General features: G+C 31.2%; 2 protein-coding genes, 3 long non-coding RNA genes and 2 pseudogenes across 6 annotated transcripts; 2 read left to right on the forward strand and 5 right to left on the reverse strand.

Annotated features, from left to right (window-relative positions):
- Positions 1–27,652: 27,652 nt before the first annotated feature.
- Positions 27,653–30,133, reverse strand: LOC112762486 (glutathione transferase GST 23-like). 2 transcript variants are annotated; one of them, XM_072223625.1, is made up of 4 exons: positions 29,912–30,133; positions 29,709–29,795; positions 29,449–29,616; positions 27,653–28,234 (listed from the first exon to the last, which is right to left on the reverse strand). In XM_072223625.1, exons 1-4 carry the CDS (start codon positions 29,979–29,981, stop codon positions 28,143–28,145), a joined length of 417 nt encoding a protein of 138 aa, XP_072079726.1. In that variant the 5' UTR covers positions 29,982–30,133; the 3' UTR covers positions 27,653–28,142. The 2 variants fall into 2 exon arrangements, with proteins under 2 accessions (XP_072079726.1, XP_072079725.1); XM_072223624.1 differs by having other exon boundaries at positions 28,445–29,616.
- An 8,804-nt stretch (positions 30,134–38,937) lies between these two features.
- Positions 38,938–42,059, reverse strand: LOC112762483 (uncharacterized). The gene is made up of 4 exons (XM_025808332.3): positions 41,630–42,059; positions 39,945–40,475; positions 39,479–39,540; positions 38,938–39,350 (listed from the first exon to the last, which is right to left on the reverse strand). The coding sequence occupies exons 1-4, from the start codon at positions 41,762–41,764 to the stop codon at positions 39,326–39,328; spliced, it is 753 nt and encodes a 250-aa protein (XP_025664117.1). The 5' UTR covers positions 41,765–42,059; the 3' UTR covers positions 38,938–39,325.
- A 179-nt stretch (positions 42,060–42,238) lies between these two features.
- On the forward strand, positions 42,239–44,723 carry LOC112762482 (uncharacterized). The gene is made up of 2 exons (XR_011875687.1): positions 42,239–42,403; positions 43,715–44,723. It is a non-coding gene; the product is annotated as an uncharacterized lncRNA (long non-coding RNA).
- A 711-nt stretch (positions 44,724–45,434) lies between these two features.
- On the reverse strand, positions 45,435–48,151 carry LOC112763963 (profilin-1-like; annotated as a pseudogene).
- A 1-nt stretch (position 48,152) lies between these two features.
- On the reverse strand, positions 48,153–48,727 carry LOC112763964 (WRKY transcription factor 6-like; annotated as a pseudogene).
- Positions 48,728–49,248: 521 nt separating this feature from the next.
- LOC112762485 (uncharacterized) lies at positions 49,249–50,898 on the forward strand. The gene is made up of 3 exons (XR_011874969.1): positions 49,249–49,733; positions 50,205–50,319; positions 50,632–50,898. It is a non-coding gene; the product is annotated as an uncharacterized lncRNA (long non-coding RNA).
- A 717-nt stretch (positions 50,899–51,615) lies between these two features.
- Positions 51,616–53,874, reverse strand: LOC140180879 (uncharacterized). Its single transcript, XR_011874970.1, has 2 exons — positions 53,408–53,874; positions 51,616–52,014 (listed from the first exon to the last, which is right to left on the reverse strand). It is a non-coding gene; the product is annotated as an uncharacterized lncRNA (long non-coding RNA).
- Positions 53,875–60,948: the final 7,074 nt, after the last annotated feature.

The raw sequence follows: 60,948 nt of genomic DNA on the forward strand, positions 1-60,948 counted from the left end.
TAAATTTTATATAATTTAAAAAAAATTATTTAATTTTAATTATTTAAATAATTAATTAGTATAAACGATTTATGACACATCAATAGATTATAATTTATAAAATTTATTTAGATTAATTACTTAAATAGTTAAAAATTAATTAAATTAATTATTTAAATAGTTGAAAAATAGTTAAAAATTAAGAAATTGTAAGTTTATCCTTCAAAAAGAAATGATCTGAAAACAAAAAGTGTATTTAGTATTTACTCTTCAATCAAACAAAGTGATTAGTAGGTGACGCAAAGCATCTCATAGGCAAAGCCGCATGCACCTTCAATTTCCAAATCCTATAAGACAATTCTACCGGTCAATTATTCAAGACCAAGCATATAGCATATAATTCACTTTATTGTTGTATTGGAATAAATAAATTAAAGATGAGCCACAAGTAGTTGTAGTATATATCTTGTTGTGATGAAGGCATCTTTTATAGATTATTCCGCTTACCATTTGCATATGTACACGTAAATAGCATAGCACTCTTCTTGTAATCTTGCAGCATAAAGTACTGCATTATTGGGCTGGCTTACAATTCAGAACCGCATTTTTCCTTTTTCACAAGTTCTTGCACGGGACTGAGTGCCATCATTGACTTCCTTGATCCATGCATGTTTAAATATAGGACCGAAATATTGTAAAGTAACTAATAAATAAGGAAGAGATAATAAATATAAAATATAGAAATATAATTAGATAACACTCGTATTAATTTTTATTAGAATTATTATATCAATATAATAGATATAATTGTGTATTGAATAATATTAAAATAAAGTATATAAGAAAGAGAATAGTAAAAAAAGAGAGAAAGAGAAGAATGTTATATTCTTATTGTTGTTGTAATTCTTCTGAGGCTTTAGCCTCCTATTTATAGATACAAAAGATCAAACATTCAAACTTTATTTAATATCATTTTGGCTTGGGAGTTTCATTTCTCATAGGAAAAATGGGCATCCACGTTCTTTTGAACTTATCACAACACTCCCCCTTGAATGACCATTTAGGATTATGCCTCATTAAAACCTTACTAAAGAAAAACTCAGTGGAAAAAAACATTAGTGAAGGAAAAAGAGTATAATATCCTTTGTGATGGGAACTGCATCATTAAAAACCTTGTCAAGAAAAACCCAATGAAAAAAAATATGACCAAGGAAAAAAGAGTACAGTCTCCCCCTTTTGTCAACATCATTTAATGTCTCGAAATCTGTGCATCCCAATCTTATGTACCAATCTTTTAAAGGAGGATTTGGGAGTGACTTTGTGAATAAATCTACCAGATTGTCACTTGAGCGGATCTGTTGGACATCAATTGTCCCTTGATTTTGAAGATCATGAGTAAAGAAGAATTTGGGAGAAATATGCTTTGCTCTATCACCTTTGATGTATTCGCCTTTAAGTTGAGCAATGCATGCTGTATTATCTTCAAACAGAACAGTTGGGGCTATCTTATGATCAATCAGTCTACATGATGACAGAATATATTGGATCAGACTTCTGAGCCAAAAACACTCGCAACTAGCTTCATGAATTGCTAGTATTTCGGCATGATTAGAAGATGTTGCAGCAATTGTCTGTTTCATGGACCTCCATGATATAGCTGTACCTCCATATGTGAACAGATATCCTGTTTGAGATCTCCCTTTATGTGGATCAGACAAGTATCCAGCATCTGCATAGCCAACTAATTGTGACTTGGATCCATATGGATAAAACAATCCCATATCAACCGTCCCATGAAGATATCGAAAGATTTGCTTGATTCTACTCCAATGTCTTCTGGTTGGAGAGGAACTATACCTTGCTAGTAAATTCACAGCAAATGATATATCGGGTCGTGTATTATTAGCAAGATACATTAGCGCTCCAATGGCACTAAGATATGGTACCTCTGGACCAAAGATATCTTCATTTTCTTCTTTAGGACGGAATTGATCCTTTTTCACATCCAAAGATCTTACGATCATTGGGGTACTCAAGGGATGTGACTTATCCATATAAAATCTTTTTAAGATCTTCTCTGTGTATGTTGTTTGATGGATAAAGATCCCATTTTTTATATGCTCGATCTGCAGGTCGAGAAAAAATTTAGTCTTTCCAATATCTTTCATCTCAAATTCTTCTTTTAGAGTTTTCATAATTGTTGGAATATCTTCAGGAGTCCCAATGATATTTAAATCATCAACGTACACAGCAATTATAATGAACCCAGATGCAAATTTCTTTATGAAAACACATAGGCAGATATCATCATTCTTGAATCCGTTTTTGGCCAGATACTCAGTAAGACGATTATACCACATTCATCCAGATTGCTTTAGACCATATAAAGATCTTTGCAATTTGACTGAGTATAACCCTTGCGAATATTCATTGGATGGTTTAGATATCTTTAGTCCTTCAGGGACTTTCATATAGATATCCCGATCTAATGAGCCATATAAATAGGCTGTTACCACATCCATTAAATGCATATGCAGTTTATGATATGCAGATAAACTGACCAAATAACGCAATGTTATCGCATCTACTACAGGGGAATACGTTTCTTCATAATCTATACCGAGTCTTTGTGAGAAACCTTGTGCCACAAGTCGGGCTTTATAGCGCACAACTTCATTTTTCTCATTTCGTTTTCTCACAAATACCCATCGGTATCCAACAGGTTTTACATCTTCTGGTGTACGGACTACATGTCCAAAAACTTCACATTTTGCAAGTGAGTCTAATTCAGCCTTCATGGCTTCTTTCCATTTTGGCCAATCATTTCTTTGTTGACATTCTTCGACTGATCTTGGCTCAAGATCCTTACTTTCATGCATGATATTTAATGCCACATTATATGCAAATATTTCATTGACAATTGTCTTATTTCGGTCCCATTTCTCTCTTGTAAAGACATAATTTATCGAGATCTCGTCATTTTCACAATTTTCAGGTACATGAACGTCTTCTGGCGTTAAAACTATATCAGAATTTTGGACAACTGCAGGTGTCTCTACTATGTCTTTTTCAACAGGAATATTATTTATCTCTTTTCGCTTTCGAGGATTTTTATCTTTGAAACCGACAGGCCTGCCACGCTTCTGGCGTGAATTTGCTTCAGTGGCTACTTGTCCTACTGGGACATCAATTCGAATTGGGGCATTTTCCGCTAGTATATGATATTTGGTTATCCTCTTTGTATCGAAAAATGTATCAGGCAATTCATTTGCTATTCTTTGCAAATGTATAATCTTTTGAACTTCTAGTTCACATTGCCCTGATCGAGGATTTAAATGCATCAAGAATGATGCATTCCAATTAAGTTCCTTTTCAGGAAACTTATTCTCTCCCCCCTAATGTTGGAAATTTTGATTCATCAAAATGACAATCCGCAAACCGAGCTTTAAATACATCTCCAGTTTGTTTCTCAAGATACCTCACTATATAGGGAGAATCATATCCAACATATATCCCCAATTTTCTTTGGGGTCCCATTTTAGTACGATTAGGTGGTGCAATGGGAACATATATCGCACACCCAATTCTTAAATGGGAGATATTTCGTTGCTGGCCAAAAGCTAATTGCATAGGAGAGAACTGATGGTAACTCATTGGCCTCAATCGGATAAGTGTTGCGGCATGTAAAATAGCATGCCTCCAAACCGAGGTTGGGAGATTTGTTCTCATAAGTAAGGGTCTAACAATTAACTGGAGGCGTTTAATAAGTGATTCTGCTAACCCATTTTGTGTGTGAACATAAGCTACTGGATGTTCAACACTTATTCCATTAGCCATACAATAAGTATCAAAAGCTTGGGAAGTAAATTCACCAGAATTATCAAGACGAATTACTTTGATTGGATTTTCTGGAAATTGTGCTTTTAATCGAATAATTTGAGCCAGTAATCTCGCAAACGCCAGGTTGCGAGAAGATAATAAGCACACATGTGACCATCTCGAAGATGCGTCTATTAGGACCATAAAATATCTAAAAGATCCACATGGTGGATGAATAGGTCCACATATATCACCTTGAATCCTTTCTAGGAATTTAGGGGACTCAAATTCAATCTTTACCGGTGATGGCCTTAAAATTAACTTCCCTTGAGAACATGCAGCACAACAAAATTCACTAGTTTTAAGAATCTTCTGGTTCTTTAGTGAATGTCCATGAGAGTTTTCAATAATTCTCCTCATCATGGTTATTCCCGGATGACCCAATCTATCATGCCAAGTTATGAATTCATTTGGGCTGGTAAACTTCTGGTTTACAATGGCGTGTGATTCAATTGCACTAATCTTGGTGTAATATAACCCAGATGAAAGTGAGGGTAATTTTTCTAATATAACTTTCTTATTTGAATCATGAGTTGTGATACATAAATACTCATGATTTCTCTCATTCATTGTCTCAACATGATATCCATTTCTGCGAATATCTTGAAACTCAACAAGTTCCTCAGGGACTTGGTAGATAATAGTGCATTATTTATTATAAATTTTGTTCCTGCAGGAAACAAAATTTTAGCTCTTCCGAAGCCTTCTATCACATTGCCTGAGCCAATAATAGTATTAACATATTCCTCTTTTGGCACAAGATGGGTAAAATATATATCACTTTTGATAATGGTGTGCGAACTTGCACTATCCGCAAGGCATACATCTTCATTATATATCCTTGCCATTTTCTTCAAAGACAAATAATAAAAATGAGTAGTAGTATGCACAGTTAAATTGAATACTTGATCGGAATTATTTTTCTAAGAAACACTGTTCAAAATAATGTCATATACTAAAATTTTATTTTAAAATATGACACATTTAATGATTTCAAAATTTATAAACATTAATATTTCATTATTTATATACATTTGAAACTTAAATACATGAAAAATAAAGCTTAACAATAAGTTCTTTACACTATTTATTTACATAGATACTTCACAATCCCACATATTAAACTATTTCATCATTGATCAAATGACCAATATTTCCCTCAAGGTCCTCAAAGAAATCAGATACATCATAATGAGTGTGGAATTTTCAGTATCATTTGAAACAAAATTTGTTTCCTTTCCTTTGTCATCCTTTTTCAAAGATGCCTGGTAAAGATCGACTAGGTGCCTTGGAGTACGACAGGTACGTGACCAATGGCCCTTTTCCACCACAACGGAAACACTTATCCTCTATTGATTTATTCTGCCCGATATTTCTTTCTTTATCCTACTTTTGGTGAGATCCTCTCTTTTAAACATAATTCCTTTTCCTTTCATAATTTTTCTTATTATTAAAACCTTACCATTTATCTCTTCTAGGGTAATGATTTGCCGCATTTACTTCAGGAAATGGGGCGGCGCCAGCTGGACACGCTTCATGATTTTTCAATAGCAACAAGAAGGCAAGAAATTAGCTCGAAATATTTTTTAAACCCTTTTTCTCGATACTGCTGCTGCAGGAGCACATTCGAGGCATGGAAGGTTAAGAAAGTTTTCTCCAACATATCATGGTCAGTTATCTTTTCCCCACATAATTTCATTCGTGAGGTGATTCGAAACATTGCAGAATTATATTCATTTATAGATTTAAAATCTTGTAAACGCAAGTGCGTCCATTCATATCGAGCTTGAGGAAGTATCACTGTTTTCTGATGATTATACCTTTCTTCAAGGTCTTTCCAAAGATCTGCATGATCTTTTAATGTGAGATATTCATTTTTCAATCCTTCATCAAGATGGCGACGAAGAAAAATCATGGCTTTGGCTTTATCCTTATGGGATGCATTATTTTCAGCCTTAATAGTATCTCCAAGATCCATTGAATCAAGATGAATTTCAGCATCTAGTATCCATGATAAATAATTGTTTCCAGATATATCAAGAGCATTGAATTCAAGATGAGAGAGTTTCGACATAATAAAAATTTGTTACATGAGTCTTCCTAAAAATTTGATCAGAGTCTCGTGCTGATAACGTGTTGTAAAGTAACTAATAAATAAGGAAGAGATAACAAATATAAAATATAGAAATATAATTAGATAACACTCGTAGTAATTTTTACTAGAATTACTATATCAATATAATAGATATAATTATGTATTGAATAATATTAAAATAAAGTATATAAGAAAGAGAATAGTAAAAAAGAGAGAGAGAGAGAAAAGAATGTTATATTCTTATTGTTGTTGTAATTCTCCTGAGGCTTTAACCACCTATTTATAGATACAAAAGATCAAACATTCAAACTTTATTTAATATTATTTTAGCTTGAGAGCTTCATTTCTCATAGGAAAAATGGACATCCACGTCCTTTTGAACTTATCACAACACAAAATATATTAATACTAATAAAGCTTGAATCTAGTATAATCTCATAGAATTAGAATATCAATAATCCTACGTAGATAAAAATTACAAATAATAAATAAAAATATATACTTAAAAATATTTTTATTTAATTTATAAGAAAATATGAATAATTTTTTTTAATTATTTGATACAATTAATTTTTTATTAATATTTTTTATTTAATTATACCAAAAACTAATTAAAATTTTTGTAAGAATCAAATCTAAAAAAATTTATTAGTTTATTCCATCCATAATTATACGATTCTTATTTCAAATAAAAGTCTTAAATTCTTATATTATTAATCCTATATAATTTTATCGTATATAAATTTATAATTTTGACAATAATATCTCATAGTATGAATCACATTCACTATAATACCAAAATTTAAATTAATCCTATTAATTATGTAAATTTTGGTAATAAAATTTTAAACATAAAAGGACCATGACTATGATACCACTGAACGATTACAAGTGTTCATAACACGCAGCAGAAATAATAAAATAATTTTATTGATCTATTTTGTACTTAAAATTTTATTGAAATAAGATGGATTAGATGCCAATACCTGAGTACCCTAGTGAATAAGAAACTTTCTCCTTCGATAGTATGATGGTACTATGTGTATCCATACCGAAATTGATCATTGTTGTCAACTCCTTAATCAATGGATATACCATTTATATATATAATTTAATAAATGAGATCTATTAATCTTCATATAATAAAGACTACTATATATATATTAATCTACCCGAATCACTAATGTCCCCATTTTAATGATTCTATGATTAAAAACAATTTAAATTAAAAGTACTGAAAAAACGTATATCTCATTATTATGATCTCTATCGTAATTATTTGTTTCTAATTTTAATTAAGGACACTATCATAAATTATAAAATTTAATTCTTAATAAAACGAATAATAATTTATGATAGTATTTTGTTGGACATACACACTTATCTCCAATAGGCACAAAATTAACCGTGGATGTATCATTATATTTATTTATTATTTTTTTTACAACTTAAATTAAATATTTTCTATAGAACTAAGAAGAATGATAAATAAATGTATTAATGTGTCCACGGTTGATTTTGTGCTTTGGAGCTTGTATTTGTTCTCCAAATCATCGATCTTGTTCTTGTACTGCTGTCATGTAGGACATTTCGTTAATTATTTAACTTTGACCCCACGGTGGGACTAAATTGAAGCTAAATAAAATTTTTTTAGATTCAAATAGAACACTTTAAGCCTTAAAGACCAAGACAAGATTATGCCCAAATGTAAGGAACTAATTTAGTACTTTACCCAAAAAATATTTTGGCTGATTTTAGTTTCCTAAACTTTGGTTTCAAACTTTTCCTTTATTATATTCCTAGCAATGACTTACTGAAATAAATAAATATTAACTATCGGGTCTTTGTCTATTTTTATGAAGGACAAGACTCTCTTTATCCAAAAAAAAAGAGATACTTTGGTCCTCAACCTTTTTCATTTTAGGATAATACGACTTCTCTCTTAAAAAATTTGTTAAATATTAACGAAAATTAATTTGTAGAAGTTTTATTTGTAATTTGTAGGAGTTTTAAACTCTCACAAAATTCTTTTCAACAATATAACCAAATATGACTACTACTACCACCACCTTTTTTATTCTCATCATTATTACTTTTATCTCTACTATTTTTATTGCGTAACTATATTTTATCACCATTGTTATCTTTTTTACTGTCATCATCACCAATATAAATATTATCAACATTAATGTTATCTTATTTCATTTCTTGTTCGATGCTATTTTATTTCTTTAAAAGTTTTTGTATTGCAATTATTTTTTTGCTGTAACATCATTTATAACAATGGTCTTTTTTCACTTAACTACTACTAATGAAGGAATTTTACAAAAATAAACTTATTAATAGTTTGTGGGAGTTTAAAATCTCCATAAATTACAAATAAAACTTTCACAAAATTAATTTTTGTTATTATTTAATAGATTTTTTAACAAAAAGATTGTATTGTCCTAAAATAAAAAGATTAAGGACTTGTATGGATGAGCTTCTAAGAAAAGATTTTTTTTCGAGTTATCTTTTTTTAAAAGATCTTATGGAAAAGTAAAAGTAATTTTATGTTTGGATATCTCATGTAAAATGATCTTTTTATTTATTAATTATGTTTGGGTATAACAATATAAAAGTACTTTTTTGTTTATTTATTATACGAAAACATCTTTTTTTTTTTAAGAAAAAAGATCTTTTAAAAAAAGATGTAAATTACATATTCTCAAAAAAGATGTTTTTTTATTTTTCTAGTGCTTTTACTTTTACTACTAGAAATTTGTCAAGCACGCTAAAAAATAAAAAAAAATATTTTTTATTAAATTTTTTTTATCAAAATAATGACATCCAAACAAACACTAAAAGTTTAAGTGTCCTTTTTTTGGACAAAATATCTCTTATCTTAGTGAAAATAAACAAGCGTTGAGTTGGATATTTATTCACTAAACTTACAACTAGATTTGCTCCTTAAAAATAATATATAGAGAGTTTATTTATTTATATTAAAAGAAGAAAACATTAAATTTAATTTTAAGGGTATCTCTAAAGACATATCCTTAAAATTAATTAATTGTTGCAACAATTAATAAATATTAAATAAAGTAAGTTATGACTGATTTTGGCTGATTTTCTTTGGTTACCAAACATTTTCGATGTCTAAAACGAGCACAATAATTATGTGCTTATTGGATGCGCCACATTTATATAGACCATTAGATTTGATTAGATGAAAATCAAATGCTAATATGAAAGAAGAGCATTGATGGACTCTAATAAATATAGAATATCCTAGTACATAAATAAATATTTTAAATGACAATACTTTAAAGGGTAACAGAATCTTTTATTCTTAAATAATTAAATATAAAACATATAAATACAAAAATATGAGTATTCTTTATTCAATAAAATTAATTATTATGCAAAAAATTTTTATGATATTAAAAAATTTTATTAAAATAAAATTTTAAATTGTAACATAAAAATATAAAATAATTAATATTTTATTTTATATTACTTGACAAATAATTAGATTATTATATTCAAAATTTATTAACTAACTAATTTTATTAAAGATATTATTATATAATATAATTTTTCATCAAAATATTTTAAAAATATAATTTATTTAAAATATTATATATAATACATGAAAATATTAACCTTTTTATTTTTTTCAATTTTTTTTAAAAATAGAATAAATAATATAATTCTAAAAACATACCTATCATATTACATATTTACTTATATTAGTAAGACCTAAACTAATCAAGCTTACGTAATTAAAAATAGGGATAAGTATTGTTTTGGTCCCTCACATTGAGGGTCAGAATCGAACCCGTCCCCGATCTAATTTTCGATTTAGAATCGTCCTTAACGTTTTTTTTCGTATTAAAATCGTCATTTTTAATAAAATTTTTAATTTTATTCCTAAACTACCCTTACTTTAATAAAATTTAAAAAATAAAAAAAATAAAACACGGTTGGAGTGGGGGGAGGGGAGGGGGAGGCGGGAAGGGGAGACAGGGAGGGGGAGACCGGAGGTGGGGGTGGGGTGGGGTGGGAAGGGGAGACCGGGGGTGGGGGTGGGGGTGGATGGTGGTGGGAAGGGGAGACCGGAGGGTGGGGGAGACCGAAAGGGGAGACCAGAGGTGAGGTGGGGGTGGGGTGGGGGTGGATGGTGGTGGGAAGGGGAGACCGGAGGGTGGGGGAGACCGGGAGGGGGAGACCGGGGGTGAGGTGGGGGTGGATGGTGATGGGAAGGGGAGACCGGAGGAGTGGGGGAGGGGGGAAGGGGGAAGGGGAGACCGGGGGTGGGGGTGGCGGGAAGGGGAGACGGGGAGGGGGAGAGGGGAAGGGGAGGAGGAGGGCGAGGGGAGACCGGGGGTGGGGGAGGGGAGGGGGAGGCGGGAAGGGGAGACCGGGTGTGGGGTATTTTTGTCCAAAAAAAATAAAAAGAACGATTTTAATACGAAAAAAAACGTTAAGGACGATTCTAAATCGAAAATTAGATCGGGGACGGGTTCGATTCCGACCCTCAACGTGAGGGACCAAAACAATACTTATCCCTTAAAAATATAAAACATATAAATATAAAAAAAATTTCAAAATATTATGACATTTACACTAATTTTTCATATATATATATATATATATATATATATATATATATATATATATATATATATATATATAAATTTGGTCGAATTAAAAAATAAAAAATTTAACTAAAACAATAAAAAAATATTTGAAAATAATAAAAATAAAAAATAATCTTGTTATAAATATATAATTTTAAATATTATATATATGAAACTTTAAATGGTAATTTTAATAAATAAAAAATATATTTTTTTTTGTATTTATATGTTTTATATTTTTAATTACGTAAGTTTGATTAGTTTAGGTCTTATTAATATAAATAAATATATAATGTGATAGGCATGTATTTAGAATTATATTATTTTTATTCCTTTTTTCTAAAAAAATTGAAAAAAAATTGAAAAAGGTTAATATTTTCATGTATTATATATAATATTTTAAATAAATTATATTTTTAAAATATTTTGATGAAAAGTTATTTTATATAATAATATCTTTAACAAAATTAGTTAATTAATATATTTTTGAATATAATAATCTAATTATTTGTCAAGTAATATAAAATAAAATTTTAATTATTTTATATTTTTATATTACAGTTTAAAATTTTATTTTAATATAATTTTTTAATATTATCAAAATTTATTGTATAATAATTAATCTTATTGAATAAAAAATATTCATATTTTTGTATTTATATGTTTTATATTTAATTATTTAAAAATAAAAGATTCTGTTGTCATTTAAAGTATTACATATTAAAGTATTGTCATTTAAAATATTTATTTATGTACTAGGATATTCTGTATTTATTAGAATCCATTAATGCTCTTCTTTCATATTAGCCTTTGATTTTCATCTAATTAAATCTAATGGTCTATATAAATGTGGCGTATCCAATAAGCACATAATTATTGTGTTCATCTTAGACATACCCCAATTTTAATATATAAATAGAAAACAAATGCACTAGAAAGGATTATCAATGATTTTATGGCTTCGCTCCTTAATCAATAAGAATTAATGTCTACACATTTTTAAAATTATTATATATAACACAAGCATAAATCAATTCAAAATAAGTTTAAAACAAGAATTATTCTCCACGTATAAGCATTTTTTTCATACAAATCTTTACAAGTCATTTATATTTACGTGCTTCATATCGTTATTGTACGTTCTTCTTTGTTATCGTCGTCATCAACACCACCTCTTCCTTCTCCTCTTTCTCCTTTTTTTTATTGGAATTTTTTCTCCTCATTTATTTTTCTTTTTCTCTTCCATCATCAGTTATCTCGTTGTTGAAGATACTGAATAATTCAGGTTTAGATTGTTAATTGAACCAGAACGAAATTGAATATTATTTTGAATCCAATCAAATGGCTGAGGTGTGGTTCAATTCAGAAGAAAAAAAATGTAGCATTAAAGGAAATATTTTTCTGTATTTGCAGCAAATTTGGGTGTATTTTTATTCTGATAAGTTCTGCATATTTTAAAACTCGTCTTCTTCTTCCTTCTCATCTTCTGTTACTTTTTTTTTATTCATTTTTTTTATTTTACATTCTCAAGTTTCTTCTTATTTTACTCTCTTAATAAGAATAAAAACAAAAATCAAACAAAGAAGAAGAAAAAATATATAATGCTGCAAAATTACTTGGAAGATGATGAACTTACATTCATTTAACTAAAAGAAAGAAAGAAATAAGGAAAAAAAGAAGAAGAAAAAAATGCAGCATTAGAGAAAATATTTTTCTATATTTACAGCAAATTTGGGTGTAACACGAAGATATTTGAATGTAACACGAAAATATTTGGGTGTATTTTTATTCTGATAAGTTCTACATAATTCAAAACGCTTCTTCTTCTTTTGCTTTCTGTTTTACCTTCTCAAGTTTCTTCTTGTTTTACTCTCTTAACAAGAATAAAAATAAAAAAATCAAATACAAAAGAAGAAGAAACACATAATGCTGCAAAATTACTTGGAAGATGATGAACTTACATTCATTTTACTAAAAGAAAGAAAGAAATAAGAAAAAAATACAGCATTAGAGGAAACATTTTTCTGTATTTGCAGCAAATTTGGGTGTAACACGAAGATATTTGGGTATATTTTTATTCTGATAAATTCTGCATAATTCAAAACTCTATTCCTCTTCCTCCTTCTCGTCTTCTACTGCTTCTTCTTCTTCTTCATCTTCTTATTTCATATTCTCATAATTCTTCTTGGGAGGAAAAAATCAAACAAAAAAAATATAATATTGCAAAATCATTAGAAAGAGAAGGAGGAAAAAAATGCAGCAATAATAACAGTAGTAAAAAAGGGACGATGAAGATGAAACACGTGAAGAAAAATGAGGAGAAACACAAAGAAGAATGAGAAGAAGAATGAAGAGGAAGAGGAGGAAAGCGAAGTGCGCTATGGAAACCATTGAGTAGCGCTTGTTGACACGTTCGTATGGGTGAGCGACTTTTTTGTTGAATTTAGCCTAACTTGTATGACTTGTAAACCAAAATGACTTGTATGTGTAGCACTTCTCTAAAAACAAATTATTAGTCTACTCAAAAGAACGAATCCCAAACAATGAAATGATAATTCATACATTTTATTACTTTTTTGTTGGTTGCATTTTATATCATCTTTTAGAATAAATTAGTTTGATAAGTCATCAATTCTATTAGCATATGAATCATTTTTTGTAAATTTAAAAATTTTCATGATGATTCGCTGAACTATACATATGATAATAGGGGTGGTGACTGAGCCTAAATCCGTCAGACCGACTTGCGTAATCTGTCAAAAAAGGTAGGTCGGGCTGAAAAATTGGGACCGCCAAAGAGCAAATGCCCGCCTAACCCGCACCGCTTAAACCGCAGGCTTTGACGGAGCGGGGCAGGCTTCCCTGCCGGGCTTAGTATTTTTTGGTAAGGGGATATTTTTGCAATTTTTTTGTCAAAATCTAACTTTTTCCAACCCAACTTACAAGAGTATGAAGATGAAAATTGAGTGTTTTGGATTATGTTTATATTGCTTTGGAAACAATATTTATAATTATATTTTGGATTATGTTTATTTTTACTTTGGAGACAATATTTCTAATTATGTTTTGGATGAAAACTTGGTTTATAATTTTATTTATTAGATATTTATAATTACAAAGACTTTAATCTTTGTGAAAATAAAAAATATAATTTTTTTTATATCTTTAGAAATTATAAATTTATTAATATGGTTGTGAAATTATATATATTATTTAGTAGTTAAAAGTAAAAAAAAAAAAAAAAAAGAGTTTTGACGGTCTTAGCCCTTCAGCCCACAGTTAGGTGGGGAAGGGTGGAATTCTAGGACCGCCTCACTAAGTGGGGCGAGCTTCGGGTAGGGGCAGACTTCAGGCAGGAGCGGGGCGGGCGGGGCGGGCTTCCCCGCTTGCCACCCCTATATGATAGTGTAGAAGTATATATACATATATTGTACAAACTTATTCAAATGACAAACAATAATATACAATTTATCTCACCACTACTCGATTAAATATTACCTATGCTACTCAACCATTAAGTCAATTTATGACTTTACCAACTCAAAACTATTACAATGTTGTCCTTTGTATTTTTCGATACTTAAAAGGAAATTTAGAAAAGGTCTTTTATTTCCAAGAAATTCTACAATTCAGCTGAAAGGATTTAGTAATTCTGATTGGGTTGTGTTGAGTCTACAACGGAATTTTGACTTCTAATAGATACAAAGCAATATGAAAGTGAACACTACTCACAATAATGTACTCACTATATATTTTATAAAGAGAAAAAGTAATATGAAAGATTTCTTCTAACTAACTCTATAAGATGATGTGAATAAGGATATTGTTATTGTTATTAACTTCAATTACAATTCTAGAGACGTATATATAGTATCTCTATGCTATAACTTCAACTAATAAGAATAAAATTCTCCGACAAAAACTCCTTACTAAACATTTTTGAGTTCTCTCCTATTAAAACTCATTTATTTTACTTCTTAAAATTACTCTTATTCTTCCTTTATTCTCACAATTCTCCACCTCGGTCACAATTTGAAATCTACTCAAATTTTGGACGATCAAAGTATGATATTCGTATCCCGATGCCTAACATGGAACAACATTGAGCAATTCCAAACAGTATTGGAACTTGCTTCCTGACACTACTTTAGTCAGCATGTCTGCAGAATTTTCATCTGTGTGTACTTTTACAAGAGAAATGTTGCCTTTCTCTATAACATCACGCACGAAGTGATATCTTACATCAATATGCTTGGTACGAGCACGATGAACCTGATTTTTAGCCAAATGAATTGTACTTTCACTATCACAACTCAGATTCACGCAATCTTGCTGAAACCCCAAATCATCTAGAAGACCCCTTAGCCACAATGCTTCTTTCATCCCTTCTGCTACTGCTATGTACTCAACCTCTGTAGTAGATAGTGATACTGTAGCTTGTAACATCGATCGCCAACTAACTGGATCACCTTGTATTTTATATACATAACCGGCCATAGAACGTCTTCTGTCTAGATCACCAGTATAATCAAAATCAACAAAGTCGTTGATTTGACATGATTTTCCACTAAAGCATAAACCTATGTCAATGGTACCCTTCAAGTAATTTAATATCCACTTGACTACTTCCCAGTGTGCCTTACCCGGATTTGCCATGAACCTGCTAAAAATATTGACTGCCTGTGAAATATCTGGGTGTGTACACACCATAGCATACATTAGGCTACCGACTGCACTAGCATAAGGTACATTTTCCATGTAAGCCTTATGTTCTGCTATTGTGGGAGATTGTTTACTAGAGAGCTTGAAATGTGGAGCCAACGGTGTTACAACTGGCTTAGCATTTTTCATTTCGAACCTTTCAATAACGCGCTCAATGTACCCTCTTTGGCTCAAGAACAATTTTCAGCTTGATCTCTCTCTTTTAATTTCTATGCCTAATATTTTTCGTGCAACACCCAAATCTTTTGTTTCAAATTCTTTACCAAGTTGAACTTTTAACCTATCTATCTCCACCTTGCTCTTAGAAGCAATAAGCATGTCATCCACATACAATAAAAGATAGATATAATCACTTCTAGAAAGCTTATGAATGTATACACAACAATCATAATTACTTCTGGAAAAACCTTATTTTAACATAAAAGAGTCAAATCGCTTATACCACTGTCGAGGAGATTGTTTCATTCCATATAGCGATTTTCTTAAGCGACATACCTGATTTTCTTTACCCTCAACCTTGAAACCCTCAAGTTGATACATGTAAATTTCTTCCTCTAAGTCACCATGCAAGAAAGCTATCTTTACATCTAGCTATTCAAACTCAAGATCACCCTGAGCAACAAGACTCAAAAGTACCCTTATGGAAGTGTACTTCACCACATGAAAAATATCTCGTTGTAATCAACACCTTCTTTTTGTGCAAATCCCTTTGCTACTAACCTAGCTTTGAATCTTGTACCATCTGACATAGTAGGATCTTTTTTTTATACACCCATTTACAACCAATCGCATTCTTTCCCACGAGAAACGGGACCACCTCCCATGTCTTGTTCTTATGGAGAGATTGCATCTCTTCTTTCATGGCGACCAACCAACTTTCTGTATCTTTGTCTTTGATAGCAAGTTTGAAGGTGACCGGCTCATCATCCTCCACCGAGAGTGCATAATCTACCAAGTTTACCTGCCTATAATGTCTGAGACTTGTCTGACCCAAACTTCTGAACGAATTTATAATTCCTCTTTAGCCTAGTGGATGCCAAAGAATCCTGGTGCTACTGTTATAATGCATGTGCATTTTCTCGCTGGATCTCCTCATGATCAAGTTCATCCTTTGCATCATCTCGAGTAGCATTAGGATGCTCCACCTGAATATTATTAGAATCTATTTGTTGGTATTTAGACTCTATCTCCACCACTTGAGTATCTGAAATTTTTCCAACATCACCATCATCTGGCATCGTATCTTTAGAAAAAGCTATCATAGATCGTTTATCAAAGGTAACATCCCTGCTAATTACAAATTTAGAATCATTTACGCTCCAAAGATGATACCTGATGACAAGTCATCATATGCTAGCTTTGCAAGTATTTTTTACTTGTTTCATTAGTTTTTATGCACTTTCTTGCATTGTAAGTTAGTAATTTGGAGTGGAATTGCATGGTTTCTTTGAATCAATCAACCACCCTTTAATTGGCACAAAATCATGAGGTTTAAGCTTGAATTAATTGATTTTTAAATGAATTTTAAACCTTGTGAATTTGGTGATACTTTGATTGGTTGTTTTGATTTCTTGTAAGTGAAAAAAATGAGAAAAGCGTAGCCTAAGGAGCGTGATCTAAGGAAATAAAGAAAGCTTGCTCAAGGGAAGAAAAGCGTGGCTCAAAACAAGGAGCAAGAGCACAAAGCTCTTGCCAGGAGCTTAGAGCTCTTGTGGAGAGCTTTACTTCAACAAATCAAAGGCCAAGCTCTTACCAAGAGCCTAGAGCTCTTGCCAAGAGCTTAACCAAGCGCACAAGGAAGGAGGAAGCAAGGCAAATCCAAGACAAAGCTCTTGCCAAGAGCTTTCTCTAAGAGCTTTTTCGGGCTTCTTCAAGGAAAAATCAAGAGAAAAAGAGCTCAACAATGCACTCACCAAGGTTTGAACCCAAGACCAAGGGGGAAGGGGGTAGTGCTACCTCACAAGGAAAACAAGCCAAAATTGGCTTGTTTTCACTCCATGGGGTTCGAACCAAGTCCCTCAAGGAAGCAAGACTTTGGGCGCTACTCTTGTGCCATGAAAAATGGGCAGCTCTTGCACTACCCAAGGATCGAACCGGGCACCTCAAGGAAGGGAGACACTAGGCGCTACTTGGTTGCAAAGGAAAATGGCCAGCAAGTGCTTCACCCAAGGCTTGAACCAGGGACCTCAAGGACAAGAAAAGCTCTTGCCAAGAGCTCAAAGCTCTTGCAAAGAGCTTTATTCTCGTCACAAGGAGGGAACGTGCGCACACTTTGGCAAGGAAGGGAACCAAAGCTCTTGACCAAAGCTCTTGCCAAGAGCCGAGCTTTCCCCTGGGAGGTGCACCATGGGCCAAAAATTCATGAAAAATCTAAATTAATTCATTTCTTCACCAAATTTTAGAGCCCACCTAAATTCTTAAATCCAAATTAGGAAGTGTATAAATAGGTGTTAGTTTGATTTAGAAAAGACCTTTTTCTTCGGGGGATAATTTTCAATTGTAATTTGGAGAGTTTTTACTTTGACTTTGGATCTCTGAGTTCTATCTTGGGGAATTGGGAAGGAGAATTGATCTCTCTTCTTCCTTGTTCTTGCTTCTACATTTTTTTACTCTTTGTTTTGGATCTTGGGTGGAGAATTGAAGAAATTCTGTTTCAATCTCTCCTTGGGATCCCTCTCTGTTTATTTGTCTGCATAATTCAAGAAATTGTGCTTTTGGATTTGAATTCTCTTTACTGCTTTCTTCTCTACTTCTCCTGCAATTTACTTTTCTACTTCTCATTGCAATTGTTCTTGGTTGGATCAAGGAAGAATTGAGATCTAGACTTGTTCTCTAGTCTCTTCTAACCCTGAGATCTTTGACTTCTCTTGAACCATTGCAATTGAGCCACATTTTGCTTTCTATTTGGATTTTCAAGCAATTGTTCTCTTCTGTTTAGATCTGTTGCAATTTTATTTCATATCCCATTTATTTGTTTAATGTCATTTTGATTTATCTTGTTTAATTTCTACAATCCCAACTCCCAAATCCTTTTATAATTCAAGCAATTTACATTTCTTGCACTTTAAGCTTCAGTCATTTACATTTCTTGCAATCTAAGTTTCTGCAGTTTATATTACTTGCACTTTAAGATTCAACTTCTTTACTTCCTTTGCTCTTTAATTTACTACAATTCTTCCCTCTCCCTTTACAATTCATGCAATTTAGCTTCTGTCAGTTACAATCCACTCAAATCAACTCTTGTTTGCTTGACTAAATCAACCACTAAACTAAAGTTGCTCAATCCTTCAATCCCTGTGGGATCGACCTCAGTCACGTGAGTTATTATTACTTGATGCGACCCGATACACTTGCCGGTGAGTTTTGTGTTGGATTGTTTTCCACACATCAATACCCTTGAACCCCTCTTGGATACCCTCAAAAAGGTTGCCTTTTTAGCTCTATCATTAAGCTTATTATCTTTGACATGATAATAGGTTGTGCATTCAAAAACTCTGAGTTTCTCATAATTTGCATGTTTTCCTGACCATACCTTATAAAGTGTGTTTCCATCTAGAGAAGAATGTGGGGATTGGTTCACTATGTAGTAAAATGTAGCAACCGACTCTGCCCACCACTCTCTGCCTAACCCAAAATTAGAGCGCATACATCGTGTCTTCTCAAGTAGCGTACGATTCAGTCGTTCAGTGACTCCATTCTGTTGTGGTGTTTCTCTAACTGTCTAGTGTCTCACAATGCCTTCTCGATCACAAAACTCCTTGAAAGCCCCATCCGTGTACTCTGTGCCATTATCTGATCGTAGAGTTTTCAGCTTCCTACCTGTTCGATTTTCAACCATTGCTCTCCATCACTTAAAAGTGTCGAATACCTCATTCTTATGCTTGAGGAAGTAAACCCAAACATATCTGAAATAATTATCAACAAAAGTAACAAAATACCTGGAACCACCATTGGAAGTAACTTTAGACGAGCTCCAAACATCAGTATGCACGTAGTCTAACAACCCTCTGCTTTTGTGCTTGCTTGTAGAAAACTTCATCCTGTGTGCCTTTCCATACACGCAATGCTCAAAAAATTCTATTTTTGGTTTCTTCATATTCTTCAGCAAACCTTGTCCACAAAGCAATGATAGACCTTTCTCTGACATATGTCCAAGCCGCATGTGCCATATTCTTATGCAATTTGTTTGATCTCTACTTCCACCAATTCCAACTGCTAACTCACATGTGACTGTTGTCCTCAAAAGAGAATAAAGATTACCGTGACGAACTCCCTTCATCACTACCAAAGAACCATGAACAACTTTTAGTACCTCATCTTTCGCAACTATTTTGCAACCATTTTTCTCCAACAAACCTATGGAGATAAGATTTTTCCGCAAGTTTGGAATATGTCTCACATCCTTTAAGGTTCTTACTATTTCATCATGCATCTTGATTCTTATAGTACCCAACTCCACAATGTTACAAGCATGATCATTGCCCATTAAAACTGTGCCACTATTTATGCTTTGATAGGTAGTAAACCACTTCCTATTTGGGCACATATGGTAAGATGCTCATGAATCAAGAATTCACTTATCGAAGATTTCATAAGATTGTTCTGTCACAGAGTAACAATCCTCCTCATCATTTGAGATGTAGCTTGCTTCTTGCTTTTCTTTTGGGTTGTCATTGTTTTGTTTCTTGAAAGTTATCTTTTTATTTGGACAATTTACTTTGAAATGTCCAGACTCCACACATTTAAAGCATGTTCTCTTTGCATAAGGTCTAGATTTTGGCCTAGACTTTCCACGCTTATTACCTTTTCCTCTTTCATTAGTCTTTCCTCTAGCCGCGAACAATCCTTGTACTTGATCATTATACTCTCTTCCATTTAGAGATGACATTACACTTGTAGCAATCTTACGTAGATCATCCGCTAAAAGTGATTCTCTCGTCTCATCCATGGTCAGAGTGTCACCCACCAGCATCAATGTCTACACCAGATTTTCATAGAATTTCGGTAATGAAAGTAACAATATGAGTGCCTGATCCGCATCATCAACATTCACATCTATATCTTTTAAGTTTGATATAATCCTATCAAACTTATTGATATATTCTCGGATTGAGGTACCTTCTTCCATCTTACATGTATACAATTTGAATTTTAAGTAGATCCTGTTAGTTAAAGTCTTCATCATGAAATTATTCTCTAACTTTGCCCAAACGCCTGTTGCAGTTGCTTCTTCATTTACCAAAAAAGCAACATCCCTCTCAAGGCATAAGATTATTGCAGTCCGTGCCTCAAGATCGAATTCTTCCCAATCCTCATCTTTCATTTCCTCTAGCTTTTTCTCTTTTCCTGCCAATGCCTTGTGATTTTTGTGATATAAGCAGATTTTTCATCTGCATCCTCTAATAAAAAAAAATTATTTTTCTCATTAAACTTCTCGATTTCATATTTTCCTACTTTGACATTACCATTAGTAGAAGCCATTATATTCAAAATTGAATTTTACCACGCAAATAATGAATAATATAACGTTGGCTCTTGATACCAATTGTTGAGTCTACAGCGAAATTTTGTCTTCTAATAGATACATAGTAATATGAAAGTGAACACTACTCACAATAATGCACTCGCTATATATTTTGTAAAGAGGAAAAATAATATGAAAGATTTCTTCTAACTAACTCTATAAGATGATGTGAATAAGGATATTGTTATTGTTATTAACTTCAATTACAATTCTGGATACGTATATATAGTATCTCTATACTATATCTTCAACGAATAAGAATAAAATTCTTCGACAAAAACTCCTTACAAAACATTTTTGAGTTCTCTCCTATTGAAATTCATTTATTTTACTTCCTAAAATTACTCTTATCCTTCCTTTATTCTCACAGGTTGGATGTCCGAATAGTCGTCGTTCTCTCACTGACTATTTTTTATAGGAGACTCTTTGGTTAGTTGAAAAAACAAAAAGTAAACTACTGTAACTTGTTCATTTACCGAGGCTGAATATCGCGCTTTAGCAAGTACCACTTGTAAACTTTAATGGATCCTTAACTTGTTGGGCACTCTTCACATCACTTGTGACCGACCACCTGCTCTTTATTATGACAGTCAAAGCGCTCTTCACATCACGGACAACCCGATTTTTCATGAGCACACTAAATATTTGGAGGTTGATTGTCATGTTGTGCACCAAAAAATACAAACCAATGTCATAAAATTATTTCCTATCACTTCTTCTAGACAATTAGCCGATATTTTGACTAAACCACTATCTCCACACACATTTCATCTCAATTTATCCAAGTTAGAGATTTTAGATATCTTCCATCCTCTAACTTCCGAGAATATATCAGAATCTAAAATAAATTAATTTGATGAGTCATTAATTCTATTAGTATATAGATCATTTTTTGTAAATTTAAAAGATTTCATGATAATTCACTGAATTGTCTATATAGTGCGCGCGCACAGACACAGAGACATATATATATATATATATATATATATATATATATATATATATATATATATATACAATCAATTTTACTTCAGCTTCTTCTTCCCTATTTCTATTCTTCATCCTTTGTTTCATTAAACATGGAAAACCAAGAAAATCCACACAAAATATACATGTTGTAACCCTTTGAACTTTCTCGTCTCCTCTTAATTAACTATCGCCACAACAACTAATAAGATAATATTATTATATAACCTCGCACTTCATGAATATGTGCTTAACTATGTGCGCCAAAAAAAATTTTAATTATTTTATTTATCTTTTATAATTTCATTAAAGTAATAATTAAATTTATATATTTAATTAAATCTTTACATTATTCTTAATTTTATAATTAAATTATTATTAATATAAAAAGTATTAAAATTAATAAAATATTTTTTTATAAACTAAAAATATTTACAATTAAAAACTTAATTAAAATTTTTACCACATATTTTTTAAAAAGATTATTCGTTAATTTTAACATTTTTATTATAAAAATGATCTAATTACAAAATTAAAAATAATATATAAATTCAATTAAAAAATTATAATGATCTAATTATAATTTAATAAAATTTTAAAAACTAACATAATAATTAATGGACAACAATACAGAATATACCGTAATATAGTTAGTAACATTATTTATATTATTTATCTTTTAGCATAATTCATTATTGACATACAAATTACAAAGAGAAATTGCATGTGAAATTTCTTATGGCTGCTACTATAATTAACAGTACACAGCACTGATCATCAAATCAAAGCATCAATTGAGGGGCACCAAAAACAAAGCACCAGTTGAGGTATATGGTCCACTAAGATCTAATAATCTACAGTAGCAAAATGATGCTTCGATGAATAACTTGAAGAAATTAAATCCGGTATCTAATTAGTTATTAATTAGTGAAACACACACTAGGATTTTGGATCGCGAATAATTGATTAATTTGCTGAAGTTCCAAGTATTAACATATTTCAAATTTGTGCTTTAGGCCATAACTGAAGAAGAGTCTTATTGCATTGGATTTTAGAATACTATATTTCTAAGGCACTTAGCTTCTCTTACTTTAATAGTTACTATTTATTCTTATCCGTAACACTAACATAATCACAACACTCTGACCTCTCTACATTAACAGGGACGGATCCACTCTCTTAGTTGTGGCCGTGTGGGGGACAATTGCCCCCATTCAACTTTAGATATAAATCTAATATTTTGAGATTAAAACAATTGAACATACTAAAATAAAAAACAAATAATAATAGGATAAAATATACTTTTTTAACTACATAGGTTTTCCTCACTGCTGGTTGCTATGAGTGCACGATAACGATGATGCAGTTGTGTCTTTGGAGAAATTTTTTTCCTCTTTTTTCCTTTTTATAAATTGCGTGTAAGTGGCAAATGGGTCTAAATTTGTCGGGCAGGCTCGCATAACTCATAAAAAAGACGGATCAGTTTAAAAAATTATGACCGCTAAATAACAAAAATCCGCCTAACTCGCATCGCTTAAACTGCGGGTTTTTGTGGGGTGGGACGGGCTTTCCCGCCGGGCTTAGTATTTTTTTAGCAAAGGATTTTTTTTTATAATTTTTTTGCCAAAACTCAGCTTCCCCCAACCCAACTTACAAGAGAATGAAGATGAAAATAGAGTGTTTTGGATTATGTTTATTTTATTTTAGAGACAATATTTTATAATTATGTTTTGGATTATGTTTATTTTGTTTTGGGAATAATATTTATAATTATGTTTTGGATGAAAATTTGGTTTATAATTATGTTTATTAGATATTTATAATTACAAAGACTTTAATGTTTATGATTATAAAAATTATAATTTGTTTATACTTTTAAAAATTATAATAGGTAAAAGTAAAAAACAGAAGAAATTTTTTTATACCTTTATATATATATATTATTTAATAGTTAAAAGTAAAAAATAAAAGGATATTTGGCGGGCTTAGTCTGTCGGCCCGTCAGCCCGCCATTAAGCAGGGCAGGATGAAATTATGGAACCGCTTCACTAGGCGGGGTGAGGCGGGGCGGACCAACCCGCTAAAAAATGGATTTCTGGAGGGGCGGGACGGATTTCCCTACTTACCACTCCTAAGAAAATACATAGAATAGAGTAATTTTAGAATAATATTACACATCTAAATTTTTTTATTAACTAAATTTAATTAAATTAATTAATATAATAAAAATTAATTATAATTAATATTATTCTAAGTCTTATTATTTAATTTGATTGAATTTAATTTATAAAAAAATTTAAAGATGTAACATTATTCTTGATTTTATTGGCCCTCTACTTAGGTTTTTCACGGTTTTTGTACAAGTCCTCCAAGGCCCACATGATAACATTCATTTTTTGGTGTTGAGTTTCCCTTCTTGCCCACATGGTTACAAATTTACAATTCAGAAGTTACCGCAACACCATCTTCTTCTGCATTTAATTACATGTTTTGAATCACAATACTCTTTGCCACGTGTCATAACTCTACTTGCAGGTCAAACTCTTAGCCACTGCTTTTCAAGCCACCAGACTTGTATGAATACCTCAAAATTAGCATGTAAAATGATTTTGAACCGTTAAGCCATTATTCAGAATAATAATAAGTTAAAAAAGTTAATTTTAATTTTAAAATTTTAATTTTAAATTAATTAAGTTTGTTTATGTTTAGTAGACTTAAGATATAATCTATTATTTATATTGTTTACAATTTCTATTATCTATTTAGCGAAATTGTTTTGTATATAATTTTTTTTGTATTTTTTTTATTTCTTGTCATCTATCCATCATATATTTAATCTATTTTTTTTATTTGATATGTTCTACTGATATTTTTTACACATATCTAAATTTTTTGAATTAATATTTTATTATTTTTAATAATAAGTTTTACTCCAACTTTTTTTTTTATATTTTAGTTATTTATTTGATTTTATATGTATGTGTGTTTGAACATTCGTTCATATGAGGTTAAGAAAGCTTACCACCTTATCTGCTCTTGGTCACAAAACCACGCTCAGTCCAGCAATTAAGAGCACCGAAACAGTTTCCCTTAAAAATTGTTTTAGAACACAAAAGCGCTGAACCGCACCCTTAATTTCACGTGGAGATTGTTAACATCATCCCTGTCAACCAGAATCAATATTCAAAAAAGAGGTATCACATGCACATCACTTTGTCCAAGATGTTAGAGAAAGGAAGAGACAGAAGAACACATATTCAGAGATTGTACCTGGACACAGCGATTTTGGTTTGCTAGTCCTTTCAACCTCCGACCAGAGACAGTACAGAACCACCCAATTGGGACTTGGATTGAAGAATCGCTAAACCAAATCAGAAAGGGGGAAAGAGGTCTATTTCTTGAATACCTACATACAATATAGTGGAGAAGAAACAAATTAATTTTTGAAGATAAGGAAATAAACATACAAGAATTAGTTAACAGAGCAACTCTTAGATACCAGGAATTCACAATCATGTCAAGGCCGACAGAGAACTTCACAGCGGAGTCACCATCAGGGAGTCGTAGTTCAATGTGTTGGGTGCTGCCTAGGAGAGGCAAACGGGTCTAAATTCGTCGGGCCGATCTGCGTAACCTGCCAAAAAAGGCGGGCTGGACTGGAAAATTGGGACCGCCAAATAGCAAAAGTCCGCCTAACCCGCACCGCTTAAACCGCGGGCTTTGGCAGGATTTGGCGGGGCGGGGCGAGCTTTCCCGGTGGACTTAGTATTTTTTTGGCAATGGATATTTTTACAATTTTTTTGTCAAAACCCAACTTTCCCCAACCCAAGTTACAAGAGAATGAAGATGAAAATTGAGTGTTTTGGATTATGTTTATTTTGTTTTATTGACAATATTTATAATTATGTTTTGGATTATATTTATTTTGTTTTGGGAACAATATTTATAATTATGTTTTGGATGAAAACTTAGTTTATAATTATGTTTATTAGATATTTATAATTACAAAGACTTTAATGTTTGTGAATATAAAAATTATAATTTGTTTATACTTTTAGAAATTATAATAATTAAAAGTAAAAAACAGAAGAGATTTTTTTATGTCTTTATATATATTATTTAAGAGTTAAAAGTAAAAAAAAAAAAAGATATTTGGCGGGTTTAGTCCGCTGGCCCGCCAGTCCGCCGTTAAGTGGGGCGGGCTGGGATTTTGGGACCGCCTCACTAGGCGGGGCGGGGCGGGGCGGGCTTCTCCGCTTGCCACCCCTACAGAGCCAAATCTTTTCAAATTGAATGTGGATGCAGCAATTTCAAAGGAAGGACCGAATGGTGGAGGAGCAGTTATTAAAAATTCTGAAGGAGAGATAATGGTTTCAACCACATCTATAATTGAAGCGGAAGCCACAGCTTGTCTTTTGGGCCTTAACTTGACCTTGGACTGCTGTTTTTTTTTTTATTTAGTCTTAGAAAGAGATAATATAAACGTTATTAAAGCATTAAAGGAGAATGATACTCACATAAATTATTTTGGAACTTTAGTGTCAAATTGTAAAGATGCTTTAGGTAAATTTAGACTTGTTCACTTTTTTCATGTAAAAAGAGAGGAGAACAGAGTAGTCCATGCTTCGGCTAAATTAGCTCTGATCTAACCAAATGTTATATGGTTAGAAGAGACTCCTCAACATGTAACTAATTTGGCCCATTTAAATGTTTTGGGTTCTTTTATTTGAATACAATTTATCTCTTTTCAAAAAAAAAAACATCCATTCATTCGACTAATTTTTTTTTATATAGAAGAAAATTGTATAAAATTCATTGGATAATTGTTATATTTTTTTTAATATGAATTTTTTTTTAAATTTTAAGTAACAAATCGAACCCTCAAATTTGGAGTAGAAATCTAAGGGTCAGATTTTATAGTGTTACAAATCTGAGAGTTAGAATTGTATATTCAAAAAATTTTAAAATAAAAAAATTTAAATCTACCTCAGATTTGTGGCATCAAAAAAAATATTAAAATCCACAAAATTATCCCTCAGATTTATGACTATTTTTACAAAATAAAAAATAACCAACTCTTCACATTATTTAAAAACACCATCACAATTTCAATAATAAAAATAAAAAATTCCCATTCATTCATCTAAGTGTTTCATTTTTGCCACACTAATAAATTCATGTTCATATTCAAATTTTATCACTAATACTCTGTTTCATATAATATAATTAGTCTAATAGTAATATAAATGTTACCCTTGAAGTTTAAAAATATTTTTTATCACATAAAATCAAACAAGCCCTGTTATTTTGACTAGCCTACTTAAATTTTATGTTTTATATTTTTTCGATTTTTCTATTATCATATATAATACATTAAACATATTCAAATCTCTTTACTTATATTGTAGAAGGAATTTCATGGAAACTAACACTAAAAAATCATTTTATTCCAAGTCCCAACCCCTGTATCCCTTAGCAGCAGTTACTATATATTTCATTAGTTATATCAAAACTGGCAGCTACTTGTCTAAACAATACTAAATATAATAGGATAATTAAGAAATAATTGGCTATTAGGTATTAGTAACGCGAGAAATAGTATAAATAAACGATAGATTGTTCATCCAAAAAAAAAAAACGATAGATTTTTAAAAAGTGTAGCATTTATATTTGATAAATCAAATTAAAAATGACTTTTAATAAACACAAGTAATAACAATTACGTTTGATAAAATAATTTTTTAAAATTTAAAAATACTATAAAAGACATAAATTTAAGCGTTAAATTTGAAATTAGTTAATATATAAGAATATATTAGACTTTAGAAATTTGAAAAACACAAACCAACTTTGAGAAACTCCATCTTAATTGCTTTCAAAAGTATCGGGATCTTTTAAAAGCTGCAAATACAAGCACATAATTTTTTTAATTTACCAAACACATAAAGAAGAGCTTGTGCTTTTAAAAAGTACAAGCACATCTTCAAAAAATTTTACCAAACCAAACCTTAGATGTTCTAGCTTTAGTCCTAACAATAAACTTGGTAAGATGGCATCACATATAATATATGATATGTGAATGGAAATAGCCTTCTAAGGGGATGATGCCTACGCTTGGAGGAATGCCTTGGTGTGATGGAGCAATTTGTGACGAGGAGGCAAGAGTTCTTTGATAATTGGAATGTCAATAAAAGCATGGAACCATGAGTTAAGCTTAGGCATTGACTCGGCATCAATAAGGTTGATGGCCACAACTTCCTCAGCTATTCCAATCCAGTATGGAAGCCAACCAATAGCAATGTCCGCAAAGCCAATGTTATCACCTCCAAAGAAGCGTTTTCCCTCAAGTCCAACCTCAAGCCTCTTTAGATTCTCTCGAGTTTCTTCTGCTGCCTTCTGTTGCTCTTCTCCTACCTTGGAAAACGCTGCCACAACTGTTGGCATACACTGTGTGAAGAGTTAAGAGTGAAACACAATTAAATTAACTCCTATACACAAAAAATAGCCACTAAATCAGCAACTTTCATATAATATACTGAAAATAAGTTAAATAATATATATATTTATACACAAACAAATATGGTGCTGCAACTCTAACACATTTTTTCTCAGTTCTACAAATGATTGATACTAAATATGGTGCTGCAACTCTCTTACCTTGTCATCAACGAATTTGGACCAGAATCTAGCCTGGGACCTTTCATAAGGAGAATGTGGAAGAAGAGGGTTTTGCTTCCAAGTCTCATCAATATACTCAAGAATGAGCAGTGATTCAGCAAGGGGCTTACCCTGGTGCACAAGAACAGGTACCTTTTTGTAGACAGGGTTGTATTTAAGGAGCATGTCACTCTTGTTGCTGAGATCTTCTTCCACATATTGGTACTCTATTCCTTTAACTGCTAGTGCCCACTTCACTCTTAGAACAGCTGGACTACCCTAAAATCCTAGTAACTTCACTGAATCTCCTTCCATCTTTTTGTCTTCTCAATTCATTTGTTAATCCAAAAGGAAAACTAGTATCTCTCTTCCAACCAAATGTCTTACTATTTGTGAGAAATTCAAATTTCTCAGTTGTCGGAGAAATTGAAAATAAAAGAAGAAACCTGCAGAAAGCAGGAAGAAAAAAGTATTTTTCTTACAAATTTAGTTTCTGTTGAATATATGTTACACTGGAATTTATTGTCACTTCTTACTCAGCATTCTCTCTCTCCCGGGTATGTAACGATTTTTATGTTCATTATTCAGATGAAGGAGCTCGAGAAAAAGCTTAAAGAGCAGGAACAAAGCTCAGCTATGCTTCGTCAGCAGGTAATTTTTTATGTTCTTGCATGAATTGTACTTTTGCAAATTGTTATATTATATAACACGGACTTTATTTTGTTGCAGATGAAGGAACAAGAGTGGCAAAGAAAGGCCACAGCCGACGCGGCCCAGGAGCTTGACATGCTCTGGGCCCGCTCAAAGGCTGTGGTCATGGATGCCACGAACAACTGCTCCTCTTTACATCCTGGACCTCGCATCGGAGGTATTCGCCATGCAACTCTCTATCTCCGAAGTCAACCAGTCAATTGCAATTGGTGAGAAGAGTTCGGATTCCCCTTGTCAAAGGGATCTGACTCCAGTGGAGCTAGTACTAATAAAATAAAGCTTTATATGTATACCTTGATCATCTTTTGGTGTATAAACTCTGTCAAATCTGTATTGTTTTTTTGGCATACTAGTTGTCAAAATTCCATCCTTTGATGCACCAAAATCCAAAACTGTAGTACAGCCAGCGGAGATCTCGTCCTTATTTAAGGGACGGCAACGGCAGAAAACCCTAATGTTCCCTGATATTCTTAACAGAAATGCGTTAGTGCCTTTGGCTTAGAATACTCTTCAAATCAAAACAACTTTTGCTTATAGAACATGTAAGATGTACCTTTAGACTCTTGAAGTTCATTGAAGAGCTTTTTTCTCTCTGTCATCTCTTCATTGTACTTCACTTTGAGATCTTCACACTGCTTAACTGCAAAAAGTTTAGTCCCTTAAGTATTTTTGTAATATTTCAAAACCAAAAAAGTTAAGTGCAACACAACTCTTGAATAAAGAAAAAAAGAGAACAAGTGTATTACTCAAGCATACCCAATTCCTGAATTGCAAATACCCAATTCCTGAAAATATTTCTCAAAATGCGCGGTGCCATTTCTAGCATGGCAGGCACGAAATGGGTTTCCACACCATTTCTGGCATGGTGGCCACGAAATGGGAGGACTATTTCACTTAGGGCAGGCACGAAATGAAAAAATCATTTCAAGTTTGTCAGCAGTGAAACGGACACAGACCAAATCAGCTACAACAGACACGAATTGGGGGCACGGCAGTGGTGAAAACCATCTTAAGTTTGTCAACAACCATTTTAATAATATTATTTAATTTATTATTTAATAATAAATTAAATTTTTTTTTATAATGTATGCATATAATGAATTTTCTATTTATGTTTGTTAAAAGCTGAGTTCGAATTGCAAGTCAGAATACAGTACATTATATCACAGAGTACGTAGTGAGTACTAAATCATATAAGTAAGACTATTTTTTTTTTCTTTTCATCCTTTCTAAAGTATACCTTTTTTTACCTTAAAAATCGCTTCATTCTTAATTTTTGTATGTAAATCATATGAATGCAAAAAAATATATATTCCATTTACTCTTAATCTTTTTTTGAGTGACTTAATCCAGTATAAATAAACATCTTTCATACTATCACAAATTGTTAAAAAAAGTTATAACCACTTTTCTTATAATTATCATAAAGATGGAAGAATTTTTGGCATGGTTAATTATGAATCATTTTTTCTTGCAATTTTATAGAGAAAAAAATAAAAGTAATACATAATTAATTTAATAAATGAAAAAAATTATAACCAAGAAGACCCAAGAAAGCAACCATAAACACAACAACCCACAAAGAAAAGTACAAGAGAGACACACCAATTCGTGCCTGCCATGAGCAAAATGGCCCATTTCGTGTGTGCCTGCATTGAATTGGTCCATTTCGTGTGTTTTATATATGAATTCCACTATTTCGTGTGTGTCATAGGTGAGGTCTCCCATCTCGTGCCTGCTTGCTATAGAAGATATAGCCCGTGTCAGACCCAATGCACCATTTCGTGTTCACCATGCTTGACATGCTGCCTAGAACCATTTCGTGGTTGACCCAAGCAAAATGATCGTGCATATTTGAGGAGGAAAATTCAACCGTGCGTATATTGGGAATTAAAGATTTTTTCATGCGCATTTCAGTAAAAAAGCCTGATTTGTGGATATCTCAAAGCTATATTATATTACTTTACAACCGATGGATCTAAGCCACAAATATATAATATATAGTAATAAATAATCTGCATGTACACTACAAGTCTCCAAGACATAGATGGCACGCAGGCCTTATTATGCATAGCATTGTATACCATAAAACTAAAAAAGCAAGAGAGATGTTGAAGAGCAAGGTGCTTATTGTAGGGGGAATAGGAAAAAGGTTGGTGAAGGCAAGTTTAGATGAAGGGCATGAAACATATGTTCTTTGTAGAAAGTTCAGCTTCTTTTGTCATTCAAGGAACAAGGTGCTAACCTTGTAACAGCTTCCTTTCATGATCATCACTCACCTTGTCAATTCAACTTAAGCTCGTTCATGCTATCAAGGAAGCCGGAAATAGCAAGGTATACCATTCAATTTAATTTCTATATATAAACTATTAATAATATTAGGAAAAAAAACCATTATATCAAAACATTCGATATGATAAAGTTTTAATAGAAAACACGCGTTGAACGAGGGCGCCTCTTATTTAAGGAGCACTACTTTACTAGGGTTATTCCTTTTATTTGCTATTTGGGTCAAAAGCTATTAAAGCCCAATCGAAAGTCTCTTTTTTTTTCTTTTTCCTTATTTATGAATTGTTTCCTTTTTTTTAAATAAAAAATTCATTTATTTATCTTTTATTATAAATTATATTTATCTTTAAACTAATATAATACATCTATTTTTTTAAAAGATACATCATACATTTTTTAAGTTAAAAATTAAGATAAATTTTTGTTAATATTTGTGCTGACAACCTTGTTAAAATTATACTGAAAATCTTAATAAGTAAATGATCAAATATTTATTGTTAGTTTTTTTGGTGACTATATTTATTGTTAGTTTAGTTAATTCAATTAATTTTTCTTGTTTTTTTATGACTGTCTTGATGAGTTTAATAACGAATTTGCAGCAAATTTTTATGCATTTTAATAATTGATGATAAATTTTAATATTAGTATTTTATATTTGAATTTTTTTATTATTTAACTTTTGTCTTTGTATTTTAATAATATTATAATAAATTTTGTTGATATAATACTTATGTATAATAGAGATTTTTGCCTTCCGAGTTTGGGATGGACCCAGGAAGAATGGAACATGCTTTGGAGCCAGGAAGAGCAACATTTGATGACAAAATGGTAGTGAGAAAAGCCATAGAAGAAGCTAAGATACCACATACCAGTAGACCCAGAAAATTTTAAGAGTGGGGGCAAAAATATATATATATACTAAAATAACTTTTGTTAAATATTATTAATTATATAGAGATATAAAAATTAAAGAGTTAGTGAACACTTTCATTCTTAAAATACTATTCATTATATATAATTTATAAAAAAATATTTTTTATTTCTAAAACTTGAACTTAAAATATTTTAATTAAATTATAAATACCTTATTATCCTAACTAATTTTTTATACACATTTAATAATAAAAGACTGAATTAATTGGTATATTAGCGCCTAATGATACATTAATATTTATAATTTGAAACTAGAATTATATATAAATACTAAAAAAATTAAATTTGTATACAAAAAGTATGTTTATATAAAATAACAGAAATATAATTCACAATTTTTTCTTTCTTTCTTTTTAAAATAATTAAATTTGTTATATATTTTTTAATTTAATTTTGATATAATATTAGATGAAAGATTTTATACATCTGTTTAATTATGTATTGTAATTAAAATATTTTTCTATTACTATTTCTAAAAATAAAAAATATATTCTAAATTAGTAAATTAATCAATTTATTTTAAAATTTTATACGCAACATAGGTACATATAATAGAACAAAAGATAAAAAATAAGTAATAAAAATGAATAAATCGAAAATAAAATAAAATATATAAAGTCACAAAGAAAATAAAATATTAGATTAATACCTAAACTACAATTGTTTGAATTAAAATTTGCAATTGAAAATATCAAAAGGAGAAACAATTAAATTGAAAGATACATAGGGTCATGGAGAACTATATAAAAAATATAAAAAATTTAAAATTTATTTTTTGATGAAGAGAAGATGACCACTAGATAAGAAATAGAAAAAAAAGTTGAAAATATAAAAATAAAAAGAGGGTTTAAGGGAATAAAGGAGTGACGACACAAAAATTAAATTTGATTAGGTTAAATAATAATTAAAATGATAGAGAAAATAAAAAAGTAAATTTGGAACTTTAGCTAATTGAGTTTAATTTATTTATAGTGGGGTCATTTAAAATTTGAAGTGGGGGCATATTATATATAACTATATTTTAAAAAAAAATTAAAACACTGTGGGGCATAAATTATAACCATATTCCTAATGTTTTAAATAAATCAATTTTCACAAAAGAAACTACTTTAGTAGCATAATATTCAATCAATTTATTCTAAAACCAAATTTTTATAAAATAGGTGGGTATAATAATCTAAATTGTTACTAATTTCCTTATATAACAATAAAAAAATACTTTATGTAACAAAATAAAAGTATTTAAGTAGCATAGAAGTATAAGACAATATAAAATAACCATATAATATTGTGTGACCTCCTTAGTTATACATATATTTAAATATGAAAATTGCTAATATTATTGCGAAACAAAATTAAATTCACAATATATCATAAAAAAAAATTAAATTTTCTATAAAATAAATATGTATAACACCAAAAAACAATAATAATAAAAGAAAACTTAATCCTTAATATTCTTTAACTTTATACATATCAACGTACAGAAGTTATATATGTATAAAATTTAAATTCATATTAAATTCAAAGAGGTTAGTCGATTCAAAATCAAATTCCATATATTTAGCAACTTATTATCAATTGTTTTCTTCCTTAAAAAAACGAATCCATAAACAAAGATAAAAAGGGCATATATGTCTGCATGATTATTATCCACATATATATATTACTTGATCATGTGTTAGGACGCACTGCATTCATATATACAAAAACATTACTTTAATGAACAAATAAACCAATGTATAAAGAAAACACTTAGAGTCCATGTATGCACATAAAAAATAAATAATAAACTCATCAGATCCATAAAATAAAGTTGATCCAAAAGGAGAGCAACAACACAAATATATATTGATCCAATGAGATTAAAATTTAATATCGATGATTCAATTATGAATGGCTCTGATACCACTTGTTAGAATAAATTAATTTTAGTAATTTAGATCATTCATATTAAATCACCAAAAATATATTATAATGCAGAAGCGTACCTTTACTCATAAAATCAGGAATTGACAGAAGAATTTAGATCTTGTGGTTCTTTCGATCTTCCTCAACTAAAGTCTTCTGTATTCCTAGGCGGCTGAATTGTGACTCTTTTGAGGGGGAAAGAACAACAAAGGCGACTTTAGTATATTGGGGACCCAAACCCTGAAGGCACTATTTATATTTGAGCATGACACCCATTAAACCCTAAAAGTCAAATAAAATAGTATCTAAAGTCAAAAGATAATATATCTAAAATCCAAAAGATAATTATCTAAGGAATAAAAGATAATATCCGATTTTATTCTCATTTAATTCCAAATCAAAAGTAATAATAACTTATTCAATTTAGCATTTAAAAACAATAAATGAGATCACCATTATATAAGTCATTTAATTTGAAATAGCATAATTTGTTATTATAATTAATATATATATTACCCACAAATAAATTAAAAAATTAAAATAAATTCCTAGCAAGATATTTTATTAATATAAGATAACATATGATATCTTTTTAAATTCAATTAGAAGATATAATATTAAATTTAAAATATAATTAATTATTTTTTGATGATATGATATTAAAAATTGACACATTTAACTTTAGTCGATGTCAACTAAAAAGAGTAATTTTTATCTTAGATTTTTTTTTGAAAAATTAAAATAAAAAGATAACATAATTATTTTGAACCGAAACATCCCAGGCAAAATCAAAACGAACATAAATTGTCATATTTCAATCTTTTTATTTTTTCAATTAGTAGATACTTTCATCCAATATATAAACTCTACTACCGCATTATTAAACCACTTACTTCAATAATCTTCTTAATTCCTTGTTTCTTTCTTTCTTTTTTAATCTTGAATATGGCTTCAACAAAGTTGCCTTCAGGTGCAAGCAAGAAGTTCAAGCCTACCGATGAAGAACTCATTCAAGATTTTCTCCTTAACAAAATCAATGGGAGGCCTCTACCAAACAATGGAACCATTCTTGAAGGTGAATTGTTTGGTACGGAGAAGAATCCATGGAAAATTTGGGAAGAAAACGTTGAAAATTCTTATGACGGGAAGGACCTCTATTTCTTCACTACTCTGAAAAGGAAGTTCTCAACTAACAGCTTGCGGATGGTTCGCACCATTGGGTTGGGTTTTTGGGAAGGTGAAGACATCGGAAAAGAGATTATGGCCAATAAAACTAACCAGCGCATTGGAATGAGGAAACGATATCGCTTTGAGAAGAGTGGTACTAGCCATGATGGTGGATGGATCTTGCATCAATATAGCATTGATTCTTCTTTGTTACCAAATCCATCCAATGTAAGTATCATAATTTTGCGCATATTCTTTAACCAGAGGTTTAGAATTTGAATCAAAAGAACCAGTACAAACTAAATTCTTGTTGGACTGTGTTCGGTAACGTTTCGATAATAGATTAAAGGTTCAATTGCTGATGGACATAGAGTTGTAAAAGTGTTCTGTCTAAAAACAAAAAATATTCGTCTTATTTTATTTTATTTTTCTCATTATTTCTGTTTCTATTTAAGAAACAAAATCAAAACACAACCAAGATGACCGCTACATTATGCTTAGTTTCTCAATTACACAACCTTGGATAATTTCTTTTCGGTTGATATATATAATGACCGCTACATTATTTCTGTCTTGCTCCAATTCCAATTAAACAAAGGTTAATGTATTTATATATTTTCCTTGCAGATGAATAATTATGTTTTATGCAGATTTAGAAAGAATAACAGTAAACCTCGTCAAAAGAAAAGGAAAATTGTGGCTCCTGAAACTGTGGCTACTGTAATACCGGTAAGTATTGATTTGATTGATGTGTTTAATGTTTTCTAACTATAAGGAAAAAGTTCAATTTTGATTTTAAGCTTATTAAATTAATAGTAGTTTATAGCTTATTGAGTTGTGTTTATGTGTCTTTAAGTTTCAATTTAACGTCTCATACACACTCTTTCTTTTCAATAATAATAGTGGTGCCTTTGAATATACCGAGTGTTGTTGAAATAACAAATTTAGGAATTACATTTTTATTTATTTGAACACAATATTTCTAATTAGTTTGAGGATTACAAAGTGTATATGATTTCATTCTAACTCTTTTTATAATTTGAAATACTGCTTCTATTAAAAAATCTGTTTGAATTTTATTATATATAAAGTAAGTTTTTTTTAATACTTTGGTTTTGATTATGGTGATTTCTTCCATACCCAATTAATTTGAGGGTATTATATACCCTTCTTACATGTTCCAATTAATTGGTGACATGTGTATTCATTAATTCCAATCAGCAAATGAATTTTTTATTTTTAAAAATAAAAATTAATGAATTTAATACATGTATAAAATATTTTATATATACATATCTTAATACACTATACATACATTTAAGTCTGGTTAAATCAAACCATCATATATGATAAACCTTAAATAAATTATTTAAAAGAAAAAAAAAAGAATTGAGCCGTTGTAATGGTGCTGGAGAAAGAGGGAAGAACATAGAACTCTAATCTTTTTCATCTAATTTCGTCTTCTTCTCTTTTCTATATTCACAAAAAGAAATTCGTTTCTTCTTCTTCCCTCTCCTCACTCTCAGGATATATCTTCTTTTTTCTCCTTTTAATCTTCTAAAGTCCTCGATCTTGTTGCTGTAACCCAGAGCAATCCATCGTTCTTTTTACTGTTCTTCAATTCAAAGTCGCCAACTTTGTTGTTGGAACTCAGAACAATCGATTGTTCTTTTTACTATTCTTCTATTCAAAGTTTAAAATGAATTTTTTATGTGAATATAGAGAAGAGAAAAAGACAAAATTAGATGAAAAGGATTAGGATTCTATATTCTTCTCTCTTTCTTAAATTCAATTTTTATTTTTAAAAATTAAAAATTCATTTACTGATTGAAATTAATGAATACACATGTCATCAATTAATTGGAACATGTAAGAAGAATATATAATACCTTCAAATTAATTGGATATGAAAGAAATCACTTTTTGATTATTTAAATCCATATTTGCGTATCTTACTAGCTACATATTTATAATTAATGGCTCTTTTATTTAAATGGAGCAAAGATGTTTTAATTTATAATTACAGCTGCTCTTGTTTGCAAGACTAAATAAATAAAAGATTTTGATTTTGAAAGAATATAGGCGAATAAAGTAGTTCAAGTAATTAAATAAAATAATTAAAGATTTAGTAATTGATTTAAGAATTACAGCTTATTTTCTGGTAGACCTTACTTATTTACTTTAATTTAGAAACCAACTTGATTTGCATATATATTGGGCGAAAGTCAAATAATAATTATTCTTTAACAAAAAGAAAAAAATTTTCCGTTTTACAACAAATGTCACATTCATCATAGTATTCGTATTGTAAGCATTATTCTGTATTTTTTTTTTCTTCTTCCAATTGAAATTGTGTATGAAAATTATTAAATTTTGTTTAGATTAAAGTAAATCTGAATTTATGATGCTAGTTTGGATATTTAATTTGACTTGGTTTCCTACCTTATTTTCTATAATCATATACTACTTACATATCTGAATAACACAAATGGTGAACGTGCAGTTTTTGTTTTATGCCTTTCATCATCATCATCATCATCATCATCATCATCATTAGGTCAAGTTATTGATATTATTATTGTGTTCTTCATATTAGAATGCCAATGATTATGCTGGGAAAGTAGAATTTGTTAACCAATCAGAGAATGGAGATGAAAGGATGGAGATTCAAAATGAATCACCAAACCAATCAGACAAAGCAAACCAATCAGAGAATAATGGAGATGAGAAGATTGATGAGATTCAGAGAGAACTAACAAATCAATTAGAGAATAATGATGATGAAATACAGGTTGAGGCTTTTGATACTACTATTGGAATTGAGGCAAACTGTGAGGAAAAGGGAGATGGTGATGATGATGATGATGAAGATGATGATGATATGACATGGCCAGAGTATTTTGCAATGCAATTGTTAGAACTTAACAAAGACTGGTTCATCCCAAAGGATGATGTCCCCATTATTCCAAATAAATTTCACAATGACATGTTAAAACGGTTTAAAAAAGTTTTATGATCAAGTATATCTAATTTTTGTTTTTCTTTTTTATTTATTTTTAGTTTTTTATATATATCCGGTTCAATTTTGTACAGACTTTTGTTTTGGTCGAATAGATTTATGTATTAATTTTTTAGTGAATTAAGAACTACTTATTAATGTAGTTAATTTGTTTAACTTTGTTCTAGATAAACTGAGGGTGCTTTTTCTGCAATTTAACATTTATTTGGAAGATGTAGTACATGCGTGTTAATTAATGGGGTTTAATCTTGGGCTATTCCAAAAAAAAAATACTTAAAGAATGACTTTTGATGTTTGGAGAATTGATTGTTTAAATGAAATCAGCAAAAAATGTGGTTGATTGCTTATTGTGTTTTTAATTTTTTTTTTCTTTTTTTAGAATTGTGTTTCCAACAAGAGAAATTTAAATGACCATGATAATGATTAATGATATATTAAGATTATTTTAGGGTCTACGGATAAATTGACCAAAGCAGCATATATTGGAATGGTGGTCAATAATCTATACAGATGTTGAGTCTAAATAATAAAAATGAAGAGAAAATTACAATGAAAAACTCATTTGAACTAAACTGAAGTATAACATAAACCCTACATCAAATCAACTAATTCATACCCTATAATAAGGTATGCCATTAGGCATTGGGGTTAGTGATGAGGCAAGCTTGAGCTCAACGATAATAGGCTCCGGCAGGCAAAATATAATGCATATCCATGTTCACATCATTGCAATATGCATTTACAGGCAACAGCGCTTGCTTGGCGAAAAAGAAGAGACGACAACGCACAGTCAGGTTCATCTCAGATACCATCAAGTCAGTGATCATCTTCATTGGTTCCAGGGCAGTTGGTCAAGAGAGCATCCTTTGATTCATACTGAAGAAACATATAAAAATCAAAATTTAATTTATAGATAATTATGAGTTTCAAGAGTGTCAAAGTTTGGTTTTTAGTATTACTACAAAACAAATATATAAAAAGTAACTCTGTGTGTTGTTACTCACCTTATACAAAAGAGGCAATAATTGTGCTCATCCCTCAGTTTCATCAAAACTTCTTGCAAATCCTGAATCGATTACATGTATCACTATCACAGTTGCAACCAAATACGAATGCAGGAATAGATTAACAAAGTTCAACAAGAATGAATTTCAAAGTATAAGAAATACAACAACGACAAGTAAGCTTTGTCCAATGGCTAGGTAGGATCGGCTTAAATGGATCAAATGATGACAAAGTGCAATGAATAATATTTGTTTAAATCGCTTGGTATTTAGAGTATAACGAGGAGAAAATTAATCAGCAATGGAAGTGTATTGACTTAATGTGTGTGCCTGAGCAGTTAAGATCAAGAGAAAAAGAAAACATTTGTGCTGTTTCCATGTGTTATTCAGGGATGCAACATAAATCAATACCAAAACATGGTTAAAAGGAGCGTTCAACCAAAAATATAACCTTTTAGTTACGTACCTCTTCTGTTATTTCTTCCTCTTCCTCATCTTCCTTTTCTTCATCATCCTCATTCTTTTCCGGTTCAATGATTTCTCTATTCTCTAATTGATCAAGGGCAACCTTTGCCTTATGGAAATTGGCTACAACTCTCTTACTCTGCCATCGCGACTTCTGTCTCAACCCAAAGTCTTGCATTAGATCCTCCTCTTTCCTCCTTTTTCTCTCAGCGATGATTTCCTCCTTTTTCCTCTTCTCCTTGTGAGGATCATCTAGGCCAATACCAGCTCGCGATCGTCGAATCTCAATCCCCACTGGCTCAGCCCTACCCAAACCCTCTTTGCCAAGGGCAGCACCGGGCGTATAACCCATTTGTTTGAGCAGCTTAAACCCAATGTTGGATTGTGGTATTGGAGCTTCCACTTTTGCCAATGTTTGCTCATCCTCTTCTTTCTGTTTTCTTTCTCTTTCAAGTTTTCGCCATTCTTGCCAGCTGAGTGTTTTTAACTTATTCTTGGAAGAGCTGATCGGAGGGTCTTTCTTGCCAGAGATCTGCACATAAGAAAGGGATCCTCTTCACCAAAATGCAACTATAGTACATATAATCCGTAAAATAAAAGAGGTTAACATAATTTAATCCATAATTTAAACATTACATAAGTTCCCATTTGTTTTTCCTTTCAAATAGACATATAAAAGCAAAAGCTCATATATCTTCGAAAATGCATGAGACAACACTCCCATTTTCAAAACTATTTCCAAACTGAAATTTTTGGGGATAATAATCTAGCAGCAATGCTTTATTCTTTAGAAAGATGAATTGCTATCCTTAGTCCCACCTTATATGATGAACAAAACTAAAGAAACTAAAAAATTGGCAAGCAAAACAGATAATTGGTACATTAGATATATGAAGAAACCAAAGACCTGGTAAGCAAAACAGATAATTGAAATCTTAGATATATGCAGAATTAATTTCTGCAAACTTTTATTTTCAAAAAGAAGACTCATTTTCTACGTGATATTAGAATGAGCATCGTAATCTATTCCAGTTATCATCTACTTGGTTCGTCAAGTAATTAGCTCACTTATCTACTTAGTGCATGTTTGGGCGCCATTATTTTGTTAAAAAAAGATCTTTTTTCAATGAAAAAATATCTTTTTTTATTTTTTAACGTGTTTAGCAAATTTTTAGTAGTAAAAGTAAAAGCACTAGTAAAATAAAAAAAAAGATCTTTTTTGAGAAGCTGTAATTTACATCTTTTTTTTAAAAGATCTTTTTTCCTTTAAAAAAAGATGTTTTTCATGTAATAAATAAACAAAAAAGTACTTTTATATTGTTATACCCAAACATAATTGATTGATAAAAAGACCTTTTTACATGAGATATCCAAACATAAAATTACTTTTCCTTCTTCATAAGATCTTTAAAAAAAAAATAACTCGAAAAAAGATCTTTTTTAAAAAGCTTACCCAAACAAGCCCTTAAACTCGTCATAAATTACATCAAGCACCGTTTTTCTTTCATCATTTATTAATTCTTAACACCAAGGACTAAAGTTTACAAACACAAGAAAACATAAGAACTAAAATTTAGAGACACAATTGCAAGATCATGTGAAATCAGATCACTATACCTAATTGAGTAAAAGGGAGCGACAGAACGAAACGACAATGGAGGAGAGTAAAACGGCGAGAAGTAATACCTTCTTGGATGAAGGTTTTGGAAGAGTCTCAGATGGAAGGAAGCGTGAGAGGTCACCCATGTAGTCATCGTCCTGTTCTTCGGTCCGGTGGTTGTTGTTGCTGCTGCTCTGCGTGCTCGCCGTTGATTCAGCCATGGCCAGCTTCGCCGCACTGGGCTTGGCCGCTTGCTCACACCATAACTTCGATGAGGCTAAGGGGAACTGCCAAGAAACTGGAGCACGACCCCGCCGCGGGAGGTAGCGGCGATTGCAAAAAAGGAAGCGTGCACAAGAGATTTCAATCAATCAGAACACATGGAGCTAGAGTTGGCGAGCGCAGGGGGCAGATTCACGATCACCGTAACTGAAGGCGAAGGATGCAGCCGTTCCTTGCCCGATTCTGAGTCCCCGAGAGTCGAGAAATGAGAGGGATTCACGCCAAAGTTGAATTCAACTAGTTTCTTTATTCAGTGAACAATTCAAGTTGTTTCTATGGCTCCCCCATTAGGCTAGCTTCTCTTTCTGATTGTTGGGCCCAGGGATTGGGCTGGACAGCCCAATCAAAAAATCTGTCCAAAAATATTTCATTGATCAATTTAAATTGGTTTAGTGATTAATTCACTAATCTATTTAAACAAGTGTTAGGTGTTTAAATTTTGCTTTATGCATGCAACGCACATACCTATATTTCTGCTAATTGTTTTGCTGGTTACTTTCTTGGTGGTCTTTGCCAACTTGGCGCTATCATGCCTTCAAGGGATTCTGTGGTCTTCTATGGAGACGGCAATGTCAAGGGTAATTACTAAACTATGCATCTTCTTATATATATACTTAGCTTGAGTTATTACCTAATTGTTTTCATAACAACATATTATTTAAGATTAAATATGGTAAATTTTGTCTTTTTTTTTTCTATTTTCTTGCTTAGAATTTACCTTTCATGTTTTCCACTTTATAAAATTTAAGAAGTTTCTGTCAATTTTTATCTACAAAGCTATGTATGTGCACATAAAAAATAGTAATTAAATTAATTATTATTTTATATAAATGACTGATTTGGTAAATAATTTTTGATATACATGTAATATAGTTGAGTTTTTACTATTACTAAATAACGAGATTTTAAAAATTGAACCGATCATTAAACTAATAAAATTAGTTGTTTAAAAGTTCAACTGACATTAAATCGGATATAATAAAATAATATATTTATATAAAATATATAATTTTTAAAAAATTAACTTTTTGTGATTTATTATTTTAAAACAATTAATCACTAAAAAATTATACTGATTCGATCTATCAACTGTTTTTTAACTATTTTTTCAATTTTTGACTAATTTATTGACAAAATTTTTATTATCTTAAATCTAACTACTAGTTGTCAGTTTTCAATTAACCGAATTGAATCAACCAATTCGATTTAGTTCTCAGAATCATGCTAAATAATAATGTGATAAAATGAGATATATTATAATTTAATTACTTTCAATTTTTTTCTAACGTAAAGGATTAAATTAAATTCAAATATTTAAGAAAAAAAATTATATAAACCAAAATAATTACAAATTACAATTTTACAGATACAAAAATTGATTAACCCTATAATTTTATGATAGAACACTGAAATTTCATGATTCATGTTATTATCATGCATCTTGGACATACAAAATTTAGTTGATGTTGTTATTATATTAATATTATTATTGAAGTTAGTTGAACATACATATGTCTAATTAAGTAGCATATACCATTTGATTAATTATATAATTAATAATATATTATGTCTCTCAAATTCGACAGCTATTACTGTGGTTGAAGATGACATAGCCAAGTATACTATTAAGACCATAGATGATCCTAAAATTTTGAACAAAACAGTTTATATAAGGCCACCTAAAAACATATTATCGCCGTTAGAAATTGTACAAACTTGGAAAAAGTTGATTGGGAAAGAGTTGAAGAAATCTTCAATTTCTGATGAGCAATTTTTGAGTTCCATGAAAAGTGAGAATGTTAGATACACATATATCTAGTAACAGTGAAAATAACACTAGAAAAGGAACTCAAGGTTGTTAATTACATTATTAATTTTGAAACTTGCAGGAAAATCATATGCAGAACAAGTGGCAATGGTGCATTACTACCATGTTTGCATTGAAGGGTGTCTTGCAAATTTTGAGATAGGAGATGGTGGAGTTGAAGCTTGTGAGCTCTATTCCGAAGTGAAGTACACTACTGTTCATGAATACATGAAACGTTACTTATAGAATAATGGATTTGGTATGAGATGAATATATATTGAACTTAATTAGTAACAAATTAAATAAGGTGTTTGCTACGGTCATCTAAGATAAAAACTCAGGTGCTTTTAGTAGTAGCTACCTACTAGTTGGAAGCCAAAACCAAAGACCCAGTACACAACAAACAGATCCTATCCCCAAACACCTTATTATCAACCACCTGAGCAGCCTCCGGTTTCTTCTTACGGACATCCCCCTCCCTCATATGGTTCAGCAGCGCATCAGCCTCCACCTCCATACCACATTCCACCAACATCTGCCGCTCCATACCAACCCCATTAGGTTCATCAGTAGGCACCAGCAGAGTATGGCCAACCTGCATATCCTAGATGGCGTGGTCCATACTATAATGCGCCGGCTCAGCAACCTGGTTCTGTTCCCAGGCCTCCATATACCGTTCCATCTCCATACCCTCCACCTCATCAAGGTGGATACTATAAGCAGCAATAGTGTTATCCAACCGTCTTCTATAATAAGAGAGATTATTCTTTCCGTCAGCTATCTCCTCAACAAATTGGATTTAGATATACCTGTTATCTTGAAGCTTTAGACCAGCGTGGAGAATTGGTATGTACTTTCCTCAACAAATTGGATTTAGATATACCTGTTATCTTGAAGCTTTAGACCAGCGTGGAGAATTGGTATGTACTTTTTGGGTCGTTTCTAGATTTGTATTTTGTTAGTTTGCATTGTCATTGGTTTGTGAATAGTTTATACAAAAAATGTTGTAAGTACAGTTGGTTTATTTCCAATTTTCTACTTTATGCAGAGTGGGGTTCCCCCATCTATACATGCCAACTCGTCAGAAAACATATACTTGTATCACTACATATTCAAAGATTTCTTATCCTCTTTTATGGTGATGAGTAGTATCATGTTCGGGATTGTTTGTCTCTAAAAGAATGTACTATGTGGATTGTCCCTTGTGAACTTTTATGTTGTATATTTCCGTAAACTCAACAAAGGAAATTGTTAGATCGTAAGACGCACAAGAAATACAAGGGAATTAAAAAATAAATTATGTTGTTAAGGCCTAAGGGGAACATTTTATTTGAACCCTGTTTAATAAAAAGTTCATCTGGTTCTTGAGGTTAAAGAAAACTTGTGCTCATCAAGCCATGAATATTTTGATACTTGTGGATAGTCAAATATTTGTTTCTATCCTATTTGTTTCTGAGTGCCAAATTCTTGGCGAAAACGGGGACGAAATTTATGCATGTGTCAAATTTTAAAAGGAGACACAATGCAGACATAAGACTTTAATCAAAAGTCCATAGCCAATGGATTGAGATTCTTTGTCCCTATTTTCTATCCCTTTCCATTTTCTCCACTCATAATTTGACACCCCAAGAACACAGTTTAAAAATCTCAAAATTGATGAGAACTATTAGGTGTAACATTTCTTCCAAGAGTAAAAGAAAATATACTATGATGCTAACAGAAACGTTAATCAGTGATGATAATAACATTAAATTCCTTGGGCATAGATAAAATTGAGAAGAAAAAGCATGGGAGATATAAGGTTTTAGAAAGTTATGCCAATCTATGCCCATAGCATTAAAACCACTTGTAAAATGTATACAGATACCCGCTAAAAAGCACAACAGAGATTACAGTTATCATTCACTTCTCAAGCACCATAACTTCTTCCCTAGACGCAGATCCCATGACTTTGAATAACCATTAATTAATATTATTACACTACAATCGAGCATTCTCTTGGCAAATCGATGCGAAGCCTTGTATAGGAGCCAGTGAAATAAGCAAGCAGATAACATGAAATAACAAAGAGGACTTAAAGACCCGTATCAATGAGATAATCACCCAGCCTTTCAACAATCATGTTGCACTGCCCTGGAGTCATCGGCTCATCGTAGATTCCGATGATCAACGCCTGATTCGTCTTCTTAATGGTAACACCACCAGGACCCTGCATGACAAGGACAAGCTGAGATTTTAACAACCAATGGCCAAAACCAGCATCAAGGTAACAACGGTATGGACATGGTGCAGCAATGAGTTTTACGCTGATGCTGATTCATTGTGAGCTATGGCCTAAAGCAGTCACATACCACAATTTGAATCCATGATTACATCATAAATTTACTCAATCAGATTAGCAGATTCACATTATCATAGATTGTTGTATTTTCTTTGATGAACTTGTGCAATCAAAATTCAAGCTATAATTAGAAACAGTCAGTACCTTCTTCCCTCGAATGACAGCGCCGGGTTCACCTTGTATAACCATATATTTGGTGCCACCGAGGTACAACCCGGTGGGGGCAAGCGATCAAGGCTCAGCAAAGTCGTTCATGATAGCAGTAATTTCCTCAGGCTTGAACTGCACAACACAAAAGACCAATCAAGAACAGATCAACTAAAACTATTTCAGATTGCAAGGATCACTTGACTTGTGCTATGAACCAAACACACTTGAAATCCCCAGCCATATGTTACTTGCACAAGTGATGTGAATATCCGATTTCATATATAACAATAACGAGTGTATGATTGATCTTATGTTGTTACATACTAATAAAAAGGAATGCATCTCATATCAGATAATCACACAGTCCAAACTCCAAGTCATTCCTAATGACTCACTCCAAGCTTTAATTTATAGCATAAATTGCACTTAACAAGTGAAACATTAAGAATCTGAAAAATTAATCAAGTAGCTCCAGTTGATAAAACTAAACAGCTATGGTTAAAGCGCGAATGTATCAAATTAACACCAAAACCATAGGATATGTCAGTATGTCACATGCAAATCAAATCTAATAAATCGGAGGAAAATTAACGGGGAAAAAAAAAAGAACAGATGAATCTGGAAAACAAAGCACTAAGAAAGAAGGAGAGTTTTAGAGAGAGAAATTGAGAAGGATTAAAGATAACCTGAGGGAAATTAGAGCTCTGAGCCCAAACACTGCCGTCTTGGCCGATGATTGCGGCGGAGGAGAGGTGGTTGCCTTCAATTTCGCAGAGAAGGTGGTCATCGACGTAGGTTTGCCACGACGGCAACCGGCAAGACGACGACGAGAGTAGAGACGACGGCAAGCGGTGATCCGACGGCGAACTGCTCCAAGCCACGAACAGAGAAGCCAGCGAGGATGGGGACGACGTGCCGAGCTACCTGGGTTCCGGACAGGAGAAGAGGAAGAAGCGGAAGCGCTGAGAACCTGGAGACAGCGGCTACAAAAAACCTAGGGCTAGGATTTTGTCGATTTGGTTTGGGTCTTTAACTGGGTCTTTAACTGCTTTTCTTTAGAGGGGCACGAATGATCAAGACTCAAAAGAATTGGAGAAGATGAAGAACAATTTTAATTTTTTGTTTTTTTAATATGTTTTTGTTTTGTTGTTTTAATTATTTGAAATTATAAAATTAGGATTAATTGAATTCTAAAATTTGATTAATTTAAAAGAGTATTTTTGTCTAATCAAATAAAGAAAGAATATTTAAGTCTTTTTATAAAATTAAATAAATAAATGTTTTTTTATTTAATTAAAAGGGTATTTTAGTAAAAGTTGTGATATACTATATATTTAAAAAAGAAAAAATTAAATGCTGATATGAAAAATAAATTCCACATGTTTTATTGTTATTTGTCCATATTTTAAACGTATCGGTACGTATGAATTTATCATCGTACCGTAGCAATCACCATATATAATATATATATATATATATATATATATATATATATATATATATATATATATATATATATATATATATTTACAGGTTAAATTACACGGTTAGTCCCTACACTTTTAGTGAAATTGTAAATTGGCCCCTATAGTTTAAAAGTTTGTAATTGAGTCCCTGAAAAAAATTAAAATTTATAATTGGGTCCCTACCGTTTGATTTAAAGGACATATTCGCTATTTTTAACACGTGAGTTGCACGTGTTTATCAGTAAGGACTAATTTGCAATTTTAGTAAAAATATAGGGACCAACACTATAATTTAACTATTTTAAAATGACCAAAAAATCCCTAACCCACCCCACTCCCTCCACAACCCTCTCACTATCACTTCTCCACTTTCCAAAACAGAAGAAAAAGATGAAAGAGCATCATGAATTGAAGGAACACATTGCTCCTCAACTCTCCTCCGCCTCCAACCCTAAATGCAACAACTCTCGACTGCTCACAGCATCTTCAGCAATGACGGGATCTTCGTCATCATTGTGCCGATTATGGAGGAGATGGCTGCCGTTGTTGTTGTTGTTACCATCTCAAGTGCCGCTTAGTTTATTATTGTTGTTGTTGTTGTTGTTGTTGTTGTTGTTGTTGTTGTTACCTCCGATGACAGAAGAAATGGCGGCTGCAATAGCGGCAATGAAGTTAGGATCGGTGGTGATGACTGCAGTAAAGGAATCAGCCAGAGATGGCGGTTATTGCTGTGGTTGGTTGGATTCCCGATTGGGAAGAGGCAACAACTTGTTGAGACAATTGAAGACCGAAGAATTTTAATTGATTATGTAGGGTTTGAGTCTCAAAGTTTTGCGGGTGACCTTGAAAATTGGGTAACTAGAATAAAGGGACAACATTAAGAGGGATGATGATGCCTGATTGAAAGAGTGGAAGTATTATTAGTATTATTTGATAATGATGAGTTTTGTGTGAGGTCCAATGTGACAGTTGGGAATGGTGCCCAAGCTGAGAGTGTTGCCATGCTTCAAGAAGTAGAAGTAGATCCCGATGGAAAAATAGCTCTTATTAGTAGGAGGTTTGGGTTCGTGATTCCATCTGTACTTGACATGGAACCTGATGGTAACATGGTGGCAGATGCTGTGGTGGTTGATGCCATGGCCATGGCTGCCAGTGAAGAAGGGAGGAGAAGAGGGGAAGAGAAAGGATAACGGAAAAAAAGAAAAAAGAAGAAGTGGACATTATGGTAAATATGTATTTTTTTTACAGTAAACGTTATTGAGGACCAAATTACAAATTTTAATTTTCTTCAGGGACTCAATTACAAACTTTTAAATTATAGGGACTAATTTGTAATTTCACTGAAAGTATAGAGACTAACTGTGTAATTTAACCTATATATATATATATATATATATATATTATACAAACTTATTCAAATGACAAGCAATAATATATGATCTACCTCACCATTATTTAATTAGATATTATCTATGCTATTCAACAACTAAGTCAATTTATGGCTTTACTAATTCAAAAGGAAAAGTATGAGGAGCCAATATCCTAATAGTACAATGCATACAATGGAATTTAATTGTAATTAAAATTAAATTATAGGTAACTAATTAATTGTTTCATATTTAAAATTTGAATAAAATTAGGATTCTCCTTAGTGTCCTCAACACAAACGGCAGCCCTAATTCTAATCTCCTCTCAGCGCCGTTCTTCTTCTTTTTTTCTTTCAGCACTGGCATCCCGCTTCCTCCCTCATGCTGCCATCATCCATCGCACCAAGCTCCCCTCGCGTCGCCCTCCTCAATCGCGCCCCAGCGGGCGCGTCCTCCCTCATGTCTCCCTCCACCATGATACAACGACCCAAACCATCGTTAGCACGGCCGTTGAAACTCGCCACCGTTTGCTGCTCGACGGCGTCCTCCCTGCTCACCACCGGGCTTGTTGTGATTCTGCTCTCCGCGACTGACGCCCACCAACACGATAATCTTCTCTCGGTAGTACTGTTTTCAATTTGTATGTTTTTAGTGTCATTAATTTTTCAGATTTGAATAAAAGTTTGTTGGATATTTTGTGGATTTTTTTTATCATTATTCTGATTAATCATGGGAACTCAAGGACCAACTGATCACAACTCTCTTACTAATGGCTCTGTAAGTCTCTGTATCTATCTATCTTTTTGTATATTATTTTTATCATTATTGTATTTGCAACAAATAAGTTCTTGTTTCTGCCTAAACATGAATATGAATTTGACCATGAATAGAGAACAAAATTATTACTATTTAAACCGTTAAAATAAATCCTTTATTCACCATATTTTTTCATCAATTTTGTTGTGGCTTGTTGTCCTGTTGCTCATTTTTTGTTTTATCCTAAACACAATTATGTTGAAGTCTCTTTCTTTTTTCTTCCTTTATCTCTTTCTTTTCTGAAAAAAATCGCAAAAAATTATGAGAATTTTGTGGAATAATAAACGTCCTTTTTTATTGTTTTAGTCTAAAATATTTTATTTTTCTATGTTTTGGGGTTTCTTTCTCATGAGGTTGGATGTTTAATTTACTCATTGAAAATTTTTTTTTCAAAGATGAAATTTATAGAAATTATTACTTTGTAACTTTCAGAAGACCAAAACTTTTGGGATGATATTGAAGAAGAGTCAAGGTCTTTGGGTCCTCTTGGTCTTCAACAGGTATCGAATCAGGATTGTTTGCTTATTTCTATCAACTTCACTTAATGGTAAGTTTCTTTCTTTTTTTTTTCTATTTTTTTTTTAAATAAAGTATAGGCATACAATGAATGTAGCCAATGGTCTAGTTATCCTGATATGTGCAGTTTGTTATAGAATATTTGATCTTTTGAGACATAATTAAAGAATGATCCAACATTGTGTTATGAGATGTTCACATAACTGCATTATTATGCATTCTCACAAAAGGGTATAGAAAATAAAAAGAAAACAAAGTTTGTAGAATGATAAGTGTGTGCTTGGTTTTCGTGATGACAAACACTTAGTCTTGAAATCTTTTTACTAACCTCTGAGTCCTGCAGTAGATACATTGAAGATTGAGCAGAGAAGGTCAAAGATTCTGAAAACAGACAACACTTGGATTCATAGAAATCATGAACAGCAGCTGCTTTTCGGGTGAAGTTTGACAATTTCATCTTCTTGATGTATTTAGGCGACCACCTTCTCAATGTAGAAGAGATTATGTATGACGAAGTTGTTGTAAAATCAACCTATGTACTGAATATGATTATTTCTATTAGTTTATTAGTTATTATATTGTATGATGATAAACATTATTTCTGGAGCAGATTAAATGTGTAATTGCATTGATGTAACTGCATTCTTTTCCCTTTGTTTTAGAAACAATAAACTGATATATTATCATTGTACAAATTATTAAAATAAGACAACTAACATGCATTATTGTCATATCCATACAAAAAATATGGTCCCCAAAATTTATTATAGTTTCCTCAAAGACTAGCAGGGTCCATTGGTGACACCGAAACAATACCACTTTCAAGAAAGAATTAGAAAAATGAAAAAGTTAGAGCAAAGCCAATTAAGCTCTCCCCTGGACCCTGCTATGAAGTTTCTAAGTTATCATGTCTTGTTGCAAACTGTGTTTGGTTTTTGTGATGACAAGTACCACTTTTCTTTTGTTTTTTTCAAAAGAAATATACGATTCAAAACATATGTTGGATGTTCGGTCATTTAGATTATATAACACCACTTAGTGTAGTGACTTTATTATTATACTTACACACATATGTTGGATGTTCGTGTCTATGAATAACTAGATGTTCACAATTACTGTACAAGTCAATGGTTGATTTCGGGGCTTCGCCCCGTGTTCACCATAGCACCCGTTCAAGTTAACGATCATGAACTTTGCTCAAGGTTGACAATCATGAATTAAATGCTTAACCAAATTCAAGTCATTCCCTTTTGAGATACGAAACATGAATCCCTGAATCAAGACATAAGAAGCTGGATGTTCATTTCAATAAGCATATAGATGGTTATTTTCATAAACAACATGGATGTTCATTTTGATTAACTAGTAACTATGTCATACCTAAATAATTATAGATCAACAGAGTCACAAGAATTCAAAAAGTAAAAAGATCGACCACAACTACGTCCTGCTACTGTCCCATAATAAACTCCCAATATTTTAACCAGTACATTAGCCAAACAAGAAAATTCAACGTTACGCTAAAACATAAGCGGCCTACTTTAAATCACGAGAACTTTGTTCAAAGTTAACGATCATGAATTCAATGCTTAACCAAATTCAAGTCATTTGCCCATCTGATTTTTCTTTAACGATTGCAGAATTCAGGACAGTTGGAACGCAGTTACTGGGTAATTATTCACTATGTCCTCTGCAACCCAGTGCAAGATGCTCTTCGGTATATAACCTGGTAAAAAATTAGAGAGAATTTCCTCAGAAACAGAACGGATTCCCTCAGCAAGAATTTAATGGGTATCTGAGACCGGCTCAACCAAATTATAAACACAGAAATCATCAAGGTAAATTAGTTTCAAACAATGCAACAACATGGCAGCCCAAGAAAGCAATGTTTACATCTAAAAAATAACCATATCAATGGATATTAAATTAGCCATTGATTTCAGTAAAAAAACCAGGACTTGCTATTTCAAATCAGAACTTGGTTTGATCATCATGCATGCATTTGTTTAATTAACAAAAAGAGAAAAAAAAACCCATCAAACATCACCCGATTCAAACAAGCCTTCAACATAATAAAATCAAAATGGCATTCACGATCATGAAAATCAACTCTCCATATGTCTACAGAATAACCATCTTTACTTTCTCATGACTTATATTCTGAGCCTAGTTACTTAAGAGGAAAACCCGTCCAAGATAAAAAAAAATTAGTCAAGTAAGCAAAAAATTGACTATGAAAACTAACCATCCGATTACATAATAAAGTAACCATCCAATTAATGTCAACTAAAGAACGCCGCAGGTCAACTAAATTACCCCACATTGCATGCAAAGGTCCACGTAGCGAGAAAGAAAAAAAATACTATGATATTTAAACCGAACTTTTGCGACTCTTCCCGCGCAAACAGTACATCAATTGCAACCATCTACGGCTGCACGGTTCAATTCAATCAAATTGCAACATCTGAAGTTTTAACTATGAACAATGAGGCACCTCAGCAACATAATCTAATGAGAAAATTCTGATCATGTATGCATTTGTTTACTAAACAAAAAGAGACAAAAAAAACCATCAAACATCAACAGATTCAAACAAGCCTTCAACATAATAAAATCAAAATGGCATTCACGATCATGAAAATCAATTCTCCAAATGTCCGCAAAGTAACCATCTTTACTTTCTCATGACTTATATTCCGAGCTTAGTTACGTAAGAGGAGAACCCGTCCAAAATAAAAAAAAACTTTAGTCAAGTAAGCAGAAATCGACTATGAAAACCAACCATCCAATTACATAATAAAGTAACCATCCAATTAATATCAACTAAAGCACGCCGCAGGTCAACTAAATTACCCCACATTGCATGCAAAGGTCCCCAAAGCGAGAAAGGAAAAAAACAATATGACATTTAAACCGAACTTTTGTGACTTTCGTGCGCAAACAGTACATCAATTGCAACCATCTACACCAACATATTATGCCAAACGGTCCAATTCACTCAAATTGCAACAGCTGAAGTTTTAACTATGAACAATCAGGCACCTCAGCAACATAATCTATACATACAACTAGAAGCAACAACAAAAGGGACCATGAAAATCAGAATTTAGCCAACTAACCGTGGGTTGTCGACAACAATCTGTGCTCACGGCTTCAACTGGCGGACCCCGGAAGCAGGACCCAGCCCGCAGGCTGACGCAGGTCACGCACCCGACCCGTGTTATTGGCGCTGCAAAAGACACCCGATCCAGAGTTCCCTTGCCAAGCGAAATAGCTGTCACCAGGCACGGTCAACGCGCGCGTAAGAAGGATGGGCGGTGCACTTCGGGTCGGCGCTGATGGAGGCTCCAGGTCCTGCGGCGGTAGGACGTGCAGCGGCAAGGGAGCGAACCGGTTGCTGCCTGGGAGGGTCGACGCGCGCGAAGGAGGCAATGGCGCTGCAGTTCTGTTCGCCGCCGGTGCAGGTTCAAGGTCCGGTGGAGGCGCGGGGATGGGATGTTCAGCGGCGACTTTGGGTAGCTGTTCTGGATAGGGTTACCGTCGGTTGAGATTAGAGGAATGGATGAAAATTAGGATTAGGGATTATGTGGTTTTGTTAAACATAAAAATGAACATCCCTTTTGAATATAGAATAAATGTGGGTTATTTTTAATTTTATTTTATATTGGGCCATATAAATAGCCCATTGTACATATTGTACAGATATCTTATTGTCTCCCTAGCGGAACTCAATTCAAAATCATTACAATGTTGCCTTCCGTGTTCTTTGGTATCTAAAAGAAAATCCAGAAAAAGGTCTTTTATTTCTAAAAATTTCTACAATTTCGCTAAAAAAATTTAGTGACTCTGATTGGGTTGGATGTTCGGATAGTTGTCGCTCTTTCACCGGCTATTGCTTCTTTTTAGGAGACTCTTTGGTTAGTTGATAAAGTAAAAAACAAACTACCGTAACTCGTTTATCTACTGAAGTTGAATATTGCGCTTTAACAAATACCACTTGTGAACTTTAATGGATCTTTAACTTGTTTGGTACTCTTCACATCACTTGTGATCGACCACCTATTCTTTATTGTGACAACCAAAGCGCTCTTCACATTAGGCCAACCCAATTTTTCATGAGCACACTAAAAATTTGGAGATTAATTGTCATGTTGTGCACCAAAAAGTACAAGCTGGTGTCATGAAACTACTTCCTATCACTTCTGCTAGACAATTGGCTGATATTTTGATCAAATCGCTATCTCTACACCCATTTCATCTTAATTTATCTAACTTAGAGATTTTAGACATCTTTTATCCTGGCCTCCAACTTATGGAAACATATCAGATTACAAACATAAATAAACCTAAAATAAGTCAAAAACAAATGATGAGTCCAATCAAAAACATAAATCTCAAGCAATTAAATGACAATTCATACATTATATTATTTTTTTGTTAATTGCATTTCATATCATCATCTTCTAAAATAAATTAATTTGATAAATCATCAATTCTGTTAGCATATAAATCATTTTTTATAAATTTAAAAAATTTTATGATAATTCACTGAAATGTATATATAATAGTATAAGAGAGGGCGCACGTGCACGCGCTCACACACACATGCATATATATATATATATATATAATACAAACTTATTTAAATAACAAATATATATATATAATTAAATATTTATACTATTTTTAATTTTATAATTAAGTTATTATTAATATAAAAAGTATTAAAATAAATAAAATATTTTTTATAAATTAAAAATATTTATAATTAAAAATTTAATTAGATTTTCTATTATACATTTTTTAAAAAGACTATTGCGTTAATTTTAGAGTTTTTGTCATAAAAATTACTTAATTAAAAAATTATAATAATTTAATTATAAATTTAATAAAATTTTAAAAATTAACATAATAATTAAATAAAAAATTAATTATTATATATTTAAATATATATATTATTTAACTAATTTTATTATATATTTTATATAAATAATTAATTTAGTAGTTAAATTTTTATATATCCTTATAATAGATCCATATCTTATTGGGAACAACGTGGTTGTTGTGGACTTGTGAATAATAATAATAATAATAATAATAATAATAATAATAATAATAATAATAATAATAATAATAATATTGGTTTTTGAAAAGGGCTAGTAATGAAGATTGATGGAGAATAGACGATAGCACTAAAAGTAATGCCCTTTGCTGAAGAAATTAAAGTTGCTTGAAATTGTGAGTCGACTAAAGTTCCAGACAATGACGGATATAACATGAATTTTATTAAGAAGTGTTCGGATGAGATTGATTATGAATTTACTGCAGTTGTATTAGGATTTTTTTAAAGCACCAATTTATTAACGGACGCGAATATAACTTGGGTGGTGTTAGTTCCAAAATTTGTGGATGCTAAGAAGATCAAAGACTTTCAACCAATTCGTATGGTTGGATGTGTGTACAAGGTGATATCGAAGATATTGGTGAGAATGATGAATTCAGTGATGTAAGATTAGTGAGAGAGACAGAATATTTTTGTGAAGGGATGAAAAATACACGACGGTGCTTTCATTGCATGTGAAATGGTTCAGTGGTTGAGGATGCGCAAGAAGAAGGCGACGATTATAAAGCTAGATTTTCAAAAGGCATATGACAGGGTCAGGTGGAGCTTTGTGGATATTGTGTTACAAAAGATGGATTTTAGTCATAGATGGAGGAGTGCATGGGTGAAGAAATGTGTAAGTACAACCTCTATGTCGGTTCTAATTAATAGGTCACTGTTCAAACCGTTCAAGATGAATAGAGGTCTAAGACAAAGAGATTCTTTATCTCCATTCTTGTTTGTTCTTGTTGTTGATGTATTGCATAGGATGGTGAGAGAGACAGTTAGGAATGGTCGTATATCTCTACTGCTGATTGGGAGAGACAACATAGAACTATCACATTTTCAATTTACGGATGACACTATTTTGTTTTACCCACCAAAGACTGAAACAATTCTGAATTATAAGAGGCTCCTGCGATGTTTTTAACTCATGTATGGCCATACTATTAACTTTGAAAAATCAAATTTGATCTTGGTCAATTATAAGTTGGAGTCGGTGACAAATATGTGTGGGTTACTAGGATGTACGGAAGCTGTTCTACTTGTAAGATACTTAGGAATTTTCTTAGAAGTAAATCCTCAGCTGGTGAAGAAGTGGAAACTGATTATAGATAAGGTGGAAGAGATGCTCAATCTTTGAAAAGTGAAGGTACTCAACAAAATTAGAAAGTTAGTTCTTATCAAGTCTGTGCGCAATAGCTTGCCAATCTACTATCTTAGCTTATATAAGATGCCAAAGGAAGTAGCAGAGAAGTTGATTACATTGTAAAGGAGATTTTTATGGAAGAAAGAGGATGAAAACAATGGTATGCCTCTTGTAAAATAGAAAATAGTGCAGGAGCCAAAAAAGCAAGGGAATTGGGAGTGGGGGGATGCGATGATTAGGAATACAGTGCTTCTGTTTAAGTGATGGTGGTATTTTTTAAAGGAGGATTGTCTTTTGTAGAAAAAGATTGTATATTCTTGTAATGATTTAAATCCCAATATAATGTTATCAAATCAGTTACTATCTTTAATAGGTAGTCCGTGGAAAGATATCTGTCAGTTGAATTTCAAGGAACAACAGGTGAAAGACAAGATAATTAGTGAGTTGTTTATGGAAATAGGGGATAAAAAGAGAACTCGATTTTATGAAGATAATTGGTTATAAGGTAGGCCCTTCAAAAATAATTTTTGGAGGTTTTTCTCTGTTTCAAACCAGTAAGGATTTGTTATAGGAGATTGTGGATTTTGAAATGGATTAGAGTGGATATGGAATTTCCATTGGAGGAGAGAGTTGTTCTAATGGGAGTTAGCACTTGTCAACCAACTCCATGAAATATTAAGACCAGTTAAATTATCAAGTGATAGAGAAGACAGAGTAATGTGAAAATTTGATAAAAAAAAAAAAAAGTATTTTTTTTACTAACTCCTTTATGTAGGTGTTGCAGACTAAGACTATTTCAAAGGAAGTCACAAGTTATAGTTTTACTAGTTCAATTTGGAGAAGCTTGGTCCTGCCAAGAATTGAGCTCTTTGCATGGTTTGTTTTAGTGAGAATGGTGAATACCAAAGAGAGATTGAATATATTAGGAGTCATTCATCAAAGTGATAATACCTGTGTTTTATGTGAAAAAGATGTAGAATTTGTTCATTATTAATTTATTTCTTTGTTGTGAGTTTACTTGGTAGGTGTATGTGGTGCGCTTGGTTGACATACTTTGATAGAGTTTAGGCTATTTTGGATACGATCAAAGAACTGTTTGAAAGTTGGACAGGAGAGTCTGACAGAAAAGATAAGCAGAAAAAGTGGTTGATTAGATTCTTTGCAATAATTTAAAATATCTAACTAAAACGAAATGCAAGAATATTTAAAAATGAAGAAAGTAACGTTGAGGACATTAAATTGAGGTCATTGTTAAACTATAAAGAGTGGTGTAGTGCTGATCCATTTGGTTATTAATAGCAATGTAAAAAATGAGAATAGAATAATCGTTTTTGTGTTCCTTTTACTTTATTGTATGTGTCATGTTTCTTTGTGTCACTCTACTTTAGTGTGTTGAATTTTCTGTGTTCTTTATTTAAAATAATAATAATAATAATAATAATAATAATAATAATAATAATAATAATAATGCGAATTTTTCGGTACAAATAGGAGAACAAATGTACACATGTAGATTTGTAATGTTTGAATTTTAGAGTGATAGGTGTCTATTGAATGGGTAAAGTAAATGGGACAAATTCTGCGGCTGCTTTAGTTGTAGGAGTACTTGCACCATGGTTATTAGAAAAAAAAGGGTGTTACTTTTTGAGATTAATAGAAAAGTTATTAGACTAATTAGAAGTAGTGTAATTAGGAAGTAGTTGGGCCTATTCACTTTTTATTGTGCTGGATATTTTATTGGGCCTATAAAAGAAGAATAATTTAAAGCAACTTGAACAATATCTCTTAGACCTTTTGTAAAATGAAAATCAAAACACATATATAATGATTAATTATATCAAATAAAAAATTAAACAAAAATAAATTAATATAGAATAATTAATTATCCTGATAGATTATAATTCGCTCGCAACTTCACTCACAACGTGGAAGAATAATAAAGTTATATTATTAATATTTATTTTAAAAAAATCAAAAATGATATGCTACAATAATTAATTCTCACAAATTGCATATCTTAGCTGAATATATTAATAATAATTTATTACAGTATGTATTTGAAATTTATATATATATATATATATATATATATATATATATATATATATATATATATATTAAAAATAAGAGAATATGTAAAAAATATTGTATAAGAATTAGTCAAGCAGAAAATAATTACTCATAAATACTTATATGGTTAACAGCTTTTCTTAATTAGGGATATAAGTAAATATTTTATAAATTTTTATTTTTAATTGATATTAAAAAATTTTAAATTTTACCAAAAAGTAAAGTCATTGCATATAAAATAACAGAAAATTTTAAATCTCAATAATGAATAAAAAAATTTCTCCTAAAAATTAACTCCAATAATTAAGAACTTATTTTAAAGATACAATAAATTAAAAATTTATTTTAAAGTTATAATAAATTAAAATAAAATAATAAATAAAATAGACCTATAAAAACTAGCTTTTTTGTTTTAAATTGCTCTACAGGAAATAAAGGTTAGTTTTTAAATTGCTCTATTTTATTTATTATTTTATTTTAATTTATTTTAACTTCAAAATAAATTTTTTATTTATTGTACCTTTAAAATAAATTTTTAATTATCGAAATTAATTTTTAGGAGAAATTTTTTATTCATTATTGAGATTTAAAATTTTGTATTACTTTATATCTAATGATTTTTCGTTTTGGTAAAATTTAAAAATTTTTTTAATATCAATTGAAAATAAAAATTTATAAAAAATTTACTTATATCCCTAATTAAGAAAAGATGTTAACAATATAAGTATTTATGAATAATTATTTCCTGCCCTAACTAATTCTTATGCAATATTTTTTACATATTCTCTCATATATATATATATATATATATATATATATATATATATATATATATATATATATATATATATATATATATATCATAAATTTCAAATACATACTATAATAAATTATTATTAATATATTTAGCTAAGATATGCAATTTGTTAAAATTAATCATTGTAGTATATTATTTTTGATATTTTTTAAATAAATATATAATAATATAACTTTGTTATTCTTTCACGTTGTGAGAATTATAATCTATTTGGATAATTAATTATTTTATATTAATTTATTTTTATTTAATTTTTTATTTGATATAATTAATCATTATATATATGTTTTGATTTTCATCTTACAAAAGGCCTAAAAAATATTGTTCAAGTTGTTTTAAATTATTTTTTTTTATAGGCCCGATAAAATACCCAGTACAATATAAAGTGAATAGGTCTAATTACTTCTTAATTACACTACTTTTAATTAGTCTAAAATTTTTTTTATTAATCTCAATAAGTAACACTCCTTTTTTTTGATAACCACTGATGCAAGTACTTCTGCAACTGAAGCAGCCGTAGAATTTGTCTCATTTATTTTATTCATTTAATAGATATTTATCATTCTAAAATTCAAACAGCATAAATTTATATGTATAGATTTGTCTGAATGTCTATACCGAAGAATTCGCCTAATAATAATGGACAACAATATAGTATATGCCGTAAGTAACATTATTTATATTATTTATCTTTTGGAATAATTCATTATTGACGTACAAATTACAAAGAGAAATTGCATGTGAAATTTCTTATGGCTGATACTATAATTAACAGTACACAGCACTAATCATTAAGGATGTGTTTGGTTTTGCGTTAGAAGGAAGAGAAACACGTTTGAGTGCATTAAACGCTTCTTCTTTTTGTTTGGATGTTTTTTTTTTTTTCTTTAAACGCCAACGTGATTTTAGGTTCTTAACGTGTGTTTATAAGGGTGTGTTTGGGAAACCCGTTGGAAAGGAAGAAGCACGTTTAAATTTCTTGAAAGTTTCAACTTTTGGTTTGACAAATTTTTTTCTCATGAACGCAGAAGTGATTCTGCTGCCAAAACCAGCGTTTACAAGAAGCAACTATTTTTAGCTTCTGCGTTTTCTTAACGGGCTTTTAGCCATAGATACTAACCTTTTATTTACTTTTTACCAACTTTATCCTTTGTATATGTTATTGTATTATTTATAAAATTCTTGTTATTTCTATTTATATGAGCTCTAATTTTCTATTATTTATTATTTTTATTTTTTTTAACTATTTGTTTGACATTATACACTTTTATAATCGTGATTTTTGTGTATTATGTTTGTTATTATCTTTTTATAATATGATTTATTAATTCTATTAAGTAAAGTAAATTAAATAAAAAAATTAACTGTAAATAATAATAATAGTAAAAAATTATAACATACTAAAAAAAGAGTACTAAAAATACTAAAAATATATTATATAAAAAGATCATTAAGAACTTTTAGATTTGTTTCAATCACTATAAAGTAAATATTTAATTTTTTTTATTATTTTCAGTACTAT

Source organism: Arachis hypogaea, chromosome 17 (genome assembly GCF_003086295.3).
Source record: "Arachis hypogaea cultivar Tifrunner chromosome 17, arahy.Tifrunner.gnm2.J5K5, whole genome shotgun sequence".
NCBI classification, from domain to species: Eukaryota; Viridiplantae; Streptophyta; class Magnoliopsida; order Fabales; family Fabaceae; genus Arachis; species Arachis hypogaea.

What these genes read in the sequence shown, in the direction of transcription:
- LOC112762483 (XM_025808332.3), bottom strand. Translation starts at nt 41,764, where the DNA reads ATGGCTGAATCAACGGCGAGCACGCAGAGCAGCAGCAACAACAACCAC. An exon ending in AGGAAGAAATAACAGAAGAG is followed by an intron (nt 39,541 to 39,944) that starts GTACGTAACTAA and finishes TAATCGATTCAG; the next exon opens with GATTTGCAAGAAGTTTTGAT. An exon ending in TATTGCCTCTTTTGTATAAG is followed by an intron (nt 39,351 to 39,478) that starts GTGAGTAACAAC and finishes ATGTTTCTTCAG; the next exon opens with TATGAATCAAAGGATGCTCT.
- LOC112762486 (XM_072223624.1), bottom strand. Translation starts at nt 28,630, where the DNA reads ATGCTCCTTAAATACAACCCTGTCTACAAAAAGGTACCTGTTCTTGTG. An exon ending in CCAAATTCGTTGATGACAAG is followed by an intron (nt 28,235 to 28,444) that starts GTAAGAGAGTTG and finishes CTCTTCACACAG; the next exon opens with TGTATGCCAACAGTTGTGGC.